General features: G+C 44.5%; 2 protein-coding genes across 7 annotated transcripts; one reads left to right on the top strand and one right to left on the bottom strand.

Annotated features, from left to right (window-relative positions):
* Positions 1-15301: 15301 nt before the first annotated feature.
* TRIM55 (tripartite motif containing 55) lies at positions 15302-52602 on the top strand. 6 transcript variants are annotated; one of them, XM_082044062.1, is made up of 11 exons: positions 15308-15639; positions 15998-16170; positions 23396-23561; positions 25269-25364; positions 29157-29390; positions 30404-30426; positions 30526-30650; positions 32754-32974; positions 34658-34945; positions 37296-37386; positions 52108-52602. In XM_082044062.1, exons 1-11 carry the CDS (start codon positions 15451-15453, stop codon positions 52116-52118), a joined length of 1617 nt encoding a protein of 538 aa, XP_081900188.1. In that variant the 5' UTR covers positions 15308-15450; the 3' UTR covers positions 52119-52602. The 6 variants fall into 6 exon arrangements, with proteins under 6 accessions (XP_081900190.1, XP_081900188.1, XP_081900189.1 ...); XM_082044061.1 differs by having other exon boundaries at positions 15311-15639; positions 23393-23561; XM_082044060.1 differs by lacking the exon at positions 37296-37386 and having other exon boundaries at positions 15313-15639.
* A 1773-nt stretch (positions 52603-54375) lies between these two features.
* CRH (corticotropin releasing hormone) lies at positions 54376-56213 on the bottom strand. Its single transcript, XM_082044065.1, has 2 exons — positions 55961-56213; positions 54376-55389 (listed from the first exon to the last, which is right to left on the bottom strand). Exon 2 carries the CDS (start codon positions 55372-55374, stop codon positions 54856-54858), a length of 519 nt encoding a protein of 172 aa, XP_081900191.1. The 5' UTR covers positions 55375-55389; positions 55961-56213; the 3' UTR covers positions 54376-54855.
* Between the last annotated feature and the right edge of the window lie 15265 nt (positions 56214-71478).

Raw genomic sequence — 71478 nt, 5'->3', positions numbered from 1 at the left:
ATTCACCCTCCCTGATGTAAATGTCTCTTCTACTTTTTGCAGAACTTCGTGCAAACTCCTTCATTCCTTTTCACTCATTCAGTGGCACCCCTTTTTCCTTTTCCTAAAGGATAGCTCATAAAATAAAAGCACCCCTAGAGTTTCTTCTGGAGAAGGGACCATCTCCTTTCCTCCTGTCTCCAAGATACTTTTTGTCTCCCACTCATCCAGAAAGTATTGACATGCATGTTTCTGTGTGACTGTGTAATAAGTGAAAGAAAGGCAGAGGTAAAATACATTTTTAAAAAGTATAAAACCACAACAGAATGAAAGACAAGAAAGGAAAAGAAAAAAATATCAAAACCAATCACTCAGAAAATGTAGGCACTGGTCTTGGGGCTTGCTAAATGTTAAACAACTATTCTGCCTCTTGACCTGTGGGCCTGTTACATTGAGGTAACTGCTTGGCTCAGCTTCCCACTCTTCTAGGACACATTCATGTATTTAAATGCGCTAAATGCTTTTTTACTAAAAGAACAGCCTAGTCAGTGCAGGAATAATAGTGTAGATTGCTAAATATTTCATTTAGGGGCTAAGTATTGGCAACCTATCGCCTGCAAGTGCTTAATTATTTCTGTATCTGGTCTCCAGCAAGGGCCAATAATGATTTTTGTTCATGTATACTGTTCAATGATTTGTATCACTTAATAATGAAAGATGCCAGAGATTATAAAAGCACCATTCATAAAATATTTCACTCTGATACAATGGGTTGCCGTAATGAGGTGGGCAGGCAAACAGATGGAGCAGGTGTTGTTAAATGGCCTGACAGGTATGGGGGGGAGGACACCTGCTCCAACAACAGGAAATTTTCATCTCCCTTTTAAGAAAGGGTTTGTTTCATTTTCAAGCAAGAGCTGCCTCTTCTCCTTGGTAAAGGGGGAATAGAATAAATCTCAGGGGAGTTAAGAACATGAGGATATAAATTTTCAGTTTGTCTGGAGTATTTCAACGAAGAGATGATGAAAATTAGGTGCTGCTGGCTGACATGCATTTTGAGATCTGTGGCATGTGCACAGACAAGACGTTTCACTGACGACATAGGTGAGACACCATTGGAAATGAGAGAGCAGTTTCCCAGTTTTGTTAGTATCTGAAACATCACTATTTCTTGACTTAGGTACTCTTATCGGGGTATCCATTTCAAATATCATAAACACACGCTTCTATTTGTATCTACTCTTCACCTGGCTTGAACTGAGTGGGATTTCAGAGTCACCACATCCCTCCAGTTATCGCTCAGCGAGCAGCATCGATCTCGACTGACATCCTTGGCCAAAAAAAAGCCACAAGCGAGCCAGGCAGGAGTCGAACCTACAATCTTCTGATCCGTAGTCAGACGCGTTATCCATTGCGCCACTGGCCCCTAGTGGTAGAAAAAGAGCAACACGGGCAGTATTGCCTGTAGGGCCCGATGCCCCCGGGGGAGTGCTGCCCAGCGCTGCTAAAACTGGGGGCTGCTGGTCAGGAGGAATCTCGGCTGGCGGGAGGTGGAGGTGGGATCTGCCTGGGCTTCCACCATGCTGTTGCAGAAGAGCTTTGTAGACTCCACCCCGCGCTTGGTCCTGCCTCCAGAGGTGGACCCCGGAGAAGACAGACAGGTCCTGGAGGGTTGGAACGGGCTGCCTGGTGTGGCACAAAGTCGATCTGGTCAGAGGGACAGGGTGGCTCTGAAGGTACCATGGTACCATCAGTGCCTTGTCTTCCAGGCCACCCCACTCTACTATCCCACCAACACCTCTTCTGTTACAATGTACCTGCCTCATGTCTTCACCTTGGTTCCTGCCCTGTGCTCCGAGCTATTCTTGGTCTGTACTCTGTATTTTCTTCTTGCAGCTCAGACAATTCTCAGGAATTGAATTCCCAGGACAGTCTTTACCTTTGAATCCAAACAAAGCACCATGTTGGTGCTTCAGGAAGGAGACCATTGTCCCAGTGGCTTTGTTTTTGGCCACCTGATATGCCCCACAAAGGCCACAACATCCCAGCACTCGATTGTCAGTTTTTCCTTGTCAATCAGATGCAAAGTAAATTTTGCTTTTCCAGAGAAAGCTGGGAAGATCAGTAGCATTTGGGATTCAGCCTTGGGACTTCTTGATGACTCTTCCTGCATGCTTTTCTGAGCCCTTTGCTGACCTCACAGCAGCCAAACTGCTGGTCCATTGCTGATAATAACCTGGGTGTCAGTGAGCTGTTGGGTTCTTTACAATAGTAGCCTTTGATTGCTGTTTGATTTCTGACACTTGTCCTTTGGGTTTTCATAAACAGGTCTGTACCAGAGAGAACCTGGCTACTGAAAACAAACTAAATATGTAGCCCTAGCTTCATTAGGCAAACAAACAGACAAAAAAAAAAAAAAAAAAGGCTCTTTTTTCCATTCCTTAGGAGCAAGGTGGGATTCACATAATCTGCTTCCAGGGAAAATGCTGGGAGCTGTTGGAGACAGATATTAATCACTGCAGTGCTACCTGAATATGCATTGCTACTGTACCTCCCTCAGCAGTGGTGATTTTGACAGAGTGCTGAGATAAGTGGTGGCTTTTGGCTTGGCTTGCTTGTGAACACTCCTCGTGATGGGTGCACTCCTCCTCCTTGAACTAACTGAACTTCGGCCCAAGCAAATGCTCAGCAAGTAGGCCTAACCAAAGTTAATTCTATTGGGAGGCCATCAGCAAGAGCACAGCACCAACCCCTTGCAAAAAAAAAAAAAAAAAAAAAAAAAAAAAAAAAGGTTTGACAGGAGACTGGACTGATAAGCAGCCGAAATTATATTAACGCAGTAGAAAATCTGACTACAGAGCAACCACTTTACACTAAAATCTTTGCAACGATCTGGGTCTGTTGAGCAATCCCTCCAGAGCAGATGGCTGCATGCAGGGATGTCCCCTTGAGCAGGGACACCTCTGAAGGTCACCCCTTAAGGCTGAGGGATTCTTTACCTGACACCAGGCATTGCTGGGTTAGTAAGTCACATTTTTTGTATGCATGTACATTTAAGATATGTATAGTAAGCTTAAGAGATTATCTTTGTATCCCATACTAACTTTAGGAGAACATTGACCACAAATCCATCTGTACTTATTAAATATTTTTCACACCTAAGTTTACTGATTAAAACTCAATAAACTAACTACTAGATTGAAAGGAGAATCAGCCAATTTAGCAGCTCCTTGCTCCAAAACAAAGAGGTCTCACTTCTCCTCCCCTCTTCTCCACTATGCTTACCTACACAATTTGCCTTGTCCCTGCTCTGGTGATCAGTGATCACTCCAGGCATCCAAGTCAGCTTGATAATCCAGCAAAGAAGTGGGTAACTTTCTAATGGTCAGTGAGGTGGATCAGCTCAGCTGGTGCAAATGCTGGGGCCTTGCGGCCAGGGCCAGCACGAGCAAGGTGAGAGGCACAGGCTGCCCCATCCTGCTGTTCAGAGCAACTTGTACACTTGCAGCTGCTTATGAAACTGCGGCCCAAAGCAGGTCGGTCCTGCTGAGACTACATAGCAGAAGACACAGGGTGGAAGTGAGGTGTAAAACATAGAGATGGTATCCAGTAGGTGAGAGGTAGAGCTGTTGTCTGCCTCCACAGATGGCTCACTTTTGTTCTGTTATTTTCATCCTCTCTTCATTTTTCTTCTTGCTCTCTTTATTATTTGCGGGTGCTAGCAAGGTGGGCTGTGAAGACAAGGCCAAATTCCTCCTGATTGCCTCAGGCCAGTGCGAAGGACTAAGTATTGCGGGGAGAAGATCCTTCATAAGCAGAGACTTGCAAATACCTCCTCTTTTTCAGACGGGTTTTGATTTTCTTCCCCTGGAATAACTGTGAAAAACCATAAAGTAAACGAAAGGGGGTGAGCGAGTCTAAATTGCTCTTGGGTATATAACAGGAAGAATGTAATTGCAAACAGGAGTTTGCAGGGATGAAGGTAGTTCTTTTTTCTAGTTGGGCAGCTTGGATTTGCATCTATTCCTCCAGCTGGCAGCCAGAGAGATCATCTGCCCCATGCCCAAACCAGGCAGGATAGAGAGGTCTCATGTATTTGCTCAGAATACCTAGGAATGTTACCCCTGCTGTGACGATGGGACGAAGGATGATGTTCGAAAAGGGTAATTTCTCAGGTTTCCATGCACTTCAAACAGAAGTGCTCTGCAAGGCCACTTGGTTTTGACTAAGGGAGCATGTTCTGCGTTCAAAAGGAACCATATTGTGGTGCTCTGCAATTTGGAAAGCAACTCCTGGTGAGATGGGCCCTGTTCAAACTCAGGACAGGGCTGCAGCCAAGAATAATGATTGAAGGTGAAAGCTTGGTCAAGCAGGGAACCATCCTTGTGCCTGGATGAAGCTGGATTCAGAGCTGGCAAATCAGGCTACTGGCCTGGGGAGGGGACAAATGTGGGTAAGAGCTGGAAATGAGAAGAGGTGATACACGTCTAGAAGACACTTCTCCCCTCCTGCCCATTGCCTGTCCGGGGTCTGCAGCTGAGGGAAGGCACATTCAGTAACACTTGGGATATGAGGGAGAACAAGCTGGCAACCTGGAGTGCTTGTGAGGTGCCCCAAGCTCAATGTGGGGATTTACCACATCCTTTGGCAAGGAACAAGTCATTAGTATCCAATTACACTGAAATCATACTTAATTCAAGACAGGTTAAGGCAAAAAGCAAATAAAAACATTTACTCATAGCTGCCAAGATAGATAAACTTACAAAAGAGGTAGGTGGAGAAATGAGAGAAAACCAGGCTTCAGTTACTGCCTTTGAAGATTAAATCAGCAAGGCTATTCCTTCATATCCAGGCATTTTGCCGCAGGCTCTCCTGACAGAGTGAGGAGCCCAAAGCCTATCTTCCTCCACACCTTACACCTCAGGCTGTGTTGACCAAGAAGTATTTCGTCCTGGGGTAACAAAGCACCTCTCATGTTTAATTTCCTCCTAATAAACCAAATTCTCCCCTTCCAAGGAGGTCCACTGCTTTAGCAAGGAGCTTCTTCTATTTCTTCCCTAACCAGGAGACAAGCTGGCCCTTCCTCTTGGCAAAAATAAGGATGATTTCATTCCTTTAGCATTACCTGGCCAGCTAACAATACCTTGGCTCAAGTGCTAAGCGAGAGTGCTGCCAGGGGAAAGGCACTGCCTTGATGCCTGAATGCCACCATTTTTTTTCCCCTTTTTTAAAAAAACAAAAACAAAAACAAAAACACAAAAAACTTTTTGTTCTGCAATAATGTAAACATCTCTTCTTTGCCCTGCCTTGCCATTCTTATTTCAGTGCACACACGACACAGAGTGTGTGCCTTGTCAGCCTTGGTTTGGAGGGAACGTCTTGCGTTAAGCTGGTGCTGGGATCAGGAGCGAGGGAAGCAGCTTCTGCCTGCTTGAGCAGAGGCTGCTCTGTGGTTCGCAGGACTTGTCTTTTCCAGGAGAGACTGAAACAGCCCATTCCCTTCATGGAAGAGGATGAAGGCACTGAAGGTGGATGTGGGAAACATGAAAAGCAAGTTGTCATGGTGCTGCCAAGTAGCAGAGGAGGTGGAGGTGTTGTGCTAGGCTTTGGGAATTGCTTCAAAGGACATTCTGGGACTTACCCTGTTAGTGTGTCTTGTTTCCTTTGCATCTTCTTTCCCTCTGCAAACTTTCTTCTTCCAGTCTTACAGAGTGGGCCCACATAGGGACCATGTGGAGATACCCATTAGCCCACCAGCAGCACAGTTTCCTCCCTAAACTGGAAGAAAATGGTCCAGGCACCTTTCTGCCCCTCTGCATGGCTCCTGCAGCACATGGGGCCAGGGGAGGAGGGGGGACAACTCCAGCCCAGGAACAGAGAGCAAAGGTGCTGATCCTGCTACCCCCACATGCTGGATGGGCACACTTCCCTCAGAAATGCCCCCCAGCTGTAAAGTGAGGAAAAGGAAAGTGAGGGAAAATGGGTTCACCAAGGTCAAAAAAGGTGGAGCTTGCTGCTCTACATGTTGGTCCTTCAGGTGCTTTATTTCTCAGTTTCCAGCCTGGCACGACCTTTGAGGGTCAGCATAAAGGTCATTTCAAATAGGAACATGTTAAGAAGTCACCGGAGGAAGGATGGGAGTGTTGTCACCTTCTTCAGGGCAAGAAGTTGATGCCTGAGTGGGTGACACCTGGCTTGATAAAGAGACATTTATACTTCCCTGGAAGCGAGTGATGGCTGACTTGACTTCCTGGGAATGAGTAACCAGTCTGGATGTATTTCAGATTAAAATCTGCCAGGAGCCCAAGGAATTGGCTATGAGACCTGACATATCAGGAGCACCCTAATGAATGCAACCTGAGCAATGACTTACAGAGAAAGCTTTTAAGGAACTACTATACCTTCTCAGGGCAATCACCTGCACACCAGCCAGTGACAGGTGAGAAGTCTTGCCAGTTCAGACAGGTAAGGGTAGGAGTCTCTTGAGCTTTTTTTAAGTGTTCTATAAATATAATCTATTTTGGATGGATATTAATGGACGTTTCATGGATAGATTATTTTATTTGTGGTTTTGCCTCATCTTTTCTGCATTAAGTGAGATTTCAATGTGACTGGTTGCCCACTGGCATTTCATCACAGGTTGCAGTCACCTGTGGTCACCTGACTCATATTGGGCTTCTTGGTATGTTCTCTGGAGTGTTAAAGAACAGCAGTAGCCACACCTGCTCTGCTTTGGCTGCAGGAGTGAGATCTCTGATGAGACATTCAAAACGCGTCTGGATGCCTGCGTAGCCTCATCTAGATGTTCCTGCTCTGATGGGGGGATTGGACTAGATGATCCTTCGAGGTCCCTTCCAATCCCTAACACTCTGTGATTCTGTGTGAGGTCAGGGATGGCAGAGGTAACCTGTGCTGTTTAGGGTGGACTAGGAGATTGCCCTGGGCTCAAGTCCTGAGGTTCTTCTTGGTGTCCAGCAGGGGCCAGATAAGAAGCCCAGTGATACCTTCCTGCTCACCCTGAAACCCCCTCTTCTTTGACTTGGAATTAAACCAGTGACTAAGCACCACAGGTCTCCGTCCTGGGAGCTGAGCTATTGAAGGGTGAGAGATGTGGTCCTGAGAGTGACTCTCAGCAGGATCCCAGAGCAGCACCAGGCCCGGTTGTGTGATGGTGAGTGGCAGGCACATCACTCTGGGATGTGGGGAACAAAGGCCTAAAAGGCACCTTGAATACAAATTTCTGCACAGTGTGATGCTGCTGCAAAGCTGTCACCTCTCTGTGAAGTACTTCATAGCCATGATTAGGGACGGAAATAGCACCAAGGCCTTGCTACGTAGCTAACTGGAAGAGGTGTGATTTGTAGTCTACTCACACATAAATCTATTAGCACCCCTCTCATGTTTGCATTACAGTCTTTGGGATTATCAGAAGCAGCGGAAACACACTGTGTACTGCTCTAGCTTGTTTCCCCGAAGTAAAACTCCTTGCACACCTGCAACAGGGCAGAGATGAGGGAGATCCAACCCCACAGCATTAGAAACACAGTGGCACAAGTGATACAAGGAGGCAAAACTCCCAACAAGCAGGTTCACCAGAGGACTGGCTTTGTTGCACCACCTCTTCTTTCTTGCAGACTACATGCAGTTGGCCATGTGCTCCACTAGCAGCACCACCCTAAGTGCTCGATAACAGAAATGCACAGCAGCTTTGGTGCTGACCCTACACTCTGTTTTGCCAGCACATCCCAGCCCTCCCTGTGCCCCACGTGTGCCCATCCTCTCCCCCAGCCACCTTCTCCTGATCCAGAGGGTGACTGTGGCAGGAGGAAATGTGGTCGGCAGTGCCATATTTTGCCAGCTCTTTGACCACAGAGGTAGGACAAGGGAGTCAGGCATTGCCAGCTCACAGCAGCACTCCTTCCCTTTCACACAGTGCTGGAGCAGTCTTCTTACCTGCTGATGGCTGAGGTCACTGGCTAGGTGAGGCAGAGGCAGGGGGAGAAGGGGTGGGGAGAGGGGAGAGAAAGCCACAAACTCTTTGTCTTCTCCCAAGATTGTGGTAAAAGATTGCTGTGATGCAGCTTGCTGCCATGAACAACTCATACATATCGCCCAACCCTGACTGCAGGGGTTCAGACTTCATGGTGAGAGATGTGCATCCTCAGGCAGCCTTACCCCAGCTTTCCATGCAAAACACAAATTTTACTGCAAAGCTGACCCTTTGATGGCAAAGTCAAAGCCTTTGAAGAGGCACCGAAATCTGATTTATTCTGTGGCCAAGGGACTTGCTCTCTGGCCTTTCTTCCCTTGCATTCCCTAAACTTAGCCAGAATCAGAAAAGCTGACTTCTGGGGAACAGCTTGATGGGAGAGGGGGATGCAACACCATGCATGTGGGCATGGGCTGGTGTGCTTGAGATGCTTCCTGCAGTGATAATTCAAAAGTATAATTCAAAAGTGGTAATTCAAAAGTATGTTAATCTAATAGACTGTTCCTTGGTATGGTGAAAACAATGTCACAGCAGATGGCATCCCTGATCATAGCTTGAAGGGTGTTCTTTCAACTCCTGTCCCTCTTGAAGGTGCTTCCAGCTGCTGTTGTCCTTGCCAACACCTGCATCTCTCCCCCATGCATTGTGCTCCCTGACACTCGCATGAATCTCACATGAGGGAGTGGGGGAAAGAACTTTCCTGGAAAATGTCCAAAAGGCAAACTTGCTCTCCTAATCTGACTTTCAAAAGACAAAAAGGCATTAGCACTTAGAAAGGAATGGTCATGCTGGTTTTGCTGTACACCTAAAGAGCATTTACAGGGCAAAGGAGGACATGCAAGGAAAACAGAGAGAAGTTTGAAATACAGCAGAGAACAAAAAGCTAAGGACAGAGGTACCACTGGTGCTAAGCCGGTGCCCAACTGCACCAGGTAATGCCTTGCTGTCTGAAAACCTTCCTGCCCCCACGCCCAATATTTTATTTCAACTGTAACAGCATGACGTTCAATCCTTTCTCTTCCAGTACTGAATTTCTGTTGTGTCCTGGAAGAATGGCCCTCAAGATGGGTGTGGATGAAAACATAACCCAGGCCAACCTGGGGAGCTGGGACGGAGCCTCAGCAGGTCTCTGAGACGGTGTAAAATCATGTGCTGACTGGAACCCTAAAACCAGTCTCTCCTGTGAACTATGGCCCCCAGCATTGTCCTGAAAAAAAAAATAAATACCCACATTCCTCTGCTCTGCAGCTGAGCTATGGAAGAGACAGACTGAAATAGCATCGAGTGACCGATGTCGAGTGGACCAGGGCTGAGGAGAAACATGACACTTGGACAGGGCTGTATCCCTGCAAAGTGATGAGCTGACACCAGCTGGGAAGCCTGAGCTGGATCTGTGCTGTGAAATGCAAGTCACTTCTCTGTTGAACATCACTCTGCTTTCCTAACAACAGAGCTGGGGGTTGCGGCCCCAGGGGCTGAAGGGGAGCGCTATGGGCTGTTAAGGCCAGAGCAGAAATTAAATATTTTCACCAGTCAAAATTCCTACTGTTAAAACTCCGCAATTGCCTTTTTCTTAAATTTTGGTATGCTCGGGAGGCCCCCCTACCACTGCCACCACGGTGCCACCTGTGCCCAGCCCCACTGTCACAGCACCAACTCTGCTGCTAACCCAGCACCAAACACCCGTGTTATTCCATAAAATGCAGGAACTCAGGCAGGAGCCATCATTCCTTCCTCTCTGCTAGCAGGGGAGATGTAGTGATGATGATTTCCAAACAGGCTTCCATGGGACATTGTGATAACAAAGTAGAGGGGAAAGGGTCAGGGCTGCATTTGGAAAGTGGGGCATTGAGTTAAAATAGTCGTTCACTCTTCAGCTGGGAGCGGGATTCTCCCACTTTCCTAACTGATGTGTTTTCCCATTTTTCCACTTGATTTTGTTTTTTTTTTTTTTTTAATATCCTTTCTTCCTTCACATTTCTTTCTCACTACAGGGCACTTCTAGGGGTGTGGAAAAGCAAGCCTGTGCCTGTTATCTGTGAAATTGTCCCTAGCCCTGGAGAGGAGCTATTTTTAAGTAGGCAGTAGTGCAGGGCTATTTCTTCCCCACATGCAGTACTTCCTCTATACAGTGCTTTGGACATATTTTTATACCTTGCCTGTGAAATGTCGATCTCTTTCTAGCAGTAATGTGTTGAGGGGATGAGGGCTGGGGAACCTCTGGGCTTGTAAAGTTGTGTATGGTTTGAGGAGATGCTGAACCACTAATCTGATGTTTGTTATTCCACAACACCAGCCGCCTGTCTTTCCAGGTTCACAATTTTGAGACTTCATAGAATACAGATAATTGCAGGGAAGGTGATAAATGCCTCATCTTAATTGCCGTTCGGGGTCACCCTGCCTCCCTGAAGGTTATGGCCCAACCACTATTTCTCATCCTGGCCTCAAGGACTGTGAGGAAACCAGGACTTTCTGTTGGGAGAACTTTCAGTTCCCCTGTGGCCCCTAAAGGTGGGTGACACTCAGGTCCACACTGGGCTGCTGGCATTGCTGGAGGGCCACAGGAAGCCACAGGACCCTCCTTCTCCCAGGCAGGCAGCCGGGAGCAGTGACCCCACAGGTTGGTGTTCCACTGGCAGCAGAGCTACAGTGTGTGGAGGTGACTCCCTAATGGACTTGATCCATGGACCCTCCCTGTTTCAGGGTTTCTTAATCCAAATCTCTGAGGTTTGTCTGCTATACTTTATGTTGTTACTGCTGATGAACCTGGAACAGAAATGATAATCCAGTTCATCTGCCCTTTCATCCCATGTTTCTTTACATTTGCTGTAGACCGTGGAAGCTCCTTGAGCATGGATAAGCCCAGTGAAAGCAAACATCATCCCTTTGGCTGGTCTTTGTAGCTTGTCCCTGAAATCCTGTGCTCCTGCACATTTGATGTGCTCCCAGTGACTCAACCTTAGAATTGCTTTAAGCTTGTCCCTGCTGCTGTGATTTTGTATGTGCAAAAGGAAATTTTGAAAGATGTCATTATCTCACATGCTGGCCTTTGTTTTCCTGGAGATCTGAAACTGCTTTTCGTATTGTTTTTAGAAGGTCTCCAAATACTGACTGCATATGGCCTGTCATCACATATGAAGTATACGAAGGCGAATATGTATGTTGAGTGGAAAAATGTCAGTCTCAAAAGGCAACCGTTTTTGAAAATACTTATCCCTGTTGCAAAGGCTCTCTTTGGCTGTATAAATTGAGTCACGTACAAGGGCAGTTTCAGGATTTATTGTGGGATGTTTAGTGATCACAATAAAATCATGAAATGCAAGATACTGTTTAAAGTTTGCACTTGCATAGGTAGGAGGGCTTAATCTTGTAGCTGGCTCATTGGCTTAGTGAGTTATTGCAAATATAAATGAAATTTGAGTTTCTGCAACATGCCTGGTGTAGGTGGGAATGCTGGTGCTCACTATCCACTGCTGAGGAACTGCTTGCTGCAGAGTAAATGGGCACAGATGAAAGGTAAGATGGATGTAGAACCTGTCCCCTACCTCCTCAAGGGATACTTGGCTAAAAATGTTAATATTTTCAGTTAAAACAACAAGCAGAGTTAGAAGGATGGGAGAGGGGAAGGCCACATTGTCATTTTACCCTAAATCTCACACTCAGGTGGGCAGAAATGGAGGCAGCAGCCTCATTTTTGTCAGGATGTTGTGCTGCTTGGGCAACCAAGACTTCTCACCAGAGGTGAGCAAGGCAGGGCAAAGCTGGGGGAAGATGGGCGGGTGGGTCCATCAAACACAAAGCCCTCAGGTGAGCCCCCATGCCAGGAGTGTTGGGCACTGCTGGAGGCCATGGGATGGGGATGGGTGTCATTCCTGCCCTGGGATGATGGGCAGCTGCCCACCTACCTTAGCTGCTGGTGGAGGGGTCTGTCTGCCCCCGGGGCTGGGTGGCAGGGCTGACAGGTGCTCATTCATCCACAAGGACAGGCAGGAGGTGGGGTGGTCACAGGCCAGGACACCGTTGCTCCATGGAGCAGGATGCTCCTTGCCACCCACCATGTCCAGATGAGGATGCTTGGGCAAGGATCCTGGTGCTTGCTGAGCAGGTTTTGTCTCTGCTGAGCTTGGTGGCAAGGAAAGTCACAGGGGAGTTATCCTCTGGCAAAAATAGGCTTTTTTTCTTTGTTTTTCAGTCATGCAAAAGAGCCGCAGGACATATTTTCTGTGACTGACACACAGGAGCTTCACAGCACTGGTACAAGAGGTTGCAGAGGGGAATTCTGTGAATGCAAAACCCAGGGATGTCATTATGGCATTGAAATTTGAACCTGGACATCATTCAACCTCTCCTTCCTCCTCCAAATCCCTCTCCTAAACCCAGTGCTTTGCAGCCAGCCTTCCAGGCTCTCCTGGCCATCAGTCCCCAGCCTGCAAGCTGTTATTCGGCTGCAAAAATAGAGGCATTAGAAGTGATGTCCATAAAAGTGAGCATATCTCTAGGAAGTAGTGTTCTGATTGTGTCAGCAAAGACAGGTAGCATTCCCAGGCAAGCAATACTGGAAAAAAAAAATCATTAAGAAATGGTATCTTCTTCTTGGTGATAGCTGGCAGACATCCAGAGTTTCTGTCCAGGAGTGGGGTTCTCTTGCCATTTGTTCATCCCTTCAGAGATGGCTTGGCTTGCTAGCTCTTTGGAGGTGGAGAGCTGTGAGTGCTGGTGATCTTCCCTTGTGGGTGTGGAAGGGGAGGAACAGGAGAGTGACAGGTTGCTGGGCTCTTTCTCAGTGCAAGTGCTTCGAAGTCCAGCCTAAGTAATCTCTGCCAAAGACCAGCTGCAGGACCGTCCCATGGCTTTGCAGCCTCTTGGGCTTTGCTCTTCTCTTCCTCCTTGTTGTAGTGTGGTCTTATGACAAGTGGCTTTCGTGGTACTTCTCATCCAGCTTTTGAAAGTGCAGCCGAGCCTCCACATTTCTTTACTGGTCAATCACTGCTGTGCTTTGTAATACTTTGACAGACAAACCTGTACTAATTTTTCATGTATCTGAACTACATATTCCTTCCAGAAAAAGTATTTCAGCTTGGGCCTCGCTCCAGAAAGTGAGTTTATCTGTGTTTTATCGTCTCCTTTTTGTGATTGTGCTGTTTATTATCTGTTCTGTGTTAGCGTGCTTGAGCACCCAGAAACGGGAAAACCAGCAGCAGACTGTCCCTCACCTTGTTGTCATCAGATGCTCTCTGCAGATGCATCAGGTGTCACGCTCAGCCTGTTTACAGAAGCCTTTTGAGGGCTACCACAGGTAAGTATAAATTCACCAGCATTCCATCCAGCGGCGCATTACATGCTGAGAGGTGCTTCATTCATTGTCCATAGGTCTGGCACAGCAGCACGATCCTCCAGATTTTTTCCATGCCGAGAACACCCCCTCCTTGACATCGCCATATTCAGGTGTTTCTGAGCACTGACATCTCCAACCTTCAGCTTTTCCTCCCAGAATTTCTCTGTTCCTGCCTGTGCAGAGGGGTGCGAGCGCCTGCCTCACCAGGTGAAGACAGCTTTCCTCATCTAATTCCAAGCCCCTTATTAAAGCGGGTTTTGATGCGCAAGGGGCAGCTGACTCAGAGTTCGGAATGAGGCATTTGAATTCCTCCAGACGCGAAAGTCACCTCTGACCCAGACGGGGAAGGGAGGGGAAGAAGAGAAACATCTTCTGGCTGCTGCCAGGAAAGGCTCCTCTGCCAAAGCCCCAGCTGTCCGGGGCTCAGCTGCTGGCGCAGTTTCTTGCGCTTGGCTCTGGGCTCTCATCTGCACCAGGCAGCCGAGGCAAAGGTGTGGTTTCAAATGGGTTTAACTAAGCTATTATAAACTTCTCATGAATGTAAAACTTCAGAAAAGTCTATTTGGCTTTATGTGGCTGCTGACAAATGTATGTGTCTACGTAGGGGAAATACCTGATCGTTGGGCTGCAAATGGGTATGGGATTTCACCCAAAGGCTAAAAAGGTATACAAGGCATGGAAAATAAAATAGTCAATAATAAACTGAATTTAATGTAATTCATTGCCATTGCATGCAGAGAATAGGATTTACTTTCATGTGGAAACCAACAAAAACCTTCATTTTTTATATTTCCCAGTTTCCAGACTGGGGTTGCACACAGATATAGGGCTCTGCTTTAGAGTTGGGGGTCTACCCCTGGACACATAGGGGACTTGCTCCGCCATTCTATAGCATATTTCAGATGCAAGCCCTATGCAGTCATGAAGTAATACAAACTTGTAAGCTTTCTACACAGAGACTTTACAGAGAAAGTATTGTAGTTACTCATTAAAAAATAAGACAATAGTCTCATTACAGGTACAGTACAGTGGCAAAGTGATTTTGTACTGTACATGCAGGAACTTTGCCGTAAATTTGAGGATGAGTTATTTATTGGTTGTACAGTTGTGTGATAAATTATTGGCAAGTAGAGGCGCAGATGGCTTTCCCTTAAGATCAGGCATCACATGCCACAAATTATCTGGGAAATTGTCATTTTAAAAATAACTCTGGAGCAAGTGCCAAGCTGAGAGGGATATCAGTGTCTAATAAACAGATATAAACACAGCAGTGCCCAAAACTAAAATATATTTGAATTAAACTATATGGAGAGAAAGCATATACAATTACCACCTATTCTCTAGCAGTACAAATTCAAGCTTTTTAGACTGTATTTCTTCTGTCTCTTTCTCATCAGGAAATTCAAATGTTTTTGGTGCATATTTAAGCTGCTGTGGAGTTAGCGGCTTGAATAGTTGTGTTAGATTCTTACAGCTCCTTAAAAAAAAAATCATACCAGAAGAAAGTTAATCACAGTTATAGGCAGGCAATATTTTTTAACTGTTTTTTGATGTGATGACATGTTTACACCCTGAAGTGTCTCAGCTCCAGCATAGCCATCACTCCTATTGTCATCTCCAGCAATTGTGTATGCTTCGCACCTTGGAAAGGCAAGATCCTGGAGCCTGCTGAAACACAGGGGCAAAACTACATCCTGCATCTCATGGCCACAGCTCCTTGCTCAAAACAGAGTATTTATTGTGTGGCTGGGCTGACTGGGGCAGCCCTGCACTCTCTGCTTGCCATGCAGAGATAAGGGGGGAGTGCATTGCGCCTGCTTATCACTCAGCCCCCTCCTCCTCGAGGGGTGAAGGCTGCCATGTGTGAGTGAGGAGAGCCAGGGCTCTGCCGGCCGCCTCCCCGTCCCCCCACTAGCCATCACCTGTCCCCGCCTGTCCCCCTCTCACGCGCTTATATGGGCACAGCAGGGTGGCATCTTGTGACGCTGTGCTGCTAAAAACAGCCCCCGGCTCTCTTCGGCCCCTCGTTTAAACAATGTCCTCCAGCCAGAGCAACCCAGAGAGCCTCTGATCACAGCGCAGCCTTGGACTTATTTCAAGGGAAATTAACCCGGAAACTCCTCCGCGAGGCAGTGATCCCGAGCGTATGCCCCTGGAAAAGCTAGGGATGAGCTCCTCCCTGAGCTACAAGTCCTTCTCCAAAGAGCAGCAAACCATGGATAACCTGGAGAAACAGCTTATTTGCCCCATCTGCTTGGAGATGTTCACCAAGCCAGTGGTCATCCTGCCCTGCCAGCACAACCTCTGTCGGAAATGCGCCAGCGACATTTTCCAGGTAGGTTTCTTCCCACAGAAAGCTTTGCTTCCTGGGCAGCACTGGCTGAAATGAATGGAAAAGCAGATTTTGTAACACGTTTTGGTTGCTTGCTTTTAACAGTCAGTAAGATGGGGAAGAGGGAAGTGATTTAAAGCAGAAGTTGAGTGTCCCCAGGGGCCAGGGCTGAGCTCAGAGCAAATTAAAGTGTCACCTATTAGTGGCAGGGACATGGTCGCCCGTGTTGAGTGCTCTCCTGGAGATGACTTGTTGGAGCTACCCTGTCCTTGGACATACTCACAAATGGTGCTTTTGATAGAGGTTTTCATGGTTCTACATGGCCTGATTCACCTCTCCTTGTGCTGCTTGGCAAGAGCAGGCCTCCAACCCCTACCTGCCAACCAGGGGAGGCACAACTGTGGCATCGGGAGGACGCTTTCGCTGCCCTTCCTGCAGACACGAAGTGGTCCTGGACCGGCACGGTGTCTACGGGCTGCAGAGGAACCTGCTGGTGGAGAACATCATCGATATCTACAAGCAGGAGTCCACGAGGTAACGAGTGAATGTATGTCCTTCAGAGGGGATTTGCCGCAAAAGCAGACATGGCCCAGGAGGTTGGTGGCCTTTGTCCTTCTGTTTGGAGCACATGAGGTTGATCGAGATGTTTTCTCTCTTGGAAATGCAGAAAGAGGTCGTGCTGTGGTGCATGCCTGTCTGTTTGCTGTGCAATGAAGTCAGCTCTCACTGAACATAGAAAACTTTATCCAAATAGATACTGAATTTCCCTGCTTCCACTTTCAGCAGATGATAGTGCCATGCTTATTCACATGAGCAACAATTACCCCTGCAAGCAAAGCCCCTGAGGTCAGCATGGCTACGCACATGAATAAGGGAAAAGCAGCTAGGTTCACAAGGTTTATTTTAAAAACAGTTCATGCGATTCTTATTTGTCTTTAACCTGCCTGTTCTCATGCTAAAGAAGGGAAAGAAATTTCAAATCTTGTTAGATAATCCTGAGGGACACACAGTGCAAACAAGAAGAAAACTGAAATTCACACAGAAGATACCCTGCATCATAATGTCAAATCAAAATTCAATAAAAAAATCTCCATTCCTGTCAGCTTAGGCTGTGAACTCATGAAATCAAGTCTTATTTAGGACTCCATAAAAGAGAAGGAATATCCAGAAATAATATGTATCAGTGCTGTGTGGGCTGGTTTTGTAAAGCAGGGTGTTTTGTACACCCGAAGAAAGGGTTAATCCTGGCTGTGCTCCCTGACAGTCTTTCCAACTCACACCAACACAGAGCTGGGTTTCGCAGCAGCAATTAAGTGGTATCACCAGAGCAGGTGGACACAACCACCGTAGCTCAGTGCCTGGGACATCTTAGGGCACTTCTACCCTTCTCCGGCAGAGGAGGACAGTCACCAGCAGACAGAACGTTTCAGAGCCCAACGGTGGCTTTGGCTATTCTCGGCTGTTTGAATCCCTATGGGCACTATTGTAGCTGGGCATAGGTTGGAGCTCCAAAGCATTGGAGACCACAGAGTTGGCTTAAAATTGTCCGGACTGCTGCCCTTTGCACTCAGTGCCAAGGGAAGTTCAGCTACCCTTGTGTGTGTCATTCATAACCAAATATTATTTTAGTCAGGAAAATCTTGGAGGAAATGAATCAGGAAAGGTACGTTGGTGGACTTCGCTTTTGACCAAATAAGCTGGACACGTGTGGCATCATGTCTTTCTTGGTTTCATTGTGGTTTGTTTGTTTTCAGCTTACAGTTGTATTTAACTTAAAAAATAAATAAGTGCAGGTCCTTTTCCCATGTAGTTCACGGGCAATTAGAACAAAATTCAGTTAAACAAATGTAAGAGATTTAGTAAATTTCTTTAAAAATTCCACAAAAGCAAAACATATTATTAATAAAAGTGCACAACGGAAAAAAATACAAACGTGAACATGTATTTGCTTAGATATTTGTTCAGAAGTTTTATTTATTTAGTCTGTTAAGGTGCTTATTTAACCTTCATGTATGTCCTTAGAATGGAAGTTATCATCAGGATTATGTAGTACCAGCAATGCATAGCAGCATTATCTAAACTATTTGGCACTTTGTAGGCCTCAGCTGCTTATCTCCCTCTGCCTAATGTTCCTCAGGCTCCCATGAGAATGTGAGCGAGATCTGCCATAGCTTTACCTTGTGCTGTCCCACTGAAACCAAAAAAGCCAAGGGAAATCAAGCCTTCTCCACTTCTTCCTTTTGTACCAGTCTCTTCCACACTATGGGCTGGGGTCTGACAGAGGTGCATAAGAGGAAGGTGGAGGTGTGACCTTTGCCTCCTCCTTTTTCCCAAGACAACCCTTCAAACTGGCAGCACCTGTGATTTCCAGACAGGAACCTCTTCCCCTTGAGTCCTCCTGTGGATGTAACTCACCCTAATTACATGTGCCAGAATGGTGCCAGCTCCCAGCTGCATTTCACGTGAACTTAAGAGAGTGAGGGGTATTCAGATAGGGAGCAAGCTTTATGTCCTACTTAGGTAAAAATACTTTTTTTTTAATTTGAGTTTCTATTTTAATTTTTTTAAAATAAAAGCTGAGGCAAGAGGGGGCTATGGGGCTGGGAGGGTCTGCCCAAGCTCTCACATGCAGCTCATCCTATCACTAAAAATTACATCATATGGTCTTTTATCCCATCGCTCATCAAATTCCAGCTGACAGCAGTGTAGCCTGTTGCCCAATTTAGAATCTATTAGCAACACAAGGAAAGAAATCTTCAAGCAGGACATGGGTCCTACTAATCTTTAAAGACCAACAAAGGACTGAACCTGGCGAAAATAGAACGGGCTAAAATACTAAACCAATCTTTCAAAGTCTGTAGGCCACTGATTACCTGAACTATCTGAAGAACACCAGGGTGCCTGCTGCCACCAGGAAATGGTAGCGACAGGAGGCTGTGACTTCTTGCAAGCTTTGGCAGCCTCTAATGAGCTTGGCTTGCTATTCCTGATCAGAGGGTGCTTTGGGCTTTGTTACCAGCTGAATCCTGATCGGGAAGGGTCAAGAGCTCTTTCTGCCTTGCACCTACTGGGGAAAGACCTGTCCCCACATCCCCAAGCACAGATGGAGCAGGAGGATCCCTGGAGGCTGTGCAGTGAAAGACATAGGGAGAGAGATCACCTGGATCTTCTCCAACTCCTCACAGAGACAAAGCCCCAGGCTCACCTATGCCTATGGTTTTCTTGGGCCAAGCATTCACAATAGTACTAGTGTTATGGAACTGCAGGAATCCCTATGTCCATATGAATTTTTATGGTCTTCTCATTTTTCAAGCTTCATTTCTACCCTGGATATCACTGGGCTTTTCACTGCTTTTGGGAGAGTCCATCATTGCGGCTGATTTTCAAGGACCAACTCCTCCCAGCTCAAGAATGGTCTGTCCCCAATTACAGGAACTCAAGCAATGGTGGCAGGATACCCTCAATGATTAACAAGAAGCTCCTGATAAAAATAAAACATTAACAAAGAAGCAAAAAGAAGGTGGACAGGTGACTCAGGAATATTTTGAGACACCATCTAAGCATGTACAAATGGACTTAGGAAAGCCAAAGCCTACCTGGAACTAAAGCTGGTGAGGGACATGAAGGCTAACAAGAACTTCTACAGGTACATCAGCAGCCATACGAAGATTAGGGCAAGTGTTGGCCCATTACTAAATGGAGCAGAGACTCCTGTGACAAAGGCCAAGGTTCTCAATGCCTTCTTTACCTCAGTCTTTACTAGTAAAATCAGTCTTCAGGAATCCCAGGCCCCTGAGACCAGTGGGAAAGTCTAGAGCAAGGAAAACTTACCCTCAATGGAGGGGAACCAGGTTAGGGAATACTAAAAAAAACTGGTAATCCTGATGACAGACATCCATGCGTGGTGAGGGAGCTAGCTGGTGTCATTGTAAGGCCACTCTCGGTAATCTTTGAAAGGCTGTGGTAATCAGGATAGGTTCCTGATGGCTGGACTATAAGAAAGCAAATGTTACTCCAGTCTTCGAGAAGTGCAAGGAGGAGAACCCAGTGAACTATGGGCTGGTCATCCTCCACTGCTCCCTGGAAAACTGTTCAGGCAAACCCTTCTGGAAACCATTTTCAAATATATAAAAGACAAGAAGGTGATTAGAAATAGTGAGCATGGATTTTTGAAGGGGAAATCAGCCTGACCAATCTGATGGCCTTTTGTAGTGAGATGTCTGAGTGAATGAGAGGAGAGCAGTGGCTGTTGTTTATCTAGACTTTCAACACCATCCCCTGTAACATCTTTATTGACAAACTGATGAAATAAAGCCTAGAGAGGACAGTGAGGTTGACTAAACTGTCAGACTCAAAGGGTCACAGTAAGCAGCATGAAGTCATGTGCAGGCCAGTCACTGGTGGTGTCTGCCTGAGACTGACACTGGGGCCAATAAAGCTGAGTCTCTTCACTAATAGCCTGACTATGCCTCACACAGTCATGCAAATTCTCTCCATCTCTTGACCAGGTGCAGGCCCTAGGTGAGGTGATGGTACAGGAAGGCCTACAGCTACCTTAGGGTCTTCAGTAAAAACACTATCAAAGTTGGATTCAGGATTTCGGTGGAGACTTTACTGGATTTGTAAAAATCCTAAGGAAAACATGCCTTCCAACTATCAGCAGTCCTCCTAAGGTCTTACTATGTCCTAATTAAAGTGTGCTCCTTTATACACCCAGCAACTTTGCATTTCATCACCAAATCATGGAATTACAGAATGGCTGAAACTGAACAGGACCTCTGGAAGTCTCTTGGTCCAGCCGTCCTGCTCAAGCAAGACCTGGTTGCCCAGGACCATGTCCAGATGGCTTTTGAATATCTCCAAGGATGAAGACTCCACAACTTCTCTGGGCAACCTGTGCCAGTGCTTGGTCACCCTCAGACTGGAAAGATGTTTCCTGATGTTCAGAGGGAACCTCCTGTGTATTCAGTTTGTGCCCATTGCCTTTGGTCCTGTCACAGGGCACCACTGAAAAGAGCCCGGCTCTGTCCTTGTTACACCCTCTGTTCAGTTATTTAGACATCTAAAGGTACTGATAAGATCAAGATAATTGTTCAGATCCCCCTGAATCTTCTCTTATCCAGGCTGAAACTCCCAGGTCTCTCAGGCTTTCCTCACAGGAGAGATGCTCTAGAGCCTTAAACACCTTCAGGGCCCTTTGCTGGGCCCTCTCCAGTATGTTCATGTCTCTCATGTACTGGAGAGCCCAGAACAGAACCCAGTACTCCAGGTGTGGTTTCATCAGTGCTGAGAATCCTCCTCTCCATAAAACATGCACAACACTGCACATTAAGGTCCAAACCCAATTTTAATGGAAAAGAATAAGTTTGTAGCAGTCAAACACAGGCTTATCATCTCAAAGAGCAGAGGCAGAGAATGAGAGCATAAAGCTATTAGGCCATTTCAGCAACCTGCCACTTCTTTGGTCACTAGCACGTCTGTGATGAAACTTTTCTTCTGCTAAAGCAATGCTGTAGTTTTCCTATCAGCCACTCTTTAATCTCCTGTTACAGGATCAACCACCATTTTAAACTTAGAGATTGTGTTTTGGCCTTTGCTACACCAACATAGACCTAGAGGATCCCCTCTAAAGTTAAGAATTGTGCTAAAAACTTCTCATTTTGCACCAGCTAGGAAGGAGACAGTAGATCTGTTTACTTCTAGTCTTCTGTCACTGTCTCTGTTTTCAGGGCCCTGCTAGTTCAGGGAGTTCTGCCAGGTTTCTTCCAGCTCTTTGCGGTACCTTTGAAGGTTGGCTACTTCTGGCTGAACTTGCTTGACACCGTCACCTTTTTGCTCTCTGCCATGTGTCTTCCATGCTAGTGGCACCATTCCAGTGTCAAATAACGTTCTGGTAGTTTCTGTTTCTGGTCTTGTAAATATCTGCAGGAAGAGCAGCTATTTCAGGCTTATTAATCACTTCGAAATTCATTGTCTGTTACTGCCCTCACCTGCAGGCCCTCCCACTGGTGCATTGGAACATGAATATATTAGGGGCTGTTTGCTGCATTTTTTATGTAAAGCATTTTTTATAGTGGAGACACACCTCTTTTGATTAGCATTAAAATGATGCTAGATTTGACACATTGAGTGCCTTATGTAAATGTATGCTGGAAATCCTGCTCAAATAATACAGGCTTCCTTCAGAAGTGTCCATCTTGTTTTACTCTGGTGTATCATGTTATATTGCAGATTACAGATTTTCCTTCTGAACCCTTTAAATTCCAGTGCCCTATTGAAATTAAAAAAAATATGAATGCATAAGATACATTCTTTGCTGCTTGATCTTTTTTTAATCATATCCCATTCTCTTTAGAAGAGAAAACCTGTACTTTGTCATTGAAAAATAAGTGCCATGTCTAGTCTACCAAACTGTATGGAAAATCTCTGCTGTAATCTAAAATAATGATTTTTCCATACATTTTTAAACTTGAATAGAATGACTGGTTGACTCCTTGCTACAGAGGTTTGTTTGGCTTTTAAAAATGTTTCCATATAATTCCATTAAATTCTATAATTTCAGAAAATATTTTCTATCTAATGATAAAAAGATGTATTTCTGTGATGGCCCTGTTCCACTTACTACAGCTAAACCACATTTCTCGTTCCAAATGGTAGCAGAATGGGATAATGGCTTATGTTGGAAATGCTTGACATGGCCACAGTAAGAGTGACAGCTTCTGGAATCTTGAACCCGTAGGTACATTTCATCCATCAATCGTCTGACCCTGTCCTCTGGTACTGCATCCTTACACACTCACGTGCTTGCCACAGATGTTCTCAAGGTGCTAAGCCTGAAGTGTAGGCTCAGAAAGCCATCAGCCTGCCCACGCAGACTGGACCAGAGCTTTCACTTACACTGGGAATGCTAGTTAAGTGGCTCATTTAAAGGAAGCTACAACTAAATTAGTTTCTGAAGTAGCCAGGATCAACTCGTGTGCATATGGCTAAATAATTTTGCTGAAGAGAAGATCAGGATGGAGCTGCAGCCTGGTGATAGTTCATGTCTTAGCACAGGAGAGGAATGCTTCTTTTGCAACCCATGCCTTTGGTGGTGGTTACAGTTGAGCTACCTACTGTCGAAAAGTTTGACACTGTACAAGCTAGACAGGTGCCATGCAGCTAAAATTTGTGTGTGACCTTATTTTGGTTGCTGACCTAGTGTAAAGTCTGTAAGGACCCATTCCTGTTTGATATTGACAGTTCTGACCTGGGCCTCACAAAGCTCCATCAGCAGAAATAAAGGTCCATCAATACCTACAACTCATGCTTCAAATTAATCCCCTGCATAAGAGCTTTGCTGCATTAAGGCCAAGTGCCCAACATCTTGCATGATGAATGTGAAAGAAATTACGTATGTTTCATATTTCAGACAGATGTTAGATAGCATGCTAATTAAACTACACGAGTAGTTTGAGATCTGTCTTAGTGAGGTTATTCACATTTTTAAATATGAGCAAGGGTTCAGTCACACTCCCAGCTGGAATCCCCATATGAAGTACTGTTGCTATATTGTCATCTCATCCTGTTGTGTCAGGACATTAAGCTTTACCGCTCACTATTTAGTCATCCCATGTGGCAGGTTTAAGTCTGTGCTGCACATTCAGGTCATCCTTGGACACTGCTATACAAAGGTACCATATCTCGTGCTGGTACCTTAAGTGTTGCCATCAGAAACTCACAAGCACTAAGTATGCTTTAAACTTGTTTTCTTTAGCAGACCTGAAAGGAAGTGTGACCAGCCAATGTGCGAAGAGCACGAAGATGAGAGAATTAATATCTATTGCTTGAACTGTGAAATGCCCACCTGCTCCCTGTGCAAAGTCTTTGGTGCCCACAAAGACTGTCAAGTTGCTCTTCTCACAAATGTTTACCAGCGACAGAAGGTAAATATCTTTGTGTTTCTCACAGTCCTCCCAGTAACTGACAGTACCATTGACAAGAAAGTATTCCCATGGGATTCCTGCGAGTTTCCAAAGGGGCCTGGGAGTGCTTTTCCCATCCCTGTGTGTGAGTGAAAGGTTCACACAAATCTGTAAGAACTCTTTTAGAAACATGGAAAAATAAATTTATGAGAGATCACACAGAAAGGTATTACAATGTCCCAATTTTTGTTAGTATAATGAGTAAACATTTTAAACAGTAATTTGATGTGAAGCTAAGGATCTCTCTTTTGAGGTTCTTAATCTCTTTTCCCACTCCTTTTAGATCAGAAAAACAAGTGGTATTTCCAGCAGATGAACTGGAAAGAGAACAGACCATTACAAATCAAACAGTTATCTATCAGGCACTTTTGCCTTTCAGCATCCTATTTTTAAGAAAAGTTGAGTGAAAAACCTCCTCCTGCAAGTGAACGCAGGAATATTCAATAGTTGGCAGCACAGGATGTACCTAACATCCTCTGCCCTTGCTGTCACCAGTAAAAGACTTGTTTATTTTTAATACAGTATTAATTTAAAACCTGACTCACTGGGTTATCCTCCTGAGATAAACAGCTCATTTTTCTGGAGGGCCCCAGTGGGGCAAGCAATCAGACAGTCCAAGTTTGCAGTCCCAGCCTCCAACTTTGTCACACAGATGCCTGTGTGTGGAAACTACAAATGAGAAGTCGCTTTAGGGAAGTAGTTACAAGCATCCTTTTCAATCAAAAAAGGAGGGAGAAGGGGGGAGAAGTTCTTGGATGGAATCCATGCCCCCTATCACTCTTTTTGCGTGCAGATCTGCAGGCAGTGGCTTTCGTCCCAGAGTGCCTGTGGAAAGGGAATGTCATGCCCCAGACTGGAGAAGTAGCTCAGAGCCTGCAGGATGTGTGCTTCAAAGGCCATGGACATGGTTACCTGTCACTACAGCGGTGTGTCAAGGGCCTCTTGCCCTCCCCAGCACCTTCACCAAGTTCCCTAGGGACTACCTTCTCCATCTCTCCTCTTCTAAGAATACCTCACCATCATTTCCATCCCCACACTCAGGCCATTTCCTCTTCCACTCATTTCCCTTGTGACAGTGGCTCAGGCTTCACCTTCCCCTTCTCCTTTTCTCCCTTCCCCTCTCAACAGAGCCCCAGCCCCACTGTCCTCATGCCAGGGGCTCTATAGCACCCTGGTCCCTCCAGATCCATGGGCCACCTCTTCTGCTGTCCAGGGCCAAGAGCTACAGTCCTCAGGGAAATACCACAGTGGTGTGGCTAGACTCAGATACTAAAAACACCCCCATACCCTCAAGAGACAAAGTGTTTTCCCTCAAACCCAAAGGGAATATTTTGGGGCTATCAAAACACAGTGCTTCACACTAAAGCCTCTAGAAGAGCCTCCTAGAACAAAGTGCTTCCTCCTTTTCAAGCCATAGTTTCTTCTCCAATAAAAGTTTCAAAATGTCAATGTTTTCATAGTGTTTTGGGAGAGGAAACAAATGTCAAAGTACTAGCTGGTAACTTGTGGGCAGGTAAAGCTCCAGTCTTCTTCGGTTCTGGTGGAAAGAGCTAATACCCTGGTGTGGCTCATTTGTATCCTGTTTCCCAGTGTTAGATGTGCCACCCTGACATGGGATGGTGTCTAACAGTCTAACACCCTCCTGCTTGCTCTCCCCTTACTGCCTAGTCTGAGCTGAGTGATGGCATCGCAGTCCTGGTGGGGAGCAATGACAGAGCACAAGGGATAGTCACGCAGCTGGAGGAGACCTGCAGGATGGTTGAGGTAGGTACCACCTCTTTAAACGCATCTATTTCGGCGCGAAGTCACGTCTTTCAAACTGCTGGTAATGATCATTCTTTAACAGACCTCACTTTACCCAAATGCATTCCCACGTTGTTTCACTAAACCATTACCTGTGGCTTTGTGCAGTATCAGCTGTGCTGCTTCAGCCAAAGAATACATCCTGCTTGGCACGTTGCCTCTGACATTGGCCATGTGGTTGAGGACAAAGAGTAAGGATAATCCATATCAGCACATCTTACTCAGCATTCTTAGTAGCATAGGATGTCACTGAAGTTAAAAGCATATCCAACAAAATGCCATCAACTCCCAGCTCATTTAACATCTAAGATACATTCTAGACCTGTAAAAGACCGGTATTTAGTCTAAAGCCTGACCGGTCCTGTGAACAGAGCCTTAGTCTCAGCCTCAGGGTAGCCATAGTGTGGCTCCTAAGTATGTCAGTGAACTCTGTATCCAGGCTCTTATTGGATTTTCTGGTAAAGGTCTTACTCTAGCAGAGCTGGAATTAGTTTTGTGTCATTCAATAGTAGAAGTAGCTTTCATTTCCTCCAAGAGGTTTGCATGAGCAAAGCAAATATAAATATCAGCTCTGACCAATTTGAGCAATAGACTGAAAAGAGCTCATACAAATTGATTTTATGATCAGAGTTTGATGAAGCATCTAGTGAAGGAGTCGCATCCCTTTCAGCCCAATTAGAATTATATTGACCCTTCAGAGCTGGAGCAGAAACAAGAAATGGCACAGAAAAAGAAGTTAATCCAAGATGTATAGATTCTAATTGGTAAGATAAATTGATTCCAGGTTCTACATACACAATTGCCCAAGGCTCCTGTTTCCTCAGAGCAAGGAAGAACAGAAAATGTCCAAGTTTGGTTTAAAGAACATAAACCCATTAGCCCAAGTAAATGAGACAGTGTGTTAGCAGCAGTCAGAGCTTTGTAGTCAGGAAGCCTTCACGTTGCAGGGATGAAATCGGCTGCTATCAGGACTTTGCAGACAGAAACAAGCCTTTCAAGCAGGTTAACTGCAGAAATTTGAATGATGCAAAAGCAAAAGCTTCTGCTCATTTAAGTTGAACTATCTGAACCAGAAACAAAACTTCAAACACCTTGTCTGAAGTATGGAGGAAACGCTGTGCTAAAAATACCTTAATAAATAAAACAGTTTCTGAAACTAGCTTCCTCAGAATCATCCACTCAGTTTAAAGGCTAACCTTTAAACCTGAAGCCCAAAGAAAGTGCAGCCATTTTACTTTCAGATATTTTAACAGGATTTTTACCTTTTAAGTCAAAGTTTGCAGAAAATAGATCTTAGAGCTTACCTTGGCACTTCCATGTTACACTTTAAGCAAATCACATTTCCTACCATATAAAAGCTTTGTCTGAATTGACATGATTTTGTCCTTGACTATTAAAAGCTACAGCTGGAGCTGAGAAATGTGCACACATGGAAATAACACTTATGATCCAGGATTGTCTCTTCCCTCTGCTTAACACTTTGCAGACCACAAAAAATACCTGTTTTAGCAGAAAATACATGATCATTTTCCTTTTAGCTGGAGTAAGCAATAGCCTACAGTTATATCTTTAGCTATTGCTCCTATCTTACCCTAAAAACCAGAGGGAAACAAAACAAAACAAACTTGTATAGTTCTTAACTAGTCGAAAGGTAGACCAAATGCACATATTACACTGAAAATATAAAAGGGAAAATAAAATGCCAAATACTGGAAAACAATAATAACTAATTAAGTACTGCTTAACCCTATAAACAATATGAGTAAAATAATGAAGGAAGAATTACAGTTTCTTTCAAATGCTAAAAGCATTGGCCAGTCAATACAGATACTTCAGAACAAACAGTACAACTCATGCTCAGTCTCAAGGACTCCCTTCTTTTTGCTATAGTCATGCTTTAAAAACCAAAAAGGCTGAGAACTTTTTAGAATGGAAAGTTGTGTATTTGTTAACTGTTTTCATTACTCAGAATCTGATTAGGGTAATTCCATCAGACAGAGACTTCATATGGAAACATTTTATACAGAAAGAGAATATTTTAGAAATATTTCAGCACTTGCCATTAGGAACCTCTTGAGGGCCACAGTTCTGTAATATCTGCTGGCAGGAAATAATATGTATTAGAGCTTAGAGAAAGGGAAGGATTTCTCAGGGCCCCCTGCTATCACTCTCTTGCTCTTCTTCCCTCAATGCTTGTCCTGTGTCAAACAGCAAAGATAGCATGCACCTGTATTGAAATTAAGGCTGTTTTACAAGTGATCTGAATGACATTTCAGAGAAAGTTACCATAGAGCATATCAAAGAGCAATCTGGAGCAGTTGGAACTGCAGGAAACACTGGTAGAAAGATAGGAGACAGGTGAATAGAATGACACCCAGGAACCATGACTCACTTGTTTTGAAAGCTTCCTTATCCGCACCCTGTAATTCACTAATCAGGAATTCCTGGGAAGTGGCCAGGACCTCCAGAAGGGCAGAAAAAGCCTGGCACCCTGCAAGGACTTTTAAAGTAGGAGTATCTGTTGAGTCTTCCTCATTGGAAGAAGAGGTGGATACTTGCATCAATGCAACAACACCTGCATTCACTCCTCACCCCTCAATGTAGACAGTGATTTTTGGTCACACGTCCATCTTCAAAACGCTTTGAACAATACAGAACAGACTGTCACCAATCATAGGAAAGAGGTCTAGCTGAAAGACAAGAAAAAAGTGGGATTCTCTCTGGCCAAGTGCTGTGAATAATTGGTCTTATCACTTCCAAAAGTGCTGTGGGACTCTTAATAATCCTGTGCTGCCAGGATCTCAGCATTATTGCCTCAAGGGACGAAGATGAGGAATTGATTCAACCTCAGTTCCTAGGAAAGAGATTTAAATAAGCACCACCATTCACAATCAGAGAGAACCACAATAAGGTTATGCCCTGGGGCACACAGATGACTCAAGTACTTCTATTTGGAAGACCTCAGATATTATAGATAACTTGTCTCTGATTTCCTCTACATAAATCCTCCCTAGCAAGTGCAGTGTGCTCTTGCTGGAGAGGACTCAATGAAGAAGTCATCAAAGCCATCCTTCTTACTCAGTGAAATATGCCGTGTTGTCTGGTTGGAAGGACAAAAAAATGTTTCAAAAAATGATGTGAAAATCACTTCCTGAAGGTAGCATTGAAACCTGGCTCCTCCTTGTCTTCATGTTTTTGTCACACACTGTTTTCTTTGTGGTACCTTTACCTCATTCAGCGCACAGTAAATGTAGCAGAATGGACACCTATTGTGAAAATAGTGTCTAAGAGGGTGTAATCAGGCCCAGCTAGGATCATTCCAGGTTCTGTGGTAGAAAAAGAAAGTTCCCCAGAGCTGATCTGAGATCACAGCGGCTTTAAAAAAGACATTCTATTTGTGCAAGTGAACACAATTGCTAATATGGTGGGGGTTTTTACTTTTCCTGCAGACTTTGATGTATCACTACAGACATCATAAATACCTTTCACAATTTTTTAGCAGACTAACAAGTTATACAATAGCCTGTTTGGGGGCTTCCGGTGGCTTGAAACTCACAGTTTGAGAACAGTTTTAAAACTTTTGTTCCAATAGCTTGGACTTTGAGAATTATAGAAGTCTCTGGGGTCATTCAGAATCCTTTGCAGTATTCAGAAAGAGGAATTTCTTTGATGAAAATGCTTCCTGTAAAAACTGTAAAAATAGAAACTCTTTTAAGAACATAACATGTTTAACATAAACCAAATGATTCACAGGAATGCTGCAGACGACAGAAAGAGCAGCTGTGTGAAAAATTTGATTATCTCTATTCTGTACTGGAAGAAAGAAAAAATGAGATGACACAAATAATCACTAGAACCCAAGAGGAGAAACTGGAACATGTCCGCTCCCTCATGAAGAAGTATGCGGACCATTTGGAATCTGTGTCAAAGCTGGTTGAATCAGGAATCCAGTTCATGGAAGAACCAGAAATGGCCGTGTTTTTGCAGGTATAATGCCAATAAATAGAGATAGTAAAATAATGATAGGTTTATTGGGTACTGTTCAAGCACTTCTCAATTTTAGGCACATTCAGAGTCTGGTCACCATTGAGTGAACATTTATACAAACTAGTTTTTTTAATACTTGCATCAGCACAGACAAACAACTAGTCTTTTTGTGACTAGTATCCAAATCAAGAACACGACTATTTGATATTTGCACCAAAATATACTATCCTGTGTACGAATTTCTGGTCCTCAATGAAGAAACAGGAATTTATCACTTTCCAACGTATCTTTATCACCACACCACATCGTCCATATGTGTGTGTATGAACTGCTGTGAGTTATAGGTTTCACTTGCATATTGACAGAGTGATTAGCCTTCCAACAATAAAATCTTTATGTTCCAAGTTGGATTTTTATGCCATTTTTTCCCCTGTTTTCTTACTATAAGCTTAGGAGAGCTGATTAGGAAACCGTTAGCAGCCTGTCCACTGAATTCGTTGGTGTAGAATTTCTGTCCTGCAAGTTTACAGTTCCTCTGTGTTAAAGGCTGGAAGGATGTTTTCAAAAAGAAAAAAAAACATCAAAGTATTGCCTTTAAAAAGTATAATAATCTTTCCAGACCAATAAAATTTTGTGGGTCCAGAAGTGTGCCCTTATGGGTAGTCAAAGATCTAGTTATTGTGACTAAAGATGGTAATGGGACAACCACTTTTCACCACAAACACACAAAAAAGAGAAAAAATATTTCTATTTCATTTTTGTAGAAATCATATATCTTTTCCATCATATTCAGATTTTAATTGAACATTCTTCAATTGACTAAAAAGTTTCCTCAGTTATATACTAATTACTGTCCAAATTCGATCTCATTCTTAGATCTCATGGCTGTCATTTATGAGATTCATATTAGTGTGTTTAGAAGCAGCCAGTGTAAGAATTAGACCTCAGTGCATAAAATCTCTGAAAATTTTGAACCACTTAAGAAGCCACTTATTTCCTTTTTGTTTTCACAGAACGCCAAAACATTGCTACAAAAGTAAGTATTAAAACTTGATACTCTTGATCTTTGTAATGAACTACAAATTACAAATTTATCTGCAAATACAAAGGTCAATAACCTATCTTTCTGTTTTAGAATTACTGAAGCATCTAAAGGATTTCAAATGGAAAAAATAGAGGCTGGTTATGAAAATATGAACCAATTCACAGTGAACCTCAGCAGAGAAGAAAAGATAATACGAGAAATTGATTTTGACCGAGGTATGTAATTTATTTCACCTAAATTGCTTTCTTAAATTGCGGCTGTGTGTGATTTACATGACAATACTGAGCAGGAAAACTGAATAAGGTATTTCTCTCCATCCCAAAGTGTAACTGCACCATTTTGTATCAATTATAATCAAAAGCAAAAATCCATTCCATCTAAAAAAATCACATAACCTGTTGACACCATTAATCTTACCTTTTATGTGACCTCAGTACTCTCTAACCTCATGATCTTTACTGACTCCTCACGTGAAGGGACCATAAAATTAAGATTTTATCTTATTCTGTAAAGTCCTTTTTTCCCTAAAAGATGTCATTATTGTATGGCCTATGGACTCTTGAAGGTCATTAAAGCAATAGAATGTCTACTAATAAAAGAAGTACTTACGAAATATACTTTTATTTTTTTTTATAATAACCAAGAAATGTGGCAGAAGCATAATCAAAATTCAATTACTAAACATGCTTGATGTGTCTATACAATAATGCAAAGTTGTAATTCTACATTTGCCAAAGTAGCCTGAAATCCAGGCTCACCTGTGCTTTACATTACAGAGTAAGCAACAAGAAATCAACCATAGAACCATAGAATGTCCTGAGTTGGAAGGGACCCACAAGGATCATCAAGTCAAAACAAATGTTTCAGATAACCAGATCTCTCCTATTAAAAGGCAGCAGTAATAGTAATTTTGTATATCTCTAATCTTCTTGCTAGCAGTGGTTTCTGCGAGGACATTTACCTTTATCAGCCCAGTTAAGGGGCCACCCATTGCTTACTCTCCTGCTACAACTTGTGCTGACTTCAGAGTGGGGGTTGCTCCCCACGAGGGACCCTGCGTGGCTGTGGTGCAGAACTTGGTCTGTAGGATGGGACCTGTGGTCTGGCCGCACCTGTCACAGGGCCCAGTGTAGTGGGACAGCAGCTGTGGCACCTGTCAGCAGCAGAGGAGCAGGTGCCATCTCGCAGGGCATGAACCTCCAGGGATTTGTCTTGGCAGGGACAGCCTCATGCCCAGTTTGTCCCTGCGATCATCCACAGCTGCCACGTCCCAGCCACACAGGTGCATCTGCCAAGATCGTGACCTTGTGCTCTGGACACACACCCCCAGCATGTGATGGGGAATGTGACACCCACCTCCTGGGGACAAGGCATTAGGAAGGGCTTTCGCAATGGGGACTTCAGTCCTGCACTTGAAACTTCTACTACAGTCAGTGAGGTCCTCTGCAGCCAAGGGACGTAGCAGCAGAGATTCAGCACTCTGCTTACAGCCATGTCTTTGCCTGTGGAAACATTTCTCCATTATAAGTGCATTCCTTCATTTGCCAATCTGCACTCCTACATACTCAGGCAGAACCACAACCTGTGAAGAATATGCAGCCAATTTGGAGCTTGGGTTAATGCATCCATCTAGGTTTATTTGTCTGAAGTGCTAGGATGGCTCTGAACAACATCTGACGTGTGAGGATGAATGGTGTGATTATGCAAAGTAAATGCATTGTTGGGGGCTCCCTCTGGAAATAAGACGAGCCACAAATGCTGACACCAGCATGTGTCAGATGACACAACAGTGACAGTTTGACCAAGTCTGACAGTCTGGTTTCAGGGAGATTAGTGTCCCAAACCTCCAGTCATGTATTGCAAAGCACTAACCTGGTAAATACATATTATTATTGTTTCAATGGTGTTTAAAACAAGCATACACATAAAATCCCAAGAGGGACATTTTTCCTAGCAGGTTGTGCCAGGTCAGGTATCCTCTCCCCAACAAGTGCAGGGCTGTACTGCACATCCCTCACAAGGATAACTATGTGGTCAGGACTTTCTGTCCTCCAGCCCATGGTAAGGTTCAGCTTAACATTTCAACAAGTGTGTGTGTTTGGTGTCCTCTCCACTGCAAAGCACCTGCTGGCAGCTCCATGGCAGTTCCCAGTGTGGGCTGGTGGGCACAGGCTCCTAACCAGTGCCCTCTCCCCAGCCTATGTCCTCTGCCAGTATCAGTAGCTTTGCTGTGCAACTGTAAATGGCATTCTAATTACACAAAGATCGCAGCCAACTTCACGTGGTGCCGAGCCCTGTCCTTTTATGTGTCCTCTTAGAGGAGGAGGGAGAAGAGGAAGAGGAGGAGATGGTGGATGGTGAAGATTTGGATGAAGTCCACACAGAGTCATCAGGAGAGGAGGAGGAGGAAGAGGTGAAGGAGGAAGGACCTGAGAGAGCATCTCAGCCACCTCAGCAGGACCCTGAACCACAGAATGCGGCAGGAGAACCCCCAGTTGAACCCACCCCAGTGCTGCTGCCTGCTGCCCCAGCTGCTCAGGTAAGTGTCCCTGGTGTCCTGCTGTCCTTCCGGTGGTGCTGAGGGTGCCTCAAAAGAGCAAGAAAATGCTCCTCTGTGGCCTATGGGCACCATACATCAGGAGTACGGCTAAGGGAATTAATGCACTGGAGAGTAAAATTGTCCTGCCTGTCCTCTCAACCTGCGTATAAATTATTTGATAGGGAAAAAAAATAGTTTGGGAGTTAAGCACATTACCATGGATGTGCTGTGATTTAACTCAGACTTACTGTTATAAATGAAATGGTTGTTAAAATATTTATACTAAGAGAATTTGGCATTCCCTCCAGATTTAGTGAGCTTTCCACCACCAGTTTTTAGATCCTACTTCTAATCTGTTTTCTGTGAGTGGTGTTTTCTCCCTTCTGTTCTGGTCATCCTAGGGATATTGTCTAGGTAGATGCAGGGCTGTCATACACTAAACAGAAGAAGAAACTGTCTCTTACAACCAGTACCAAAAAGGTTCAGGGTGTGAATAATTTAGGTCAGCACTTTTTCTTAAGGAAATCTATTAGAATGAGACCACAATTGCTTCATATTCTAAAAGACCTACATAAAAAAAAATACTTCATGTGCTACTTTAGCTGGATTTAGATACAATTAACTTAGTGAATTTTCCTCTTATGCAATTTACCCAGAGAAGCTGCTGAGCAGGTAAAGGCTGCAGTGAAGGTATTTGATGAGGTCAGTGTGAAAACAAGGGAGCATATAAAGAATCTTTTACTGTAGCAAGTTCCCCACAGTAAACAAGGGAAAATAAATGCTACAGATTACTTCTTGCTTTGATTCAAAAACATACATGAGTTTCCAGCAGCTGTGTGAAGATGGTATTAAGTCAGGCTGTATTGATTTAACCATTTTGTCTTTTTAGGACTTGCACTGACTTTAGCTAAAGTTATGTTGCCTAACTGATGCAGGTTTTCCTGCAAACAAGAGCTAGGCATAAGCAATTCTGCCCACTAACACTAAGTCCCTCACTTTTAAGTACTGATTGTAAAATGGCATTAGGAGATGATTAGATGTGGATGCAGACACAGCACGTGGGCATTGCAGTGTATGGGATACTGGTATTTCAGGTTTTACCTTCTGGTGTAAGAGAGGCAAAGCAGAAATGCTGAGGTGACAGCAGGTACAGTGTGGGTGAGCCCCTAGGGCTCGACTCAGGTACAGAAGTGCAGTTCAGCCGACTGTCCCAGTGCCTTTGTATTCCCCTTATTCTGACTGCTCATATCAATAGACTCATTGAAAAATGTGTTGTTCTTAACACAAAACCCAGGATGCTATTCAAAGCACCTATTGTTCATGGCTGGTACCAGTTCATGAGGGTTTTTTGCAGGATTTCTTATATTTTTAGGACTGAATTGGGTGTTTATCTGAATTAGGAACTGCTTGCTCACTCCTTTCTCAGCAAGTATCCCCCTCCTAGCTAATTCTACCCTCCTATTCTGTTTTTTAGGTAACTTGTTCTCTGTCCCATATCTGTTTTATTCAAATGACAGTTGCTTTTGCTTCACATTTGATTGTAATTGCTTTGGACCACATATTAGGACAAATCTATTCCTCACAGTGAGACATAACAAACACAGCATGTAGACCAACATGTCTACGGCAGGAAGGTAACATGGTGCACTCTGCTTGTTCTTCTCTTTATCTGTCCTGATTAAGGATGAGGTTGTGACACCAAGTGATTCTCAACAGACCCCAGAGCCTGACACTCAAGTGCCGGCCACAGCAGAAAACATGGATCCCTTATTTTACCCTAGCTGGTATAAGGCTCAGTCGCGGCAATCAAGCAGTCCAAGCTCAACCCCAGTGAGTGGGTTGGGGAAAGTAGGGCCTCCTGTTTCTCTGGAAACAAGTGCAAAGAAGGCAGAAGCCCCAGCAGCGGCAGCGATTGAGGAGAGTGCGCCAGGGAGTGGTAAGGAAAGTAATGCCACTGCAACAACGTCCAAGGTCAGTGCTACCGAAGTCACCTCAGAGTGCTGTGATGTGCAGCAAGGCGGGAACAGCAATTATTAAGGAAAATGTGACTTAATTTCCCTTTGCATGCTAAGGAATAGGAATAGGAATAATTTGGGAAATATGGAAACAGCATAAATTGTTGTTTCAGCAAATCCACTGAATTTACAGATGATTTCAGTATGTACCAGGCTGACTTTTTAGCTTCCGAATAGCATGCCGATGGTTGCTTGTGCTTAACTGCCCGTGCACCTCGCTTGTGCAAGCTGTTACCTGAGTTGCTCATGCACATGCTCAGGAGCTGGCAGAGAGGCTGGCAATGCCCCTGGGCATCAGATATTTGCATGTGTTAGTGGCAAACAAATCCTGTGCATGAGATTATTCTCATCACCTGTTGAAAACCTGTGTGCATAACATGCCATCCTACCGCCACTGGTAGAGCACCTACGGCTTGGCTTTGACTTCTGCAGCTCCATGGCTGCATTGGGAGCATACGCCTTCCCTACGTGAACATGAAGCTTTGCGAATACCTGGAGCCTTCTTGTGTGTTTGATTGCCTCTCAGTAAGCAGTGTGATTTCCTGCTCTCAGGTCTGTTGCAGAGGGTTTCCTCCAAGGCTTCTTGGGACCTGGTTAAAGGAGAGCATGAAGATAATATAATATAATATATTCCAGTTCTGTGTTAGACTACCAGCAGCATGATGAGATAACACAGACTGATGTGTTGGGTACAGGAGGGTGTTTTCTTTAAAATTACAGTTTTAGAGCTGGTATAACCTGAATTTGAACATTCCTTCTTCTGCATAATGCCATATGGGTCAAAGATCTGAGGAACAGAGCTGAGAGAGCTGTGTGTGAAGGATTTGCACACTACAGCTGTTCCTGCTCTAGTGCCTGGCTACCAGCCCATGAGCAGCTCTCTCCAAATTAAACCATCCTGATTTACAGGCTTAAGTCATTAACAAAGCAATTACCTGTATGTGTGTGACAAGAGACTGCGTGTGTGTGCGTGTGTGTGCAAAAGAACAAGTGAGCAGTATGTATTTCATGCTGTTTCCTTTAAAGTTGGAGTCGACCATTCAGCATACATAAGCAGCCCTTACATGATAAACCATCACGTAATGGGCAAAAAGTTAGAATGATAAGTTCGTACAGATATGATAAAAGGGACACTTAGATTTTAGCTGGAGGCTTTAGTCAGTGACGCTTGAATTTGGTGGTGGAAGCATTCTCGCTGACTTCAGTCTTAACAAAAGCAACGTTTGAACCCCAAATTTCGGTAACTCTTTTTCAAATCGGGGTTTGATTGGAAAATATTTGAGTGGAACAAAACAAATAAAAAATAAAAATTAAAATAAAAAAAAAAACAAAATCTGCTATGATAAATTTTCTTAATGATATTCCGAATCAGCTGGCAAAAGCAGGTAAATTCACAGTGAAATTAATTGCTGCTGTTTCTTTGTATCCGTTCCACTAATGACTGGGCAGCCAAACCTCACCTTAGGCAGGTAAAATCCTTACTGGGAAAATTCCCCAGAAGCCTGCCTGATTGTGGTTGGCTTCCTGGGTCCTAATTTACCAGCAGCAAGCAGAAGAGCAAAATTAAGGTTTGATGTGGCCAACTGAAAAACAGTGGCAGTGGTTTTCAGTCCCACCGAAGTAGCAATCTGGTACCTGGCTCTCTTCTTCATCAGGTACCAGGAGTGAAAACAGGTGCAGGAAAAAGATGTCAGTTCTCATTGACATGTGTATTTAGGGGTGCTGGCTTCTGGTATTTTCCCAGATCATGACCGACACTGACATTTTGGGAGGAGGAGGTTGTTGGGAAGTGTAGTCTGTGATTCTGGGGATGGGGGCAGGACGGATCAAGGGGCACAAGTGAAGATGGGGTTGCCCCTGGGCTGGAGACAGGAAGGGATAGGAAAGCACGAGAAGCAGGAAAGTGCGGAGTGTGCTGAAGAACAGAAAAAACAGAGTCACCAAGCTAGAAAAGGTGATGTGCAAGATGATGCTGCAGTCAGATTTACGGATCTGAATTGAAATTTGTCTATGTCATGAGTAAAATGGCCTCTGTCGTGTGGCAGTCATCATTTTTAAGTATGTGAACTTCAACTTTGGTTTTTTCCTGCATGTGATTTTTATCCAACCAACTCTGAAATGCTGTATTTGTTTACTTTTTTAAACCCTAGCTGATGCTCCTCACACCACTGTTTTTTCTCCCTTCCTCCGATTAAACAATATCATGGAGAAGTGCTGTGAAAATAGAGCTTTGTCACTGAACATAGTGATATTATTAGATCGTGTCATGACAACACTGGTGAAGCACTCTTCTTATTTCCTCACAGGAGTTAGCATTCTGCATATCACTTTTGGCAATTCTTATCATACTACATCGTCTTTGGAATCTGATACAATACATGATTTGTACTTTCATGGGTAGGAAATATTTTGTTTTACCATTAACTAACAGTTCAAGTAATGTCTCTGGTGATGTTCCTATATGGTTTTAAAGGAATTTTTCCCCTTTCTTCCCATCCAAAACCCTCATACTAGTTCACAATACGAGCTGCCTAAAACATTTCTTCCTCGCACCTTCCAAACGCCACCCTTCAGCTTACTCCTGCATGGTTAAACATTGCATCTCCCTGGTTCAAAATGAAAAGAGACTTTACTCCCTCAGGTATATGGGCTTATATTTCAGTTGCTGTTCAGATGACCAGCAGGTTGGAAGACCTGTGGGTTGACAGGAGATACAAAGAGCCCTGAGTTGTTCAGTCCAACAAATGAGGGAGGAAGGTCTGGAGAGTAATGGTTGACATGAGAGGGGTAAACATCAGGAAGAAAAATCCACTGAATAATCCTGATGCTGGGATTCTGACCGCAAGCAAACCACCAGTTCTTCCTCAGGGACATGGACCTCCAGGGAGCAGGGGTCCAGCCAGCCCCCTGTGGAGAAAGTTCCCCCAAATCCCAGCCCACATAGCACACCCCACACATAGGGAACTCCTCTTCAGGTCTTTTTTCCACCAAAAGGCATCCAAAGCCACCTCTCCCACATTTCCAGTGAGTGTAAGACCCCGAAATGCATCTCCATGCATCTGGGTGGACCTCAACCCTTTAGACACCCAAGGCTATGTCTGTACTCTTAAATATCAATTTTTCTGTAGGTAAAGGCTTTTTTCCCTTAGGTCACACTAATTAAGAGCTGAAATATCTACAAGATCAAGGACTATGACCTTCACTATCCAGTGAAGTTGTCCTGAATGCAAATACTGTAAATTAAACCTTAACTATTCCACAACATCTCTTCTGGAATAGCTCCTTATTGGTAGACACTGTCCATGATTTAGTTCTTCAAGCTCCAAATTCACACCCCTCTTAGTTAAGATATACATATGTACTCAATTTCTAAAGTGGCATGGCCAATCTGCAGAGAGTTCTGTATTACCACTGGGGTGTTTAATCTTGTTCACTGAAGACCAAAGACCTCTGACACCAAAAAATTGTAGTTACGTTTGGGTATTTGCTATAATGACAGAATAATTCAATTTTAGTCTCTTCTTCAACACAAGAATGCTTGGTTTTCCTGCTCACTCTGTGTACTGCATTCTAAGCACTGTACAACATGATAGGGTGCATCTATGAAGAATGAGGAATTATTATTCACCTTTTATTTTCAAAAATACCAGCACTATGACTGAAATATATCTCTCCATTAAAAAAAAAGAAAAAAGAAGAGGGGAGAAGCTATCACCTATGCATTAACTGCATAAGTTATGCAAAAAGATGAACTGTCTGGTGGTAATTTGAATTTGAAAAGTATTGGACACTGTGAATCTCAATTAAATTTATGGATCATAGTTTAGTTTTCATTTATTTGTGTTTGGTTTTGAAAATTTGTTGTATTATTGCAAGAGGACATAGAGCTTTTTGGTACTCCTGGGAAATCAGGCATGCGAATAGCATTATGCTCTTTTTTCCCCTCTCTGTTTTTTAATTCAAAATACCTTTGAAATTAAAAATAGACAAATGCAGAAAGCTCTCATTCCTACCATTTGAGACCTCTTTCTATGTGGTCTCTAGTGACAGCTTTATGATTTATTTAATCATGAAATAGAAAGGAGGCAAGGGCAAAAGGCATTTTGGTCTCAGGCTCTATTTGCATAAAAATGATTTCTTCTCCAGTGTAGAGAGGTGGCTGTTTAGACAGTTTATGTGTCTTTATCTTTCATGTGAGATATCAGGTCACTGCCCTTTTTTCATTTTGTGTGATAAGATCCTGAAAGCCAAATAACAAAATTACTTGAAATAACTGTAATAATAATTTATAATAATAATAATATACATCTGCATGACTGTCATCATAAAAGCAGGATATAATTTATTTTCAGGCTGTTTGAATAGAATGCACTGATAGGGATTTCCTTGCTTTCCAGCAGCAAAAAGAGATCAGTCTCCCCTATTAGTCCCCAAAATTTACTTTATTTGAGGGCTGCTTTACTCTAAGACATTGTATTGATACATCAAGAAATTTCCTCCAGAGTGCAGGAAGGTGTATCAGCAGGGATGTGGCAATGGGAGGTGCAGCTCACAGGTGTACAGGTTGCTTGGTCTAAGAAGGGACAGCAGGAGATGATTCAGCATAAACAAATTAGGAAACTCTGCACTAGAGAGCCGCATCCCGCTTCAGGGGGTGCCTAAGTCAGGCGTACCATCACCGCAGGCTGCTTCTGCATCTGACGGAGGATGAGGCATCTCCAGGGAGACAGCTCACCAGCTGCTGCTGGTCCACACTGGGCACCTCTTCGCATCTGCCTGCTGAGCGTGAGGTGATATCGCTCTTAACCCCGGTGCTTCTGCATTGGGGCCTTTTGGAGTGAATCTGAGCCTCTGTGGGTGGCAACAGGGAGAAAATGATTGAAACACAGGGAGCGAGAATAGCATCAATCAGATGCCTTGCCACCACAGGGAGTGATGTGTTAGTGGAGGGTGACACAGACATTAACAAGCAGCCCTTCCCAGGGTTTTAGACTCCCTTCTTGGAGTCTAAAACAAAAACTTGGAGAGCTTAGAGACAGTCTGTGTGCCAGGTTACAGAAGGAGGTGCAGCAAGGCTTCACCGAGTCTTATCTTCTCATATTGGTCTTAGAAGACAGGCTAAGTGAGCTAGGAAGAAGAATATGAATTTTGTGCATTAGACTTCAGAAACTCATTCACTGCTCTGGCATTTCAGGACTCAGGCGTGTGCTTTTGTGTCCTTTATACCTGAAGGATGCTACCAATGACATATGGGTGTGGAGCTTTAGCCATATGAAGAACGATGTGTGTGTTTTGTAAATGCTCATGTCACCTCACTGTCAGATTGGCACACCTGAAGCCCTTCAGACTACTGGAAATCTGATTTCTAAATATACATTGAGTCATTCAGTAGAAAGATGAGTTTGCAGGAGTGCTGAACATGTGTCACTTCTAACAGTGTGAACGTTCAATACTCTCAGCTAGCCAGCCAGGTGTAAAGCTGCTGCCCAGCTTTAAGCCACCAAACGTGAAAAGCTGTTCCAGGTTCTGCCCTTCAGTTCCCTTGTGCAGACCTCTGACAGCTAGAGAAAGCTATGCACATCAAGAACAGTAAAACCACTTCCCAAGAATGTGTAGTTCTTAAAACTGTCTTCCCATACAGAATCACTCTGTCCCTTGGTTTGTAACAGAGGAATCCCTAAAATCGGATATTTTACCACAAAACTTACTTGTGTTGTCACAGGAAGAAGGCAGATCCCCAAATACCTTATATCTGCTAAAATTATTTCAGTCTACTTAAAATGCAGAAGGCAATGGATGCATGAAGAAAAGTTTGTTCAGATTTTTCCCTAGCCAGATTTTTGTAGGCAACATCTCTCATGCCGTGGCACCATATAAATTTGTGAGAGTTTATGAAGGTCTTGTATTCATCTGAGTCTCTGGTTATCCAGTTTATTTCACCTAAGATGAAGTAGTAGACTCTATATTCTGTTGCTCAAATAATTCTTGGTCAGAGAAGTGTCTGTCTGTGGCTCCAGAGGACTCGAGTGCATACATTTAGTTTGAAAGGAAGTGCAAGTTAATCATCCACAAACAGTATTTTGATCTAATTTCCCTTTGTTGCAAGTAAGTACAGTGCTTTAATTCCATAAGGATATAAAATATAATCAGGACTGAGCTGTTTGGGAGGAGAAATACTAATGGAGTGGCCTATGTTAATCTTGTTTCATTAGCTTTAAAATTTTCTATTACTTGCTTGCAACCTTATGCCATCTGCCAGAATTACCATAGGGACAGTCCTCTCTGTATTCATGTACTGTAGTTCTCTTTGCCCTGCTGCTGAATACTTCAGTTTTAGCTGGCAATCCTTCAAATATTATTCCATAAGACAGCTTTAAATCACGTCAGAGAGGTCAGTACTTAGCAAAGTTTTAGCCGATTAGTTGTCATGTTAATATTCAGGCAACACGGACAAAATAAGATCATTTAAAACAAAAATAAGCCAGAGAGAGATCATGCTGTACTCATTGCCTACATACCCCTGATTTTCCATCACTCTGTAGAAGGTACGGTCCAACATTTTAGTGCAGCACTACCCTGGAATGATTGTACGAGCGTGGCAGTGATGCACAAATAATACAGGATGTTTCAAAAAGATGGACCCAATTTGAAATCACTGTATCTCTGCAACCACGAACCACCACGTCAAAGACCATGTTTTTGTGCCACCATTAGTGACTAATCTGGATGACTTCAAAAACAGAATCATGGCAGTGGTGATCTCAGTGGAAGAAGACACTTTGAGAGGCATTTGGGATTAATTGGGTCCATCTTTTTGAAATACCCTGTAATTTCCTTTCTCTTCTCTGAACTGGAAACTCAGTCTTGCCACTCTGCTTTGGTAAGGAAGCTCAGTCCCCCTCTTCAAGCCAGATGCTCCAAGAGGGAGGATTGCTTTCTTGAGAAAAGGCAGCCTTGCAAGGCTGGATCTTGCAGGAACGATGCTCAGCGAGGGTCTCCCTCCCCTCTGGCCCAGCCGACACAGCCTTCCTGCAGCTTGTCCCTGGAATGGGACAAGAAGTTTGTCAGGATCAGCAGCAGGCACCCCAGGAAGGCAGCAGCTGCTCCAGAGGCTCTCTGCTCCCTGCAATGAGCATATTTAGCATTAACAAAGGATCTGGGAATGCAGCGAGCAAAAGTCTACTTGATATTTAACATCTAGGTCTGGATATACTTGTCTTTTCTTAGGTGGAAAACTGGATGGGTTTATTTCTGCACGGTTAAAAAATCCGCAAGTTTTGGCTGAATGAAAAATGGGTCATCTATTCTTCCCAAAGTTGAGCCTTTTGTAGGAGACTCACGAATCCGTTAGAATACAAACCCAGATTAAGTTTTGTTTGAAACTTCTTCCTAAACTTCTCTTAAAGTTAACTCTGGGGAAAAAAAAAATAATAATGTTCATCCTCTAGCTGAAACACAAGAAAAATGCTACATGCAAGAATCTCTGTTAATGGTCCAGAAATTCTACCTTTGCTTCTCTGTAATTTGACTTAGTGAGTTGGGATTTGATTATAGCAGCTGGGTGGAAGGCCACCCAGGCTGATGTTTAGTTGATGGCAAATTCTGCCCATAAATTTCCATTTTGCATCTTGATTTAGTGCCTCGGGTGATATATTTTTTCCCTCAGTTTAGTAAATACATACAGAGAAAACCAGGAAAGTCTTGATAGTTCCTCTTTTAACACCTCTCTCCCTTGCTTCTGAAAATTATCTGAGTGATTCAGAGGCAGCAGTGATGAGTCGTGAGGGCAATGTATTAAGACCAACTTTCAGACAACAGTTTCTCGTAATTAATATGAGTAGCAAATACTTCACCTAAAGTTTTACCTCGAATAGTCTGCTCTGTGATTTGTCTGGTGAGTCATTGATACCATCTGATTTATGTATATTTAATTTTTTCCGTCCATTACTAACAAAAGGACCTCTACAATGACAGTGTGGACAAAATTATTTCTCCTGTTCAAATTAATACAAAACCAGGCTCACTTAGATGTTTTCTTTCTGCAACTAGCTCATTTAAATACTGATTCCTACCTCGACTCGACCTTCTCCTCCAAGCATCACTCGTTTTGCTCATTGTTATGGCATTCAGAAAGGAAAATAGAGTGTAAACAAAGAATATTTCTTAATGATGGATTAACCGTTGCTGTTTTATATCACATCATTGTAGATTTATGTCACAACAACACAAGCCATCTGTTTGTAAAATATCTGGTTAGTTGCCATCCTGCTGCCTTGAGACAGTTCAGGCTTTCAGTGTAGCTGTGCACTCACCCATGGAAAGCAGTACTGGCAATCCTGTAGCCATAAGAGATAGATCAATAATTAAATACCAACCTATCTGATTTAATTACTGGCAGTAATTAGTAAACCAGGGCTAACTCCTTGCGTTAGGTATTGTATCATGCCACTTCCAGGCTTTCCTGACTGGACCGCAGCACCCTGCAGCATTCGGTGCCCACCTACCTGGCATTTGAAATGGAGATAGAGGTCAGGGCCTGTATATGCAGCCAAAATGGAACTGAAAAAAAGGGTGAGAGACATGTCAAACAGCTTTGATTCAGTCTGAGTAGTATGTATTCCTGATATCTTTACAATAATCTTCAGGTCATTGAGTAAGAGATCAGTGACTAATTCAGAAAACCTGTTATCCCAGGGTACTGGCCAATGGAAATAGATGAGTGCCACAATGTCCAAGCCATGCTACAGACATCCAACATAGATGTCACACCTGTGACTGAACAGAAAATTAGGATCTCACAATCCCAGAGAAGAAGTGATTTGAATTTCTCATTGCTCTTTTTAATTTAGAAAGCACCCCATAAAACCTGCCTCAGTCTATCTCAACCAGCGAAGGTGGCAATCAAAATACAGACCCAGTCCCTTAGAGCACTCCTGCCTCAGCACTTCTGCACACAGAAGAAGTGGCTATTTTTCATTATGAAACACTTGCTGTATGACTTGCTCTATTACAAAATGCCTTACTGAGGAAAGAAAGGTAAGCTGTTGTTGCCCCATCAGTGCTGGTGAGCCTTTCCAATGTCTGACACCAGCTTTATTTTTTTAATACATTCATTTTTATATTTATGCACAATTTCATAATTTAATTTTATAAAATAAATGGACCCCTTTAAAAAGAAAATTGAATTGGTGCCCACCCAGTTGCTGCTCAGTTCCAAGCTTGCCTCTGAGGACAGTTGCCTCTGATATGTGCTCTATATTCTGTAAAACCCGGTCAATAACTGTGATTGAATCAGAGGTTTTAAGAGCAGTATTTATTACAGCTTCTTTGGACTTCACCTGGGAACAGTGAGAGATGGGCAGGAGGAAGCTTGATTTAATATCTTGCGCATCGGCTGGCCGAGTGCTGTGCAAGCAAGCCAGCATTGCTAATGGGTGAGGAGAGATTACAGTGTGAGACGTGACACAACAGACGTCTGTCCAGAAAGTCATGGTGCTACTCACTGAGCAATGTATTATTCTTGGAGTAGAGTCATTTCTTGGCTACCAGTTTCAGTTGCTGAAGTCATATTAAGGAGAAGATTCAGGCAACTGAAGACGTGGAAAAATGAGCACGCAAAGAAAAAGGGGAAGCAGCAACAGGTCATGAGGGAAAAAAGTGTTTTAACTGTGGCAAGACCTTCTTTTTTTATGTTACATGGTGGCTTTACAGAATGGCAACCGGTTGCTTTAGCTGACATTGCAGCTTTTCTTCCTGTATCTCCATCAGTGTCGTTTTGCCTCTCAGAAAACGTGTGCTGTGTCCACAGCTCATATACCACCTCCTGCATATGTACAACAGCCCAGCTCAGTCAGTCACTCGCAATGTGAGCAGTGCTCCGGCCCCACGGCACGGCATGTGTCTGCACACCTCCCGGCTACACCAGCTCCGCTATCTGATCCTGTGAGTGGAGCTCAGGGGTGAATCACAGTCTGAACTGGCACTCTGTCTCGTTCATTGGATTTGCAAAAATACCACTTGCAGAGGAAGAAAAAGCTTTAACTTACAACACTACGTATTACTCAAAGGAAAGACTACTTGACAGAGACAAACATGACGTTAAACCATTACTAGGTTTGCTACTTCCCTCTGAGAGCTAATAGCGAAGTTTCTCTGACATGGACTAGACGGGTTATCACCACAGAGAAGTTCTTGGAAGGTCTCTACTTCACATTTAACTCATTGATCTGAAGTCATACAAATTTGTCTGATGAAGCAGAAGCTGGGGGAAGAGTGGAGAACTGGTGGCTGTGAGTAGCTTTCTGTCATGGATGGCCAGCACATACTGCTCACTCCTGCACCTTCTCAAGATGATCGTTTTCTTGCTGGACAATTCTCCAGCAGGGCTGGAAGGGAGCAGAAGTGACAGATGGGTCATTGATCAGGAGGTCCTCAAAAACTTCTCTGCATGAGAAACAAAGAGTGATGTGTGGATAGATCCAGGAAAGACTGTTCTGATCATGCAGCCTTAATATTCCTGTGTTTGTAAGACTTCTCTGCTGGGTTTCCTTCATTTTCCTAGACAGTGGTGGGACCAGGTTTTATGCAGATTTGTCATTAATCACTCCCAAAACCAAGTAATGCCAGTGAGGAGCATCAGTGGGTGAAATATTAAACAAATATCTTATTTCTGGCTTTTTTGTTTGTGTCATGAAAAAGATATGTGACATAAATAAGGGAATTGTATTTCTTTTGTCCCCAGTAACAGAAGAAATCCACTCCCTCACACTGTTCTCTAAAACTGTTTCCACCACTAGTTCAAGTGTCCCACAGGAGATGTGCAGATCCTATGTCAAAATAAGCTAGACAGGCTGTTTTCCTCTGAAATATATTTGGTCTCTTAAAGGTCATTATGTAAGAGACATTACATTAGACATTAGCCACATAATGTTAATTGTAATATAATGAAAATCTGCTGAAGAAAGGCATTTCCTCCCAATGGACTTTTAAAATTCATTACTGACCACTATTAAGAGAGTGACATATCTAGTACTGTGAGTGATGGAGCTCGTCTGTGCATATTATTTTGTCTGCCACCACGTGTATTTCCATGGTAGGTAATTATAGCAATTATTTCAGAAAATATTCTGTTGGTTCCCACTAATAAAGAGAAAAGATCCATACAAAATAAGCAGCCTCTTAGCTTGGAACAATATTGTTATGATATATGTGACAGCTGCCAGGTGTTACTCTGAAGGAGCTAGACTGCATAAAAATATGAAAACAAAATGCTTGAACTAAAGTTTAAACTATTTAAAAATAACCTGTTGTGCTCCCTTTGTTTCCGCTGCCTGGAAGTGCTGAGTGCCAGAAGTGCAACATTTGACATCCGAAGCAGACAAACATAGCCTACAGATTCCGTGATGGCTTTGTGACCAGCTAGCATTTTTTTAACCATGCCTGTTCTTGTCAACACTGGGGGTTGTTTCTAAACAAGCCAGCTAAAACTTGGGAATTAACTCCAGTTTCTCACTTGTTTTATGAAGCTACCAAAACCGTAGAAGTAAGAAGCCTGTATTTTCACTGCTTTTCTTTCCAAGGTCCACATTTTCTAACAAATTCACATTCTTCCTCTCCTGCTGGATCAAGAGGAGGCAGCAAAGGCATTGGGTAGTTCACAGGCCTCTAAGGGTATAGATCCATTTCTTTTCTGTGTCAGCAAAGGTGATTTAGGAATTTCTTGCCAAATGGCCCTGCTGCTGCTTCCTGCCCAGATGCTACCACTCACATGGCATTTGTGCTGAGGCAGCTGTTTGTTGGAACCAAATCATTCAAATGGTCCAGGCTTAAAAATACCTTCATTCACCTCAAAAAAACAAGAAGAAATTGATGTCATTTCAGTGACATTCCTATTCTTCGCACAGCCCTGCAAACAGCTGCGGCAACGCAAATGGACAGTGAACCACGGAGGCAAAGCGGGAAGAGGTGGATGGGGAGCCAAGGGGCAGGACCTGCTTTGTTTAGTGCTGCTGTTCCAGAAAACGTTGGTATAGCTGCACAACTGGACTGTTTGTAAGCAACTGGTGCATCCATGTGCACAACTGTAAGAAATAACCCCTTTTCCTAGGGCACACTGACTTCTAACAAATCACGTGGATTCTTTTCTCCCTTATTTCACAGTAAATGTAGACATTTCTCATTAATTCAGTTAAAACTGAGACCGTGATTCCACAAGTTGGTAAATACAGCTTTGGAGAATTCAGCAGTAGTTCAAGAATAACATACTCAGGCGACACAAAATGTTCAACTACTACAAATTCACTAGGTAGGACCGTATTTGTTAAAAAAATGTGAGGAGGTTATTTTTGCTTTGCCAACAAAGGCATAGTCTATTCTTCTGTGGCCAGCAAAAAAACTGCAACCATTTTTGTTTTCTGATTTATTAAAAAAATAGTCATCATTAGTCATGCTCATTCTGGATAAAATATACTGGTGGATGATCTACAGCCCTGGAGGAAACAACCATTTCACCCCTCATTTCTCTTATTTCTCACATCTCTTTGCAAACTGGTGTGACATAACCTCTGAGAGAGCCACTATAACAATTGTTTCAGATCCAACCTCATCAGAAGTCATAAAAAATAAGCAAAAAAACACCAAAACAAAAACCAAACTGAAGACTATGAAGACACTTCATCTTTTGTCCTGATTTCCTAAATTAAAGAATTACTGATCTTGTAAAAAATAATAGTGCAGTCAAAGTTCTCCATTCCTATCAAGCAGTTTTCTGATATCATGAAGTATTTGGCTGGAATATTTTTGTGTAATTACTTAAAAGCCAAATCTAGTCTAACCCTGTGACCAGGTGTGTCTCTAGAGTCAGTAGAGAGAAACAGGTACCTCCAGAGGGCAGGGCACCCTATAGACCCTTCTTTTAGGATGGAACAAATCACCCTCTGGTGGTGCCTTTCTCTTCTCACTCCCATTAGAGGGGATGAATACAGTTTGCTTGAGTGGATATATCTCATTTCTGGATGACTGAAGTTTGGTAACATGGACCCCACTCTTTGTACCTAAAGACTATGGAGATTAGCGATGGTAAATCAGAAAACAGAGTGTAGATTCATTGTATTTCAAATATCTAGAAGGCCTAGACTGCCTATTTTTCCCCAGCATAAATAGGGTAACTGCTGGGCCCTAATAAAAAAAACGTTATGACAAAGACATCCCATCCACCCCTTTCCTCCCCTCCACACCCTTTACAAGAACCTTATACGGATTTAAGTAGCACTCTGCTTAAGGAAGCAAATCCTGAAATATGCTGAATACCTGCAACTTTGATACGACTCATCAGGTTAAGCACTGAGATCCTTATACTGTTAATTCATGCAAATTCTAGTGTGCCAGATGCTGAGGAGTGCTGAATGGCTGCCCGATGGGAGTTGTGGTTGCTCAGCACCTCCAAAGAATTGGCACATAAAGTCCAGCCTGGGCTTTGCTTATGGGAAAAACAAATCTATCAGTCATGCAGGGTGTGCTTCCCTCCCCACTTCATGAGCTGGCCTGGTGAAAATTCCTGGTGCTTATTGAAAGCATCATCTGATGTCACTCAACACTACAGGGGAAAATATAAGTCAAAGTGTAAGTATTCAGCACTCTCTCAGCATTGGCCTAATGCGATTAATGTAATCTGAGGTAAACACTTTAGTTATTCCTTATTGCTGTTAGGGACCCAAATCAAGGGTTGGGACTTGTTTTTCTAGGTAATATGAAAAACAAGCCCTACCCATGAGATCTCCAAGACTAAGATAAAGCTCGGGTAGAAGCTTAACAACAGTTACCTAATAACAATGGACAGACACAATGAAGTGTTGAATCGGAACCATCTGAAAGGCGTGTGCCAAGGGCTGTGCTGTGCTCAGCAGAAAGCTCTGCTCTGGCAGCTCAGCAGGACTGTGGTAACAGGGAAAGCAAGGTGATCCAGGATGGGACTGCAAGGACCTCCAGGGGGGTCAGATGCCCCCTGTATTGGCACTGAGGAGAGCCGCTTCTGCTTCCCACCTTTCCAAATCATCTCCTGGTTCAAAGAAGTTGTTTTCTGTAAAAGTCCAGAGCTGAAAACTTTATCTCAGACAATCCCAGTTGTGTGGGTTGCCATTGGAAGGGAGGGACAAGTTTAATAGTGTGGTCAGAGTCACTCCTGGCACCTTTTGATGGTCTTTTGCCTCACATGGGAATAGCGTACCTCAGTCACTGTGTGACTCAGAGCACAAATACCAAAGTGTCACAGGTGTGAAAATAGAAGCCTAAAAGCCAAGGAATGGCTCTATTGTCAGTTGTGCTCTTGCTTTGCTCCCAGCTGGGTGTGATGGCAAATGATTGCTCCCAGAAAGGCACATCAAGGTACTACGGAGTGGCAGCCTGCTGAGTCCCACAAGGCACAGGGAGTGAATGCTTCCTCCAGCCAAACCCAGTGGGAAAGTGTTGGAGCTCCAACATCATTTTGCTGACACAGGAAGATGTCATCACAGCAGAATATGAAGGAGTTAACACGTTATGAAATACAGTTTTGGCAGTGATGCAGACAAAGATTATTTTGTTTGAAATGCAGCACCAGCAGAGTTGTTTAACAAGGCCATGCAGTCACCTGGCCAGTCTCAGTCATTACGTTGTGCTTTTTTCCTTTTAACATGTTAGGCCCACATCCTATGAAACAAGCTACTTAACTTTAAGCCCATAGATAGTTCTGAGCTTCAAACTAAAGCTTAGTTTAGTGTATATGTCTGGATAACGGCTGGTTGAAACGTCAAGTGGAAGTACTAAAGAAAGCCTGTCTTGTACAGGAAGAGAAAAGACAAGGTACCAGTGTGGTTTTAAGTAAAAAAGAATGAAAATGCAGGAAATTTTTTTAAACCTCTTGGCAGTCCTATTCCTTTGCAAGGTGAGAGTGGGGAGGGCTGTCCCACGCCTGCTTATACACACTGCTCAGGGCTCAGTGCACAAAATTGCACAACCAATTTCAAAATTACTTTTAGCTAGTCCAGACACTCTGGCTGCATTTCCAAAAATAAAAGGCAAAATTTTCAACACCATAGAGGGCTAATAAAACACCTACATGCCTGCATCCAGTGAGATCAAGAAACTGCAGAATCCCTTACGACTCAGAAAGTCTGGTCATGTGTTTACTGCTGATACCTGACGTTTGTAATCAGTGTTGGAAGATTTCAGCTGAAAGGTTTGCATTCAGGACTTCCCTGGGCTGAGAGGCAGATCTTCTACAATCATGACTCAATTAGCTACATGCCTTTTCAGCTGAAGATCTGGCCCTGTGGGCCAGATTCTTTACAACACTTTTTCATAAACCTGGGAGACGACACGTCTCACCAGCATTGCCGAAAATAGACTTCTGTGTTCAAGCGGGCAGCTGTTTCTCCCAGATTTTTCACCATGCTTGTGCTCTCTTTACAGTACATGATAAAGCTAGCAAGCAAAAGCTATATTCTTCTGCAAGACCCTTGTCCATAAAAATCCTTTCTGAGCCCTGTATTTTGCAGTGAGTAGCAGAGAGTGCTTTGCATTGAAAATATGAGTCTAAGTCAAAGATTAGTCCACATTTCAAGTATTAAAGCAAATTCTTAGATAGTATTTCATTGGAACAAGTAGGGCTATTACAGTTAAGAGCAAGTGAGGATTTAGGCCTGAAAAAGGAGCTATGAACCCTGATTAGATATAAAAAAATAGGGAGCTACTTTTTTCATACATCCATGCTTTCTTGGCTGTTGGTGTAACACACTCAAATAGGTAGTAACTGGAATGAAGCCCAGTAGCCGATTTATACTTAACATACCATTAGTTCTTACTAATTCCTGTGGTACACTTTAACATTAAACACTTATAAAAAAGCTTGGAAAAATCATCCACCCATGCTTCAGCTCCTCACAAGCACCCCTGCTTCATTGTTCCTGGATATGTCTGTTAGCATCGCTGCTTTGGTAACTTTCCGTTTTAGGACAGTGTTACAAATTATTGAGTCGTGTTAAAATTCAGAGGACACTGCTCTGTCATTTTCCCTCCTTCACTTAGTATCTTGACAGCAAACAGTTCTCCTGAGATCACACTGAAGTTCCCAAAGTAAGGTGAAACCCTGCACAGAGAAGGCTGGGGGTATTGGCTATTTTAATTTTAAGAATGTACAATAATGTTTGTTCATATCTAGGAATACAGAGGAGAAAAAAATATCCTGTATATTGCATGTTAAATTGTGACTTTAATGACGAAGACAAAAGGCATCCCTTAGCTACCAAATCACCCATTTTTTAATATTTTATCTTTAATAGGTTTTCTGATACTGTCACAAAGTTGGTCTTTAATCTCCAACAAAGGAATCTGAAAACACTGGAACTAGTAAAATTTTTTCTGTATATCATACTGGCCTGTTAAATATTCAGCTAATTTAAAAAATAACAATAATTTCTGTGATTAGCAGCTACAGCATGTCATGTCCTGATTCCTTTTTTTTTTTTTTACTGCAAGCACAGGATATCTGTGCAAACAAACACAGAATTTGGCCTGGCATATAAGCAAAAGCTTATATCTCTGTAGTATTTATTTCCTGTTCTTGGACTGAGTGAAATCAAAGTGAAATAAATATTAAAAGACTTTAAATTTAAAAAAAAAAAAAAAAGAAAAAAAGATAAAAGAAAACCACATTCAAGGCAGATTTCATGACAGCAGAACAAGTATCATTTTGACTGGCAATGCACAGACAATAAATTTTGGCTTTGGTCCGCATCAATCTGGAGGTCCAGCTACACGAGCCAAGCTGGCTCAGGATAACTTCTGAACAGGCAGTTATCACCTTCAGTGATAATATTCGAGAGGCCCAAATCAGGACTAAGCCCTTTGCACAGGTGTGACATGCTCACCCAGCCTAATCCTCCCTTTGCCGTTGTCCATGGCAAAAGTCCCTCTGACTTCTCTGGCATTAGAAGTCTGGCTGGCCTCTCCAAATTTCCGTGCTCCCTGCCTTTTCTCCTCTTTCTCACTTCATTCTGTTTTTCTGTGTGTTGTGAAATCTTAAGGATTTTAATGCAATTCATCTTTTCCTCTTCCATTTGTCAACCTTTCCTTTCTTTACAGACTGGTTCTGAACCGTCCCCTCAAGGACAAGTGGAGGAAACTCCCGTGAGCAATGAGAGGGGTGATGAGCCGGCTCGTCATATCTTCTCCTTCTCCTGGTTGAACTCACTGAATGAATGATGACTCACTTTGGCTGGCTTCTGCTGTGTTTCTCCTCGGAGGGACCGTGAGCACCAGCAGCCTGGCTGCAGTCAACAAAGAAACTGGCCTGGAAAAGGACATCCAAGCAGGTTTCGTTCCCAGGAACTCAACTGACCTCCACATCACACCTGGCCCTTGAGATGACAGTCCTGAGAGGGATGGGAGCATGGGGGAAAATTGCTATACTGTATTGTAGTCAGAGTGTTTTTCAATAATTTCTTGTTTCCAGGGGTGAAATAGCATGACTACAGCTGTAGGCTGAGCACTGCTAGTGTTTTGTTATTCACTTTTTGGCACATCCCTGTGTAGGTGTAAATGCTTCACCAATATTGTTAGTTAAAATATTCACTAGTACCATCCTTTGCCAACACAGCGTTTCTTCTCAGTATCCTCCTGCATCCCAGCTCATCGGTGCTTGTGACTTCAGTGCCACTATCATGTCCCTGGCATCCCTAAGACAGGGTTGCACAAAAACACCTCCCTGCAGTCTCTCGTAGTCCCCATGGTACCCTGGCTGCGGAGGCTAAACACAGGAGAGCGAAGCTGCCATTTCTTCATTCACACCTGCTCTTCCTGCTAAGACACAAGAGATGATGCTCACATAAAGGGGTTATCTGTAGAGAAGGTGCCCAGGGACAGGAACGAGGAAAATGCACTTGCCGAGAGCACTGGCCACCCCCTGTGCAGGAATGCAGGACACAGCTCTGAGCCTGTGGGGCAGACATTGGGGTGCTGCCCACATCTGTCCAGCTGTTATCTGTATCTACGTCTTCTCAGTCATTCGTGCATGTAGGAAAAGGGGCACTTTCTTGGGTGAAACCAGCATGTAGTGAGGAGGTCACAGGTATTCATTCAAGGTTTAATTTGAAGGCCCCATGGTGCCCTGTAGAAAAGATGAATGCCAAATGTCCTGTTCCATGTGTATGGTAGGTGTTGAGCCATCCAATGAAATAGAATTTGTGTCTTAGAAGAAGCTCTACAAGACGTACTGAAGGTGACACTCTGCAAGTTTTGTCACTGGGGACAGGGTGTCAGCACTCAGTAGTGTTTAAGATAGATTGGCAGGCTGCAGGGAGTGCTCAGTGCCATGGGGGACCAGGTGTCAAGCTCTGCGCCAGGGTTCAGTGTAAATCTTTCCAGCAGCCCCAAGCCAGGCACTAAACACGCTTTTGGCAGGGGGCTGTGCCGGGGTGTAGGGTGCGCTGTGCCCCAACAGGATGGGTGAGCTGGCAGTGCAGACACAAGGCAGCGCCCGGTCAGCAGGCTGTGGTCAGCCCCAGTTCTGGCCATCCCTCGCTATGGGGCTGAGTCACATCCACCCTCACTTGTGTCTGTTTCCCCGGGAAAACGCTCCTGAGAGAAGTTTTCTGGGGAGCTGCATAGGTGAGGTCCGCGCAAAGCTTTGAGACTCACGCAGCCCAGGGCGATCACTGCTCCGCACCGCCACTGCCGCCACATCGCCTCCCGCTGCTGGAGCAGTTTTTCCCTGTGATGTGGTTTGGGCTGAGGGATTTCCTATTTTCTCCCTGTTGTCCTGGCAGGTTTTCCTCCGTTCATCCCGGGAAGTTTCCTGATATGCACCGCCACCTCCACAGCGCCCCTGGGAGGGACCTGGCTTGGGCAAAATGGCCGGGTCGGGGGGAGTCGAAGCGGGGAGGAACCTTCTCTTTAGGGGTGCGGGGAGAATGAGCAGAGCTAGGAAGAAAACAATAAAAAGATGCGGGAGCACCTCATCGGTTTCCCATCGCTGCGCTCTGGCGGGAGGAGACTGCACCGTCCCGGCCACAGCTGGAGGAGCCGGGGACCCCCTTCGGGGGGCTGCTGAGGTGGGACTCGGCAGGGCTGGGGGACACCGACCGGTCCCCGACCCCCCTCATCTCCTTGTGCCGAGGGCGGCGGCGTGGGGCAGCCCCTGCCCGGTGGCCGGGGCCGGCGGCACGTCGGGGCGCGCCTCTGGGGGAGCCCGCAGGGACGGGGAGGGGGAAACAAACATCCCCGGGAGTGCCTTGGGGCTCCCTGCGGCTCTGGGTGTCCGCGGCCGCGGGTGTCCCCCCGGCCCGGTAAGCGCTGGCGGGAGAGGGGGAGCAGCCCTCAGGCATCTGGGGAAGAAAGTCTATCAAGCCATCATTAGTTTGCAGCTTTTATTAAAAATATAAATATTAAACATTCTCTTACACAACAAAATCGACCGAGCGCTGAAAAGATGTTTTATTGTGAAAATGTTTACAGGAAAAAAAGTGTATTTAGAGTAGCTCACAGAGATTCCCCCTCCCACCTCCCTGCCCCCAGCAGAAAATTTATCTGTCTTCTGGACACCATTTCTTCCAATGCCCACACATCCCTACGTAGCGATGGCACTAGAATAACTGGGAAATGGATAAATAAATAAAGGTAGGGGAGGTTACGAACGAGACTCGTGTTTCTGCACTTGGTACACGGTTGTGCATGCTAGTCAAGGGACAGAGGCTGTTCGGAGTACACCCTTCTAGGTTTAAAGCTATATAAAAATAAAGAGATGACATCAGAGCAGCACTATGGTACATCGGACGGTGTAATTATTCTTGTGCTAACTGCGGAATCTCTTTGGCAAGGCGGGGAGGGGCCGTTTCATTTCCCGATTATCTCCATCAGTTTCCTGTTGCTGTGAGCTTGCTGCGCTAGCTGCTCGGCTCGGGCCATCTCCAAGACTTCTCGCAGGAGATGGAAAGTCAGATCCAGAGAAATAGGAGGCTCCTCGGAACGCTTCTCCCTCTCCACGGCCTCCCCCTCGCCTTCGCCCTCCTCGGGGCTCCCCAGCGAGCGCTCGGGCAGCTGCTGCAGCTCTTGCACCGCCTCCCGGAAAAAGTTGCTGGCGGAGGCTTCTGGCTGTAGGTGGCTGGTGCTGCTGGAAGAGGCGGAAAAAGAGCCAACGGGTCTCTTGTTGAGGTTGCCCAGGCGCAGGAAATACTCTTCTCCCATGCGGAGCAGGACGGGCAGAGTTTGCTGCTGCTGCTGCTGCTGGAAGAAATCTGGCTGGTGCAGAGCCCCGTGGGGGGCTATCGGGCTCTTGCTGAGAGCTCTGCACTCCTGGCAGGGCAGGAGGGCGACCAGCAGGATTCCCGTGGAGACCAGCAGCGGGATCTTCATGGTCGGGGCTCAAACCTGCAGGAGGCAGAGGGGGAGCGGGGGGGACGGGTGTTACACAGCCGAGCCGCGGCGGCAGGGAGGGAAGGCAGTGCGGGACCAGGGAGGGCAGTGCGGGACCGGGGAGGGCAGTGCGGGGCCGGGGAGGGGGCTCTCGCCGCTGCCGCTGTCCCGGTGCTGAAACGCGACTCTCCGCACCCCTCCGTGCCCCGGGCACCGCGACCCTGCCGCGCTCAGTCCCGGCCGGCCCCCGCCGTCGGGGCAGTCGCCTCCACCCGGGAAACATCCCCGCGGGGAGGCTGTGGGCTGCGCCGGTAACGGCTCCCGGGGACGAGGCTGGGCAGAGCCCCTGTGGAGAGACTCCACGCGTGTGCGTGGACCCGAGCCTCTTCACTCATCCGGGGGGTGGGAGGGTGCGTGGGGTGCTTGCGGCGGGGCAGCTGTCCCCAAAAACTGCGTGATACGAGGTCCCGGCTCCCCTGCGCCTCCCCGCCCGGCCGGGGGACCTCCCTGCCACCAGCGGGTCCCGCGCTGAGCCCCACGCAGCGCAGCGCAGCCCACTCCGCGCCCGGGCGCGGCCCGCACCTACCTGGGGCGGCGGCGGCAGGGCAGGGCAGGGCAGGGCAGGCGGCGGCGGGGCTCGGCGGTGCCCGGCGTCTCTTCCTCTCGCTCTCCCTCAGAGCCGGCTCCTGGCGAACTTGGGATCAGATTTGGTCCTAATCAGAGCCGTGGAGCGGGATTTTTATAGCTTAGACCCTCTCCTGGAATCACGCAGAACTTGCCTAATAAGCTGACGCTCTCCTGACAGCCCGATTGCGTGCCCCGATCCGCTGCTGAATAAATCATGGGGGCCCGTCGGAGCGGCGATGGGCCGAGTTTCGCTATCGCAACTCCAAATCTCACGTCCAATTATATCAACAGATATTTATCGCCTCTGCGGTGACGTCAGCCGGGCCGGGGGCCGGGGAGAAGGGTGCCCCCCCCCACCCCATTGACAAAAATACTTGAATGAGATTTCCTAGCGGGCGCGTACTATGAGAGGTCACTCCGGGAAAACTTTCCACTCGCGGGCCGGCCCGCGGGGTAGGACCCGACCCTCCCGGGACCGGGGCTGCCATCCCGGGCTGTGTCCTTCCCCCATCCCCGCTCCTCCCCCGCTACCCACCGCCTCCGGGGCGGCTGCGGCCGGCCGGCGCGGAAGGCTCCGGGGGACGCGGTTTTTGCGTGGATCCCGCCTTTGCCCTGCGCCCAGGGGCAGCGCTTGCCCCCGGCAAGCGGGCAGGACCCCAGACGAGCCCCGCGGGGGAGGCAGGTGCCGGGAGGGACCCTCGGCACCGCTGGCACCATCACATCGCACGGGCTTCCCGGGGCCCCGCCGCTGGGACAGGGGGCGGAAAGCTCTTGGCGAGACCCCCGCGGGGAGGGCGGGAAGGGCTGGGGGTGCCGCGGCTGCCGCGGCCGCCCCGGGAGCATGAGCCGGGCGGAGACCGCAGCCCGGGCGCCGCTCCGCCCGCCCCTCCCGCTTTGCTGCCTCCGGCACCGCCGCCCGCTCGTCCCGGCCCTGCCCCGCGCTGCCGGCTCCCGCGTTCTGGCCTTTGCTTCTCTCCGCTGTCTCCTCGCTTCTTGCGTGGAGGCAGCAACCGTTCCTTTTTCTTTTCCTTTCTTCTCCTCGACTCTACTTCCCCACGTCTTTTCCCCCCATGGCCATGCGTTAAGGCTCTACCCTCCGGGGTGTCCTAATCCCATTTTTAGCTCCCTTTGAATTGCTCTCCCGTCTCCATTATGTCTGCAGGTTCCAGATCGTATTCCAGCAATGTCTCCAGCCGGGCTATTTACTCTCAGATCTCCTCTTCCAGGAGGAAGCAGTGCCTATAGAATAACTTCTGCCCAACGCCCATTTCATGTGTAATGTGCGTTCTTCAGGTTTTGCATCACATCAGCTTTGCCACTGCATCTCAGTCCTGCTTCTCCACTGTCTCGGTTGCAACATTAATCATGTCCCTCCCTCTAAATCGGAAAATTGTACTGAAAACCTACTGTTTTTTTCCTGCCTAGAATGTAAATGCTTGGGGTCATGCACTTGCCTGTCTCCCACCATAGTGAGGAGTTGCAACAGACCACAGAAGGTGGTGATTTGCTATTGATGCTAAATGAGTGATGAATCTGAAATCTGTTTCCTTAATAAAATAATGAAGTTCAAACAACTTAATATCTGAGGTTGGACAGAACCTGATTCTGAGCATCTCCTTAGGGATGCTATACACTTTAATTTTTGCTATACCTACCCCCAGCCTCGGATGCTGTTGGTGAAGTGCCAAAGAATCAGACCTTGTGCATCATAACTAAACACATGCAAAACCAAGTAGTAATACCAGAGATTTATCTCTGCATTACCTCTGTCAGCTTGGGCATTCATAAACTGAAATGCATATTACAACAAAAGCAGAACAGAATATATTGTGTAGACATTCAAAGCAGAAGCTATTTGTATGCTTTTAAAGCAAGCCAGCACAGCTTTCAGTGAGAACAAGAGGTTCAAAGAAGCGTAAGCTAAGTTCAAGCAGTTGATGGAAAATGCAAGAGGCACTTATTAAACTCAAACCTTCTTGATGTGCTCTGAGGTGGGTTTTACCACAGTGTCCCCATTTTTAGGTTTAATATACCTTTTAAAGACCACAAAACCTCTTAAAATAATGTGATCAGAAACATAAAGAAGGGAGCATTCTGATCCAAATACTTTTTGTGTGTGTGTGTCATGGGTGAGATCTGAATAAGACATAGAGCTACATGTCTCCAAAAGACTGATGCCAGTGAGAATTGGCTTAGATTATTTGGTGGTTTTCATCATTCACAATATTATTTATGTCCTTTAGGCAGGCATTTTTGTCCCTTCAAGAATTACAGGGATAGCAAATAGTGCATAGGAGTGAGCTAGGAGAGCTCCTGCAATTTTCACAAGAGCTGTACAACCTGCCAGGTTTTTCTCCCCTTTTTGCTGACCCCTGGCTCTGAGCAGGGTCTGCAGTGTCTCACACACACTTGTTTCTAATCCAAAATGGTCACATTGCCCCATTTTCCTCATAGATCCTGATTTATGTGTGAGGAAGCTTGCAACAATTTAAATGCAGAGAAGACTGTGAGACATTTGGATGCCTTGATAACAAGGAATATAAAATATCACAGATATACAATCGAAAAATTACTTCCCTCAACACTTCAAATGCAGAACTGACTGCCTAGAAACACAGAAGTCCTTTCTCCAAAGAGTCACCAGTTTCTGGGTGAAATCTCAGCTGTTACTTCTGAACAAGGTTACAACAGAAGTAGTCCTGGATTCTCACCAGAGAGGTGAAAGAGAGAGACAAGGCAGATTAGAGTTTTATGTTTAGTGATATAGTTTGAGATTAGCATACCCTTCATAAGAGAAGTATTCATATTTGACTCATTCTGCAAACATGAGGGGAAAACAGAATTTTTTGCGGTGAATCACAAAATAACATTGTCTGGAAATAAAAAGTGCTAGTGAGGCTCATTTCCTCCCTGCTGACTTGGGTTGGGTGCACCTGCCCTTTAGCCTTAGCCATCTCAAACTCAACCACCTACTGAAAAGCAATTATAGCTACTCTGAGGTAGTTAATGGAAAGAAAAGCATGACCAGAGGATGATATATCCCATTGCAAAATAGCACCTTCAGGCTTCTGGAGAGGCTTACCTTGTTCCCTTGTCTATAAAGGGAGTGCAGACAACTACCTTAGCCTGGGCACTGAATTTTTTGATAGCCGATGTGAGGCGAGAAGAATCCCCTCCTCACTGATTGACCATGGCAGAGAGAACACACAGTTCTAAAAAGAGCAATACAGAAGCGATGATGTTAAACTGAAGGCATGGCTCTTACCCCAGGTATTTTTGAAGATGTCCAACTACACGAGATGTAGATCAGCTTTCTGCCATGGTGCAGTATTTCATTACCTCTCCAGCTTTTGTCAGAAGGCAGTAAGGATTTCTGGTGTTGCTCCATTCGGCAAACATTTCCACGTCATCTCGCATAACTGCTTAATGTGATCACCATCATTACTTGGTCCCTCTGATCAGCTCTTTAACATGCAATCTTACGTTCTGTGACTATTTCGGGTGGACTCAGTCCATTTCACCCACTCTGAGGTGCCAGCAACCACATGCTGGCACATCTGTACATTATAATTCCATTTCAGCCTTTGGTACTCCTGATACTAAGAAATCTAAATCTGATGGTCATAAATGTTATGGATTATAGGGTAATCTACAAAAAAATGAAAAACATTGAAGATATCTTACTATGCCTGAAGTTGATAAATCATTCTGAGAACAAAATACATTTGTCTATTATACCTCAGCAGACTGAATTTGCTAGACCAGTCCTAGAGAACCTCAATTTAAGTGAGTTATAAAAAAATCAATAAAAATAAATCAATTAAATACAAAACAGTATGTTCTAGGTCAGGAAGAAGAACAAAACTGATAAGCAGCTCAGTTATCTACCCTTTCTTCTGACCCTAGAAGTCTTCAAAATCCTCTCATTCAGTTATAATTTCTCCTTCAGATTTCAGTGATCTCACTTCAGGAAGGGAATCACATGCTCATGTCACAGGGATTTTCTGTGGTGTGTCTCACCACCATATTAGATCTCCACCTATAACTTACAACAGGTTTTCCTACAGTCCAGTGGGAGAAAGAAAAGCACCTTAATTTCCCAGACTTTCCAGTGAGGAAAAACAACATGAGAAGATGAAGAGATTTACCCAGTGTCTCTCAAGGATTTCTGTATGAGGCAGGAGTGAATCTTGCATTTTCTGAGACCAAGTCCATAAGCGTAACCAGAGGGCTATTTTCATTCATAACTTAATGTTCATACTCTTGACCCCAGACGGCTGCCTGCAACATACACTTCTTTGGACTGGCGGTTGCAACAGAATGAAAAATTCCTGGGGAATACCAACAGTTCCACTGTGTCTGTGGAGAACACAATTCACAGTGGTTCACACAAGGGTGGATTTGCAGGGATGTTTTTCCTCCCAAAGTGTGATCCCCAGCTCAGCAGAGGCCAGCACATGCCATTCAGATATCTCAAGCATGGACCTTCTTCCCCAGCAAAAGCCCCCACTGTGCCCAAAACCCCACTTCCCCAGGGGGTAATCCCACCAACGCATGCAGCACAGAGTGGAGCTGCACGTGTAACTTCTCGCACATCACCAAAGAACACTTTTGGAGGCCTCATGGCCTCGCTCTCTCCTTCTGAGCAGCAAAGGGAAGTTGCAGACGCAGGCTGGGAGAAGTGTGGAGGCGGCGAGGGCTGCGCCTCTCTCCTCCTGACAGCCCTCATCCAGGCAAGCAACAGCTGACCTTTATATTTACCTCACAAGACTTCTCAGTTGCTATTCTTGCTCTTGAATAAGGACTGGACAAGGCTGTGTGGGTACGTGTGCGAGCCCTGTATGCCGTTAATGATAATGCTGCGGGAACTCATCTCACAGTTATTGGTAGCAACAAGGAAATCCATCAAACAAGCACTCCCTGAGAGTGCTAAGCAATTGGTATCCCTGGTTGTTTTGGTGTCTGGGTACATTCAGCCATGAGAGAAATTTTGCTGCTTAGCTGAGCATCCGATCTGTCTGCCTGTGTTTGGCACAGACCAGGGCAAGGATGAGGGATGGGGTTTGCATCTTGCACACATTTGGAACAACCCACTGAAATCGCCAGGTTCATCCTAGTTTGTAGTGACAAGAGAAAAGACCTCTCACAGCTGGGATGGGCAGCATGGTCCAGGCTCAGCCTAGCAGGAGCGGGGATGCTGAACCAGAGGAGGACAGGCATCGGGCAGGTGGGCCAACCCAGCGGCCAAGGGGAGGTGTGGGAGAGCAGGTGGAAATACCCACATTGCCTCTCCCCAGGCACCTCCCTGCCCCTGGGAGGTCAGAGCCCTTTACCCATCTCTGGGAGAGCAGTACAGAGAGGAGCCCACAACACTCTGACTGTACTGCCCATGGCTGCTGGAGTGTTTGCTCCAGGAAGCCTGTGAGGAACCATCCACCACAGGCCAGGAACAGATGAGACATGTCCTGCTGGGATGTCCTGACAGAAAGGACCACTGAGCCAGTGATGGCTTCAGCCATCAAACACATGGCTGATGCCAGGGACCTTGCTTTCATCACGTGCAGCACCAGGCTGCATATTAGCAATCAATGTCAGCAGCAATCTTCATTCAGCTCCCAATTTGTAGCCATGTCACAACCATGGGAAAGCCATGCTGCTGGGGTGAGGGATCTGGGCATCACTGTGAAAATAAAGAGAAATATAGGAGCACAGCTGGGCTGGTGTGGCATTTTCCAGCATCCTGGCAGAAGCAATCCGAGCAAATTGCTGGGGCTATGTTTTTTCAGTGGTCAACCTACTGCTGACCCACTGGAGGAGATAATGGGAGAAAAGCTGGAGTTGGAATTTACAGACAGTGAAACCATCACTCAATGGCAAAACATCCACTGTGTGTTTGTCGTGAACATGGATTTCCTTTGTAATGTAAGACACGGGATACATTTACATGTAAGAGCTTATACAACAAGAGAATGAGACTGAGAAGTGAAAACTGAGTAGAGAGGGAAAATGATCAGTGCAATTTAGAGGAGGTTTGTGATACCAAGGGCAACTCCTGCTCCTGGAATCCTGTTACAACCTCAACTGCTGCTAAAAAAAAAATTAAAAAGTTGAGCCTTCAAGCTTAAAGACATCATTCAGCTTACCATCAGAACCGCCAGATAACCACCAGAAGAGCCAGGAATGTCATCTTCTTTAAAAATCTCATGATTCTGAAAACTATCTCAATATCTGGGGAAGAAGGAGATGGGGGCAGCACGGTTTTGGAATACTTGAGGATAGAGATGTTGCAACTGCCTTCTCACTCTTTTCAAGTGAGGAAATATGGTAAGAAATACAAACACACTGTCTTGAATGGCTGGGCAACAGGCTATATATAGAAGCTGCTCTGTCCTACTTAAGTTATGACTAATGCTAAACAATTAGAAATTCAGATGTCTGCATATTTGAAGGAGCAAACATCTCTAATGCACCATTTGTTGTTCATTAAGAAATGGAAGAAACAAGTCTCTCTAACCTCTAGCTAGGCTGTACTTATCAACAGGTATGTGTTGCTGGAAGTGGAGCCCCATGAGACTAATTGCAAGTGATAATGAACAAGATGAGACATTTCTTGGAAAAAAAGATTGTTACCTTTATAATAACCATATCTATGCCAAAGATTGCAATTTTTTTAGGGAAGGGACTTTCTTTTCTGTTCCATGCCTGCCTGGTGTCTAGCACAGTGGCGCCCTAGTCTGTGACTAAGAATCCTAAGTGCTACTGCGATTCAAGCAGTACATTGTAGTAAACAGTAGTATTAAATTATTATAGCTGGGAACACAAAGGTGGTTTTCATCAGCATCTCGGATGTACAGGATCAACAAACATTTCTCTGGAGTTTTATTTGAAAAAGCATCATTTTTATGAGGAGAAGACAACATTAATACAAAACTACACCTTACTCTGGAGAATTTAGCAGAACTTTTTGTCTGGTTCCTCTAATTCAGGGCTGTAGTGACTGGAACCACTGGAGTGAGTTTTGATGTAGCCAGAGTGAAAGACCAGGTGAAGGAATCAAAGTACAGAATAAAACCACAAATCATGCCAGCCAAAAAATGGAAGAAATGATCAGTCTCCACTGGACAAATCTTCCAGATTTCTCAGCCATTCCCATTCTCACTGTAGGTTACTGTTAATGCAAAGCATATAGCTAATGAATTTATGTACTGGATGGTTTTCTTCATTTGTCTTTTGCTTCATCATCATTGTGAATGTAATGACAGGGGCTACGTATGGCACTGCCACACACACATTGCATATTATTTTTTTTTTTAGCAAAAGACTAATATTTTAGTCTGGAAGAAAATATTTGCCTTGTTATTAACTCCTGATGCAGGGAGAACAAAAATGAGTGGCAACTGAGGTATTGTAGCTGATTCTCTACAATTAGGAGCTTCCAGTAAACTTAGAAACAGGGATATCTTCAGCCTGAGGATGTCATTAAAAAAACCTCTGTTCCAGGCTAGTGGATATGAAAATCAAGTAAGAATTATTATGATTATTCCTAGGCATTAAGTTTTTTGATTTCTCATTCACCAGGAAACAGCGGTGCCAGTGGCCTGACATCAGGCCGCTTGATAAGAAGCAGATCTCAGTCTGCTTTACAAATATTACCTCTGAATTTAATGAAGTTAATGGATAGCCATATGTAACTGATTTTGTTTATCACCAAAATACATTCTGTACTGAGATAGTCCAATGACACCCAGAATCGAGGCTCACAGACTGGGCTAAAACTAGCACCAGGACATGTGTATGGATACTGGATCCAAGCAAGGCTGCAGGATGAGTATGTTACAAACAAGTCTACCTCATGTCAAGGGTGCAGAAATGATTGGACTATCCAAGCATGCACCATACTGCTCCAGCAACGCAATGCCACGTCTTGTGTAAGAGCCTCGCTGGGATCGGGTGGCTCCTCACTTTTCTTTGGAACAGCAGGCACATGGGTTTGGAGCATCAGTAGCTCAGTGCTCTCTCACTCTGTGCTGCTGTACATGCCCTTGGATCAACAGTTAAATTGAAACTTGGCTAAAACCATTTGGGTAAAAGCCAAGAGCTCTTTAGCACCCATCTCTGATGTAACCTGGCTCATCCAGATAAAGTTTTTACTAAATGACAGAGGAAGGATGAGATTTTAGGAATGAATAACAAAAGCAGAGAGCCACAGGGTGGCTTCAAAGATGTTGGCAGCTATTGGTTCACAGGTCCTCCTAGGATGCTTTCAAATGGGAGAGGACAGCTGTGACTAGAGGGGCCAAAGCTTTTTTTAAACTTAAAAAATAGCATCAGAACTGTAATCAGCAAATAACGTTCAATTTTAAGCAATACTTGAGTTGATAGTGTCTTCTATGAGGCAGCCGCATATATGGGCGTACAAAGGTTGGGAATGTCCCTATAAGGCTTTTTCAGTTCCCTTAGTGAAGTCTGTGTGAAAAATAATTTTAGAGCAGCCAAATTTAAGGTGTTAACAGTGAGTGCCATTGACCTTTAGGTGTTGCTGTAAGACGGCAGCGTGAATAATAATAAACTCCCTGAGGTTGTCTCTCTTCAGTTTTCTACAAGTATCTTGTGCTCAAGGAAGATTTTAAAAATCCTTGGCTCAACCAAACAGCTCATCTGAACCTACAATAGATGACACTCCAAGAAGTCTGCTCAGCAAGGCCTTCATCATGAGAGATGGATTCAGAGAAACCTGGAAACACCTCTAGTAAAAGGGTTGGCACAAAAGCACGTAGAGCTTAGTCAGAATTGCTCTAGGGCTTGAGACTGAAAAAGATTTCTCCCTCTGCTAGTAGGAGAAGGAAAAGTGTTCTTGAGTGTAATGTGGGGAGTACATATCAGTCCCTCACTTGTCCTACCTGCCCTGAGGAGGAAAAGGGACTGGTTTCAACTCAGAGGGGTTGAAATTGTGCATTCTGAAATCTAGGGGTTTGACACTGACTGTAATTAAACTTGTTTTGGCCCCAAACTGAAAGGCACACACTTTCCTCCTATTTGTCTTGGCAGAGCTTTTGGCAGAGCTGTGTGATGGAGGCTGGCTGACTGTTGCAGAACACGAACAGAAAGGAGATGCCAATAACAGAAAAGTGGTGAACTGGAAAAGAAGCGCAGTGGTAAGTGAACTGGCTTCTACATGTCAGTAGGTGATTGAACTGCACTGTCATGTCTGTGTGCTGTCAGCAAGACGATGACAGCAGGTACATGAGTGACTCAAGATACCTTCCAATTTTGCTGCTACAGTGATTGTGCCTAAGAGGAGGAATTTGTGTCTGGATCCTTTTGCTATTGCTATTAACAAACCTCAAATAAAGGAAATGAGCAAGAAGGAATACTGTGCATTTCACAACTAACCAACGTTTCCAGCATAGCTCTATCTAGATCCAGGAAACACTCAGGTAGGTCCTTCAGGGTGCAAGGAAATGAGGTATTAATCCATTCTGAGAGTGAAGGAATTGTGGCACATGTTTTTCTGTTGTAGCTAGGAACTGTGTTTCTTGCCACAGGCACAGGGCTATCCTTCCCCCTTCAGCTGCTTAGTGACATGTCAGGATAAACTTCTAACAAACAACAGGTTCTAAATACCTGACTAAGGGGTAAATATCCCAGTTTTGGCCCCTCTGAACAAGTCTTCATTTCAAAAAATGAGCTACATCCCCTCAAAAATCCATTAGTGTCAAAAACAAGCAGTGTCAAAATCAGCTGAAGGAAAGCAAGGCATTATTTGACTCTTTCATTGTAGAGAATGAAAACAAAGTCCCAGTTTGGGACCAAGGCCAGATTTCAAATCTTGAACACTGTCCTGAAGTGCAACCTTGTCTGCCTGCATGATTCTGCTTGACATACTAAACAGAGCTTGAAGCAGAACCACCTCGTGCTCCAAAGAACAAATGCTGTAGCTTAAATATCTCTATATGCTATCTGTCATTACGACTGGTGCCACAAGGAATAAGTTTTCCATCTGCATGTGTTTCCACCACTGTATCACAGGGATCCTATTCAGTTTGACTTTTGTCTTCTAAGAAGCAGACATGAACAATGCCAAGTGCAGAGGAGTTGCAGACAAGTCTGGTGAATCTTTTCATGTACATCGACACCTACAGATAACCAGTCCCTGGTCATTACCAAAACCAGATAGTCTACTTAAGCTTCAGCCTTCTGTTATGGCTAGGATGTAGCTTGAGACAGACTAAGACATTTTCAAGAATTTAAACTGAAGTAAATGTTCCAGTGGCTTTTCTCTTCTGACAATGAATGAACTAGGTTGTTGTGAACTCACAGCTTGCATAACTCCTGGTGGTTTTGGAGAAATAAAGTAATATTATTTAATTATTATTTTTTTATATATTTTGATAGCACAGTGTCAAATGCCACACTGACCTTCTCCAGTTTGCCAGGCACAGGCTGGGAGGCCTCATCTGGAGCACTATGTGAAGTTGTGAGTGTCACAGTATTAAAAGGATATAAAGCTACTGGAGAGTGTCCAGAGGAGGGCTACAAAGTTGGTGAAGTGTTTGGAGGGCAAGCCGAATGAGGAGCAGCTAAAGTCACTTGTTTTGTTTAGCCTGGAAAAGAGGAGACTGAGGGGAGACCTCATTGCGGTCTACAGCTTCCTCACAAGGGGACGAGGAAGGGTAGGAGCCGATCTCTTCTCTTTGGCAACCAGGGATGGGACTGGATGGAATGTCAGGAAAATGTGCCAGAGGAGGTTTAGGTTGGACGTTAGGAAAAGGTTCTTCACCCTGAGGGTGCTGGACACTGAACAGGCTCCCCAGGGAGGTGTCACGGCCGCAAGCCTGACAGTGTTCAAGAAGAGACTGGACAACACCTCATACACATGGTGTGAACTGTCGGGTTGTCCTGTGCAGGGACAGGAGTTGGACTCGATGATGCTTGTGGGTCCCTTCCAACTCAGGACATTCTACAATTCTATGATCCTATGCCACTCCCCGGGATGCCAGTCTCAGACTGTATCTCCTGACTGCACTCATCCTGAGTTCGTTTTCCCTCAGGAACCAACAGGTGCCTCACTTATTAGCCATAAACTAGCTGTGTCTTCAACTGTACTATCTTTCAGAGTGCTGAAGAAGTAGCAACTATTACAGTGCTTACCATACTTCACAAATACAGCCCAGGTCTGTCATTCATTTGCCCGAGCCTTCAGCCAAGCGGTGCTCTCTGCCCCATCGCAAGGGCCTGGTCACAGCACTCTGTGTGCAGGGACTCATGGGGAGTGGGCTGCGGCTTCAGGACTTTGTGATCCAGTGACAGGCTTTGTGTTTGATAGAACAGAATTTTAATAGGGTAATATAGAATTTTATTTCATGAATCTGTCTGAACAAAGATTGATTGAGAAGGGTTCTGTCCATGAATGAGATCTGCATTAAAAAATAAGACAGCCCTGTAACAAAGCCTAACGTGTAACATGACCACGGTAGGAAAATGAGAACTTTAGTCATACAACACACCCATAGAGTCAGTGAGGTCCTTCTTTTACTAGGAAAGATACATTTGCATCTGACATTGTTTCCTTTACACTGGAAAAGGAAGAAATTGGTTTTATAATTGATTGCAGAAGTCCTGATTCTTCCACAATATCAACAATGCAGGTGATCAACCACAACTCAGATTTCCAGTGGAAACACCAGAAATTCCAGCAGTGCTTTGTAAGGCTGGTAGATTGCTTGCTTTGTGACTCTAGCTGAGGAAACAACATCTTCCTGAGAAGCATAGGTGAACTGAATTTTCTTTATCCAACACGGCTGAGCTTCTTGACTCCCCACCATTCATTTATTCAGCTTGAATCATCCCATACCTACAGGTGGGAGCCAAGAGGTGGTGCTAGAACTCAGCAATCTTGTACTCAGCAAGTGTCTATTCCATCTGGATTTCAGGTGGAATGATGTGAAAGATGGTTGCGCTCACTACACTTTATAATATTTCCAGCCTATGTTGTTTAGTCTCTCTCAGCTGTCTCTGCTGTTAGGAAGAGTGTAACCTGCTCTGTAGTTTTAGGGGCCAGCTGTTCTGGAAAGTAATCATCCTCAATTATTCCTGCTTGCTTCCTAGAGTTCTTGAAACTGTTCAATCCTCAGCTACATCGAGAAGCACTCGTTATCAATATAATGAGAACAACTACCTCGGATGCAAATATTCATGAGTTAATCTCGTCTCACTGTCCCTAAATTGAGCACTAGAGCAACACACTACCGAACAGCTCTTGAGTCAAATCATGCTTAAAACTAAACACCAGGCCTTTCATCAGTGATAAATGTCCTACGTTGGGGATGAGTTACCAGAAGCTCTTTCAGTGACAAAGAATTGCACTACATTTTGGGCTAAGGGCCTTGAGTAAGAAAGCAAGAAGAACACCAGAGATACTTACAGCATCACTGACAAGAGCATCTGTCACGGCTGAAGCTTCTCTCGCCCTGCTGGTGTATGGCTGAACTGGGAAATCAGTCCCCTGGGAATTGTTCCCTCTATGCAGCCATCCTCAAAGGGAAATTTTGGTGCTGCCAGTGGAAATTCGGGCAATGTTAGGAAGAGCAGGTACGTCTTTGCTGAGAGAACCAGCCAGCAAGGTTTCAGGGGCAGCAGTGAATAACCATTTTTATTACCATCTAACAGTACTTATCACTTGCTACTTGTACCACCCTTTAGCAACTGATTTTAAGAGGCCCCAAAAGAACTGTCCTCTTATGGCTTCCAGTGCATTTTCTATATTTATCTCCATTAAAATCTGGACAATTAAGCCTCCTTCATCAACTTCATTTATTCTATGAAAACAGCCCACTGAAGACTGATATTGTAGCATCATGATCAATGGTTAGGGAATTTCTTGAAGAGCTCCTAAACAAGTAGCTGATAGAGCACTTGAAGTTAAATTTTTGTAAGCTGCTCATGAATAAACCTGGGTTTATTTCATCATAAAAAGAGCATATGGAGATAACAAATTCAAATGCTAGGATATTACAGAATTTGTCATTATTAGATTCTTATATAATTTGTATAACATTGCATTGTGATGCACTAGACCAATTTTCTTTGGAAACAGCCACCTTCCATTTTGGGATAAATGTAAGCACCAATTATAGTACTCTAGGGAACCAGACAATAAACAATACTGTTCTCCTTCCCCCAAATGCGCACACGTCACCAATAAAGCCACACATCAACATAACTAGCAGGGGAAGTTTATTGGACGTTGTTTTTGGAAGGCTGAAAGAGGCTGAGAAGACTAATGCTGCTGAGAAAGAAAAGCAGAAAGGCTCATGGCATGATCGGCACAAGCTCTGGGCACACAGCTCTGAGTACTCAGTACTGCAAATCTGACCTGGCGCCTGTCAGTTTTGGATTAAGAGTGCTGCAGCCACCTGGTGCAAAGTGCTGCTGGATCAAAATTCTTCAAAAGCAAGTTAATTTTGTACCAGCAGGGTTTGTGCTGCTCTGGATATCATCTGTTGGCCATAAAGCTGGCACAGAAGATGGAGGCAGTATAAATACCACAGCACGTGATGGAAGTAATTTGACAGAGATAGGAGCATGTATTCATGCTCCAGCTGGATTGGTGGGTGATCTGGTGGTGAGCAGCTCTACCAGCAATGAACATGGCACTGCCATCAAAAAAAAGAGAGGAGACTTTCAGGCTAAGAACTGACAGAAAAAGAATTCCAAACTATGAACAATTATCCTTTGTTGCTTGATTCTTTCACCAAGGTTTTGACAAAGAAACACCATTTTGTCAGCTTTTATGTTTCAGTGGCTATGAATTCATGTCCAAAAGGGGAACAATAGTACATTTAGACTACAACAGAATATTTTGCTTAAAATAGCCCATTTGGCAGCATAAATCCAAGTTTCATAATAAAACAGTAATAGCGTAGTTATTCAGTGTTTTTAATGCACTGAGAAGACCAATGCATTTCAAATAAGATACAAACTAGCAAATAAAGTGTTTCAAGCTCTCACAGTCCCTCTCTCTGCCAAAGACCACACAAATAAAATGAAGTCACAAGATTGGAGATTATTTCTTTCCTTTTCTTCTTTTTCCTAAATCTATTCTGTTACCAACATATGTCCTAAATGTCTTACTTCAGCAGAATATTCTTCACTATTTGGGGTTTGACCAAGACTAGGTGGAGGTAATCAGCAGATGTCTTTATCCCACAGGAAATACCCGGACCCAGCATTTCCAGATGGGTTCTTTCATTAGCAACCAATGAACACTTGCTAATGCATTATCGCAGGAATTTACACCACCATAAAGAGCACTTGGGATAACCTACAGGCAATTTCGTAGTTCCTGGTCTTTCCAGGAGAAGTTTTATTTTTTTATTTATTTACCTTTTTGTGGACAGCCACTTCCACCCTTATGTAAGAAACAAGAACTAGAGTCAGGCTAAGACTTGGATGACCAATGCTCAGTTCCTTTCTCTGCTACTGTCATCTGAGGTGACTTGGAGCAAACCATGTACTGTTTCAGTGCCTGAATTCCTTACATCTGAAATATTATTTCTGAAGATGCTTACAGTAAATAATACAGGATACATAGACACTACTGTCCTGGAAGCCCTATGACCCCACACAAGATACACATGGCCCAGTAGCTTCCTAGGTCATCTCAACCATGCAAGTCCCTCAGTGTTGTGATCTCTCCTCTCCTCCTACCAGCTTTATTTTGGAGCTCACAGATGGATGTCTCAGTAGAATGCCTCTAATCAGGCACAATATTTTGCATGTTGTTAATCATTCATATGGGACTCTACATTTCAAACCGTTCAGATTTTCCTAATTAATGTTTTGCATCGTGATCGCATTTACAGTAATTGGGACTGATATTTGAAGTACAGTAAAAGCTGTCATCTCATTCCCTCCTAAAGAACCCAATTACCTTCATTTGTTAGCAAATTCACACTAACATGTGGGTTTATTACACTTGACAACACAAAGCCTACTCCTTCTGTGACACAGTTCAGCTCAGGCCTAAAAGAAGCTGCAGACCCAGTCTTGGAGGCTAGAGTTGGGAGTGCCTTCCTGACTTATGTCCTGACAGGGAAATGAATCAAAAAGTGTCTCCAGGACAAGAATTTCCCTTGTGCCGATGCTAGGCTTCAGCCCATGACTACTGAGGAAGATGTCAGCTTTTGTAACCAGCCATTTCTCTGACGTTCATGTGCCACAGGAGACAGCTTGTGCCCAGGTTCACTCAGCTCAACTTCCACCTAATTCCTTGTGCCTAGTGTTTTCAATTAGCACCTCTGAGGGCCTACAGCCAGCCAAGAGGAAATATTAGGCACAGAAACTGGGGCAAAAGTCAGACCACAAGAACCAAGGCACTCGTCTTCTGGGGTTTTCACATCCCTGGATCATAGTCCTAAATGATGGCTGCAGAGTGGCACATGCTACTCGTGTCATTGGAAGTGATAGCTGCCGTTG

The sequence above is a fragment of the Streptopelia decaocto genome, assembly GCF_964273445.1.
Source record: "Streptopelia decaocto genome assembly, chromosome: 2".
Lineage (NCBI taxonomy): Eukaryota > Metazoa > Chordata > Aves > Columbiformes > Columbidae > Streptopelia > Streptopelia decaocto.
The sequence above is the reverse complement of the archived record's forward strand: the minus strand, read 5'-3'. Positions and strand labels throughout refer to the sequence as shown.

Coding starts and splice junctions, on each gene's coding strand:
- TRIM55 (XM_082044059.1), top strand. CDS start 15,451: ATGCCCCTGGAAAAGCTAGGGATGAGCTCCTCCCTGAGCTACAAGTCC. Junction 25,365..29,156: donor AGACCTGCAGGATGGTTGAG/GTAGGTACCACC, acceptor AATGATTCACAG/GAATGCTGCAGACGACAGAA. Junction 30,651..32,753: donor AGAAATTGATTTTGACCGAG/GTATGTAATTTA, acceptor GTGTCCTCTTAG/AGGAGGAGGGAGAAGAGGAA.
- CRH (XM_082044065.1), bottom strand. CDS start 55,374: ATGAAGATCCCGCTGCTGGTCTCCACGGGAATCCTGCTGGTCGCCCTC.